This window comes from Vipera ursinii (assembly GCF_947247035.1).
Source record: "Vipera ursinii genome assembly, chromosome: 7".
NCBI classification, from domain to species: domain Eukaryota; kingdom Metazoa; phylum Chordata; class Lepidosauria; order Squamata; family Viperidae; genus Vipera; species Vipera ursinii.
This window is the reverse complement of record NC_139521.1, coordinates 68,558,429-68,630,517: the sequence shown is the minus strand read 5'-3', so window position 1 is coordinate 68,630,517 and position 72,089 is coordinate 68,558,429. Positions and strand designations below refer to the sequence as shown.

General features: G+C 41.2%; 2 protein-coding genes across 2 annotated transcripts in view; both read left to right on the top strand.

Moving 5' to 3' along the window:
• The window catches only part of CFAP299 (cilia and flagella associated protein 299), a gene marked incomplete at its 5' end in the record, with an annotated part of 293,999 nt that extends 282,068 nt beyond the window's left edge, over positions 1–11,931 (top strand). The window contains 2 exons of the mRNA XM_083367208.1: positions 2,785–2,914; positions 11,705–11,931. Coding sequence (XP_083223334.1) covers positions 2,785–2,914; positions 11,705–11,800 — 226 coding nt within the window. The 3' untranslated portion in view covers positions 11,801–11,931. The remainder of the gene's footprint in view (positions 1–2,784; positions 2,915–11,704) is intronic.
• A 17,644-nt stretch (positions 11,932–29,575) lies between these two features.
• On the top strand, positions 29,576–62,833 carry BMP3 (bone morphogenetic protein 3; the record flags this gene model as incomplete). The annotated part of the gene is made up of 3 exons (XM_083367171.1): positions 29,576–29,912; positions 47,933–48,843; positions 62,625–62,833. 3 exons carry the CDS (start codon positions 29,576–29,578, stop codon positions 62,814–62,816), a joined length of 1,440 nt encoding a protein of 479 aa, XP_083223297.1. The 3' UTR covers positions 62,817–62,833.
• Between the last annotated feature and the right edge of the window lie 9,256 nt (positions 62,834–72,089).

Sequence of the window (72,089 nt, the reverse complement as noted above, 5' to 3'; positions counted from 1 at the left end):
TCAGTTAGTAACGCGGCTGTTAAGTGAATCTGGCTTCTCCCATTGGCTTTGCTTGTCAGGAGGTGGCAAAAGGGGATCACGTGACCCCCCCCCCCCAAAACACTGCAAGTGTCATAAATAGGAGTCAATTGCCCACGTCTGAATTTTTGATCGCGTGTCCATAGGGAGACTGCGATGGTTGTGTGAAAAACGGCCATAACTCACTTTTTTCAGTGTCTCTGTAACTTTGGATGATCACTAAATAAGCTGTTGTAGGTCGAGGACTATCTATATTTTACAGAGACATTTCAGGGGAAAAAGATGTAAGGAGGAACGTGCTTAGGGCCCCGGTAGAAGCTCTCTCTCTCTCTTGACTTACCATGTCGTGAAGTAGAAACAGTGATTTTCTACGTTCTCCCAGGATTTGACATTTTCCCTGGATGGTGCCTTTCAGCTGACTTTCTCCTGGAAGGTGGTAGAGGCCCTGTTGTTGCTACGGAGCAGTGATGGTTTTAATTATGATTCATTTTTTCTCTCACTTTGAAGCCATTCTCAGTGTCCCCATTTCCTGACCTGAGCAAGCCTCATGGAAAGAGTTGTGTCATAAAGCCTTTCCTTGGGACATAATTGGAGAGATGATTATTCTCTGAAAAATGGGACAGGGGTGTGCACTCCTGGACTTCTTGCAACAAAGCAAGAACAAGAATGCATGCTCCACCTATGGGAGATCTCAGAAGCAAATTCCCTTTCATTCAATGGTGAAAAAAGTAAGGTTCTACATTTAGGCAAGAAAAACTAAATGTACAGGTATAGTAAAGGGCCGTGGTGGCGAACCTATGGCACGCGTGCCACAGGTGGCACACAGAGCTCTCTCTGGGGGGCATGCGTGCCATCGCCCCAGTCCTAGGCTTTCAGATGGGTTTTATACAACCTTTTCGCTTTAAGCCTCCGCCGCCACGTGCAAAAAAAAAGTTCAATCAATTTCAACTTCTCGCAAAGTTCGAATTGATTGATTGAACTTTTTAGTCCCACCCAGTCTGCCGGTACCACCGCAGCCACGCCCACCCAATGGGCCACACCCACCCAGCACCCAACGATACATAAGTGGGTTTTGGGTTGCAGTTTGGGCACTTGATCTCTAAAAGGTTTGCCATCACTGGTATAGGGGGGGTACCTTGCTCAATAGTAGCAACTGTGAGAGGGACCTAGGAGTCTTAGTGGACAATCACTTAAATATGAGCCAGCAGTGTGCAGCAGCTGCCAAAAAAGCGCTAGGCTGCCTTATAAGAGGGATAGAATTAAGATCACGTGAAGTGTTAATACTACCTTACAATGCCTTGGTAAGGCCACACTTGGAATACTGCATCCAGTTTTGGTCACCACAATGTAAAAAAGATGTTGAGACTCTAGAAAGAGTACAGAGAAGAGCAACAAAGATGATCAGGGGACTGGAGGCTAAAACATATGAAGAACGGTTGCTGGAATTGGGTATGTCTAGTTTAATGAAGAGAAGGACGAGGGGGGACAGGATAGCAGTGCCCCAATATCTCAGGGGCTGCCCCAAAGGAGCCAAGCTGTTCTCCAAAGCACCTGAAGGCAGGACAAGAAGCAACGGATGGAAACTAATCAAGGAGAGAAGCAACCTAGAACTAAGGAGAAATTTCCTGACAGTTAGAACAATTAACCAGTGGAACAACCTGCCTCCAGAAGTTGTGAATGCTCCAACACTGGAAGTTTTTAAGAGACTGGACAGCCATTTGTCTGAAATGATTATAGGGTTTCCTGCCTGAGCAGGGGGTTGGACTAGAATGATCTTCAGCGGCTGCAGCCCCAGACCCAGTTATCTGAGAGTTAGTTCCTGGTTCAGTTTCTACCTATAACACTTCTCTGATTGAACAGACAAAATATATGGATCATTAACTAGAGATCTTCAACTAGTTGAAAGTCACTCTTTATCTTGGGCAGGATGTTGCCACTGATGCCCTTCAGACTAAAGGAGTCTGAGGAAAGGAAAGTAAAAGCTCTTCTGATTCATTTTTACTTCTCTTGACTGCCTTGATGTTAATCTTTGTCAAACAGTAGCAAACCAGAATCAGAATAGAGCTTGAAGGGATCTCGGACGTCCTCTAGTCCAACCCCCTGCTCAACCAGGAGACCTTATACCATTTCAGACAAGTGGCTGTCCAGTCTCTTCTTAAAAACCTCCAGTGATGAAGCACCCAGAACTTCTGAAGGCAAAGCTGTTCCACTGGTTAATTGTCCTCACTGTTAGGAAGTATCTCCTTAATTCCAGGTTGCTTCTCTCCTGGATTAGTTTCCATCCATTGTTTCTTGTCTTGCCTTCTGGTGCTTTGGAAAATAAGTTGAAACCCACCCACCCATTTGAGGCAGCCCCTCAAATCCTGGAATACAGCTACCATGTCGCCCCCTAGTCCTTCGTTTCTCTAGACCAAGATATCATTATCGCTTTACTTCCTTTCTAATCCATGATTCTCCAAACTTGGCAAACTTAAGACTTGTGGACTTCGACTTCCAGAATTTCCCAACCAGCATGGCTGGCTAGGAATTCTGGGAGCTGAAACCCGCAACACTGAACATTGCCATGTTTGGAGATGCCAGTCGAAAGAGGAGCAGGAGTCACCAGCTATTGAGAAGTTCAGCTTCTACTCTGAAAACTTACTGGGGAAGAATCGCCCTCGACAACACAATTCCAGTTAATGAGGTCAAATTGCTTTGAGCTTTTCTTACATTAAAGGGTTAGTTTGCATAGTTTCTGTTTTTGTTTGTTTTTTTTTGTTCCCACAGTTTCTACAACTGGGACCGAAACCTCTGCTGCATGAATTCAAGTCCAAACTACCAGGTGATTGCAGAAAATGCATGCGGCTTACTCTTTAAGAACAAGTCTGACAGGAAGATCATTAATGTGGATCCCAAGGTAATAATGTTGCCTTAGATATTTTTTTTAGATCCTTCAACATATTGTTTATCTCCCTGTATTTATGCCTCAGAGACACATATGGTCTTTATCTCTCTAATATGTTTGTCATTGACCAATGCCAAGATATGCTGTAATGAAGTTCACATATCTTCATATATATGCTTCATATATCTTTACGATAAAATATTCTTCAATTTAATGAAGACAAGAGAGACATCCAAATTAAAATCATCCCTGGACCGTCTTCCTTCCACCTTCTGCTCAAGCACCCAAAATTAATCAGCAGCCATCACTTCTTCAAATGTTTCTTTGGCTGTTTTTCCAGAAGAGGTTTGTTCAGCACAAAATGGCATCTATTATGTTTATATATCTTGAATAGCTTTTGATGAAGCGAGAGGTTATTGAATCACCCCCTTGAAACATTTGGCTCATTAGTTCAGAGAGAGCAATGTAAAATAACAACAAAGTGTAACTTCACGACATGGTAAATCTCGTTCTACTTTGAACCCAAGGGATGATGTCTCTCCTGGTCTCCCCAAAAACCAAGCTCCTGTGAATTATGGGAACAGGGTGATGGGTGATGTGACACTTAACTAATAAAAACAGGACAGGCTGTTCCAAGACAATGCAATAGGCAAAGTTACATATGAATGCAAACTTGGTTACTGAAAAACATGGATACCTTTGAAGATTGATTGATTGATTGGTCTGTAGCTGCCCAACTCTTATTGATGAATTAAAGGTTTTAATGAATATCTTAAAAACAAGCTATGTTTCAGAATACTTAAAGAGTCTCCCACACCCAATTTCATTGCCTTCTAAATGGTCACTTGTCCATAAATGACAATTACTTCCACTTGAAAGTAATAGTCATTGTTTAGGATTCTTTTGGGGACTCAGACCCTGACAAGAAGGATAGTATAAAAGAATAGAAAATAACAGGGTTGGAAGGGATTTGGGAGGTTTTCTAGTCCAACCCCACCTCCTCAAGCAGGACCATTTCAGTTAAATGGTTGCCCAGTCTTTTCTTAAAAGCCTCCAGTGATAGAGCATCCACAACTTCTGAAGGCAAGCCGTTCCACTGATTAATTGTTCTCACTGTCAGGAAATTTCTCCTAAGTTCTAGATGGATTCTCTTCTTGATCAGTTTCCATCCATTGCTTCTTGTGCCTTCAGCTGCTTTGGAGAATAGCTTGACCCCCTCTTCTTTGTGGCTGCCCCTTGAATATTGGAACACTGCTATCATGTCACCCCTAGCCCTTCTCTAGAACTAGACATACTAGACATACCCAATTCCTGCAACCATGCTTTATGTGTTTTAGCCTCCAGTCCCCTAATCATCTTTGTTGCTCTTTTCTGCACTCTTCCTAGAGTCTCAACATCTTTTTTATATCATAGCAACTAAAAGTGGATGCAGAATTCCAAGTGTGGTCTTACCGAGACATTATAAAGTGGTATTAACACTTCACGTGATCTTGATTCTATCCCTCTGTTAATGTAGCCTAGGATTGCGTTGGCTTTTTTGACAGCTACAGCACACTGCTGGCTCCTACTTAAGTGACTGTCTACTAGGACTCCCTAGATCCCTCTCACAGTTACTGCTGTTGAGCCAGGTACCACCTATTCTATACCTGTACATTTGGTTTTTCTTGTCTAAATATAGAACCTTACCTTTCTCATCACTGAATTTGATTTTGTGAGATAGGATCTTCAGGAGCTGATAGGACAACTCAAATCATTTTTCACTGTTAGGCTTGTGATTTGGATTCTAAGCCCATATACCTGGGTTCATCCTTCCGAGGTAGGTAAAATGAGGACCCAGATTGTTGGGGGCAATAAGCTGACTTTGTAATAATGCCGCTTGGGGTGTGTGTGAAAGCCCTAATAAGCAGGCATATACATAGAATGAAGGCTATTGCTAAGCTTGTAAGCCACCCTGAGTCTTCGGAGAAGGGCAGGATATAAATGGAATTAAAATAAATAAAATAAATAAATAAACTAGGTCCTGTTTCAAAAGAAAGCCCTTACTCACTTCCATTAACACAAACTTGTTGGGATTGTATGTAGCCTTGGCTTTGATATAATTCAGGGGCAGTGTCCAGCTTAGGTTTGATAGGACGTCTTGGGCCAAGGATTCTTATCAGTCTTGCAGACCTTGTTTGCAGGAAGCATTTCGATCAGGGCTCTCCAAACCTGGCCATTTTAAGACTTATGGGCTTCTATTCCTAGAATTCCTCAGCCAGCATGCTGAGTAATAACATACTGGCTGAGGAATTCTGGGAGTTGAAGTCCACACAACTTAAAGTTGCCAAGTTTAAAGGAGCCCTGGTTTGGGTCTCAAGAAGGGAACAACAGGTGTTTGTTCCTCCTGCGGCTTCTTAGCTGGTCCAAGCTTTCTTGTAAGTGGGGCAAGGAGAAGGCTTTGCCTCTCCCTCCATCCCTCTGCCTTCGTTAGCCAATAGACAGCTACAGGAAACGGCAGAGAAATAAACAGAGGTTTGGCGAGCAAGTCAAGCAGATACTTGGAACCTTTGCCTAGAGCAACTGAAGCTTAGCAGGATCAGTTGCCAGATGCAAACCTTGAGGCTCTGCCTGAAGCTTGAGGATGGAATGCAAAATAAAATAAAATAATCACAGGCTTGCAGGCCACAGGCAGGAAATTGGCAGATCCAACATTTCCAAGTGGTTTCCTAAGGGTCACTTTGTGCTGCGTGGCCGTATAAACCAACTGTAAAATAGAGGAAAGTGGCTTGTTTTCTCCAGGTGGAAGCACTGGAGGTCATGTGTAGTCAAACCAGCAGCTGCACCATCGTAGAACCCCATTTGCCTCGGCAGGTATATCTTTTCCTTTTTTTAAGTGGAATCAGTAGCAGATCTGAGCAGTGGGTCTGGTTTTCCAGCCAACTTTAGGAGATGTACTTTGATTTTCTAAGAACGTCTGGAGAACCGTTTCTTGCTATAAGTTAACCTTGGCAAGATGTGACTGTCAATGCCCAACATTCTCAGCAATGACCTACTGGCCGGTGTCCTAGACTATGCATTCTAGACCAAAGGTCTTCAAACTTGGCCCTTTTATGACTTGTGGACTTCAACTCCCAGAATTCCTCAGCCAGGCTGAGGAATTCTGGGAGTTGAAGTCCACAAGTCATAAAAGGGCCAAGTGTGAAGACCCCTGGTCTAGACTATGTCATCCCAGTTGAAAATTGACCTACCAGGCCTGAGCAGCCTAATGGCAGATGACCACTGAGGCCCTAGAGTTCTCAACATGCTTTTGCTGCCACCTAATGAATATCTGGAGTTTTGCAGCTCTGATCTTATGGCCCTAATTCAGAACACTTCACTAAAATGTTTCTTAAAGAGAAGAGAGATAACCTTCAACTTATGCCCACAATGGAGTCTGCAGTTTCAGTCACAAGACACTGTGGTCCTACATCGAGGCACAACGTCTGACTGGATTTGGTATTATAATCATTTTTATGATGATCGTAAAAGCGAATCACCATGGTTGTAAAACAAATCCATTCTTCTGAATGGATGTCCAAACAAAGGTCACCAATCACACTCATGTGACTGTAGATGCTAGAATCAGTCATAAATACAAGCTGGTTGTCAAATACTTGAAATGCAATCACATGACAGGGGGGAGGAGCAGTTGCAACTTTGAGAATACATTGTAAGTACTTTTTGGAAGTCTGTCATAACTGCAAACAGTCGTTGAGCAACCGGTTATAAGTTGAGGACTACTTGTATAAGTAGCTCAGGGTTGAATAGTGGAGTTCTTGGTGCTCTTGGTGAATTTGATTGTGCTTGCAGATAACTAGTTACCTGACTAAGTAACATCTTCAGTGGTAGAAGGAAGTGGGATTTTTAAATAGTAGTTGGCCCTGTTGGGGATGTTGTGTTCTCTTTCGTAGTTTTTTGATTGGGTTGTTGTTTATAGCTTGATTGTCTTGAGTTGATCATTCTTTGAAGAAGTTACTGTTTACTGTTTAATTTATTGTCTGGTGTTAATCCTTCAGTTAAATCCTGTTGAATCCCTGCTAATCCTGAAATTTGAATAGAGATCGGCAGGGCTTTTTTTCTCATAGAACGCTCAGAACGGAGTTCCGGCACCTTTTTTGGATGGAACATTGTAGGGCAGGGGTGTCAAACTCAATTTCATTGAGGGCCGCATCAGCATTGCGGTTGCCCTTAGTGGGCCGGGTGGGTATGGGCCGGGTGGGTGTGGCCTACTGGGTGGGCGTGGCTAGAGTGCGTATGGCCTACTGGGTGGGCGTGGCCAGATCGTTCGCATCAAGGGTGCCTATGGGGGCCTGGGCAGGAGTGGGACAGGCCTGAGGGTCTCTGGCAGAAGGAGGGTCTCTGGGCCAGGGCCAAGGCAGTGGGGGCCGTTCCCTCACTGTTTCCAGGGTGGCTTCATGGGCCACATGAAAGCACTTCGCGGGCCGGATCCGGCCCCCAGGCCTTGTGTTTGACATGTCTGTTGTAGGGTAAGCAAGGCGGGTTGTATGACATGTATGACATTACAAAACAAGCACTGAAGATCAGGAATCTTAGACCCAGGGCTTTTTTTCTCATAGAACCCTCAGAATGGAGTTCCGGCACCTTTTTTGGATGGAACCTTGTAGGGTAGGCAAGGCGGGTTGTATGACACGTGTGAGTTCCGGCACCTTTTTCTTTTACCAAAAAAGCACTGCTTAGACCCATAGCAGATGTTCTAGTAGTAAAAGGTCTGGGAGAACAGAGGCTTTATCTCCAGGTGCAACTCTTGCCTGCATAACCCTGCAAAACTACAACTGCAGTGAGGTTTTATATAAAAAGCAATTCTCCAGAAGCTGTTTTCCCCTTTCCAAGAGACTTTGAATATATAATTTTATTAAAAGTTTTAAAAACAAAAGTAAATAAGATGAATAGAAACTAATGAGTAAGGAAGAAAAAAAAGGAAAGAGAGTTAAAAGTGCAAGAAAGGAAAAAAGTAAAAAGAGAAAAGAGAAACAAAAAACTCGCTTCTTATCATCTTTATAGCAGATATAAGTACAGTTATAAATTCACCTCTTTTTCTAAATTTGCAGCACGACTGTCTTCTTTGTATGATATATATCCTATCTAATCATCAAAACCGTGAATCATAAATTCATTTTTACCTGTTTTATGCAAAAAGTCCATAAAGGGTTTCCGATCAGCCATAAATGTGCCTATTGATTGTCTCAGCAAGTTCTATCATCTTCACCAATCATTCCTCCCTTGTAGGAATTGCCAAATCTTTCCATCTTGCTGCAGTTATCGTCTACAAAAACAAAGTTCCATGGTTTTTTCCAACTATTTGTCTATCCATTCCAAAAGGAAGACTTTTGGTCCCAATTGTATATTAATTTTTAAAATCCTCTGAATCCGTATAAGAGGTAGTCCTTGACTTACGACACTTCATTTAGTGACTCAAAGTTACAATGGCACTGAAAAAAGTGAATTATGACTGTTTTTTACACCTACAACCATTGCAGCATCTCCATGATCACATGATCAAAATTCAGACGCTTGGCAACTGACTCATATTTATGACCGTTGCTGTGTCCCAGGGTCATGCAATCATCTTATGTGCCTTCTGACAAGGAAAGTCAATGGGGAAGCCAGATTCACTTAACTGTGTTACTAAATTTAACAACCGCAGTGATTCACTTAACAACTGTGGCAGTTAACTTTCTCACTTAGCAACAGAAATGTTGGGCTCAATTGTGGTCATAAGTTGAGGACTACCTGTATGTATTTGAATCTTATATTTGGAACCAATTTGGTTTAGTGGTTAAGCACCAGGCTAGAACTGACTTTGGGCTGGTCACTGTTTCTCAGCCCAGCTCACCTTACAGGATTGTTGTTGTGAGGAAAATAGAAGGAGGAAAGTATGTTTTCTATGTTATTTGTGAAAAATAATAAAGGCAGAATATATATCAAATCAAATCTGCCTGCCCAAATGTGTATTTGGGGAAGACACACTCAAAAGTCCCCTCCCCAAATCCCTGAAATACAATGAGAAAGAGCTCAGAGTGAAAATTTGTTGTTGAAGGCCCCTTTGGTGGACTAGTTTAGTGCCTGAAAGAAAAGCAGTACCCTCCATCTTGGTAAAATTAGTACTTAGAAAAATTAGGGAAATTAGTAAACCCTTGTTTATTCTGCACAGCCTTTGGAGAGTAAGATGCTGAAAGCTATCAGTGTGTGTGTGTGTGTGTGTGTGTGTGTGTGTTGTGGAATGGAGGATGAGTGCTGTGGATTGGGATTTTATCTGCATTACTATTATTGTTTAATCATTGTGGTGATGGTTTTGCTGTTCTATGGGACTGCTAAGCCCCCTTTGATTTGCTTGATAGAGGCAGCTGTTGAGATGGGTTAGCGAAGCCGGGATGCAGCTATCAGAAGCCAACCTTAATCTGAGGGGTGTCTTTATTGTTTTAGTTCGTTTATATGTCTGCATGCCTATATGCACTCGAAAATTAAAAGCATCTTGTATGCAAATGAAACAAATGCTACATGCGATAAGGCATGCCCTTGTCTCTGATTTAGAGCCATAGTTCAAGGATGTTTAGATTGGCCAGGATCCATCCCAAACACTTGGGTTCCAATGAAAACTTTTCCCACACACTGCATTTCTAATTAAAAACACATCTGCTTTCACATGACACTGGAAACGAGTCATTTACTGTCCGGTGTAATTAGCCTCTATAATTTAGCCTAGTCCAGGGGTAGGCAACCTTGGCTCTTTTATGATTCGTGGACTTCAACTCCCAGAATTCCTGAGCCAGCATAAGCTGGCTCAGGAATTCTGGGAGTTGAAGTCCACGAGTCAAAAAAGAGCCAAGGCTACCTACCCCTGGCCTAGTCTTAAGCACTGAAAGTGAGATTATGTTAGATACTAGCCTTTCTTTTGCCACAGCTTTAACCTCAGTGGTATGTTAGGAGATGCGAAGCTACAGATTTGCCTCCAAGAGGGTTAGGCTGACTTGAGGGAACATAATAGCCCCTCCATCCAATTTAGGAAGAGTGGACTAGTGCAGAGAGCTTGAAACAAGCTCCAGACCATCTCTGCTCTGCTCCCCAACTCAAGGAGAATCATGCTAGAACCCAGAAGCTTTCTCTCACCGGCTCCTGTAATTGGCTAATTTGTCTGCTTCTGCCTATTGACAGCACCAGCTCTGGAAAACTAACTTTCTTCCAGGTCAAACTATGGGTTGACTTAAGGTCCATATTGTTTAGCTTGCGTGGCAGTGACTTCCCATCTTGCTTTCATATTATTTTCCAGATTAACAACAGTAAGAGGTCCTTACGCACCAATATTGGTCTTGTCCTATTACCTGAAAGTGGTGGGGAATCAAACCTGGGCCTTCTTTGTGAAAAACATAGGACCTTCTGCTGAGCAATAATTTTTTCTCCTAAAGGAGATAACACTGCAAGAGGTTGTGGCCAATATTAGATTACTCATTTATGTACATAAATGGCACTCGGACCATTTTCTCCTCCTCAACAAAGCAATAAAGCAACCGTGGTCATAATTCAATCAGGGATGACATAGTCTACATACTAATGGTTTACAGTGGGTCTACTAGTCTAAGCAAAAGCCTACTTTTCCAATAAAATGGGACACGCTAGGCTGATTTGAGGTCTATCCATTTGTGAGTTGTTTCTTTGCTCACTCTCAGGGAATGGAGGCTTTCCCTTAACGAACAATGGCCCTATCTTGTGATTGGAGCATATCCAGTTGTTCTTCACCACCCTCTTTTACAAAAGTACTTAAGCAGAGTTTGAATATGACAAACACACCCATGCTTTGGTTCCTCTCAAACCAAACCAACCCAGAGTAAGCCAGCCAGTAATTTGTTTGGGTTTGTGCAGAAACAACTCTCGGATGATAGTTTCTTTGAAGTGCTTCCCACGAAAGATGGTTGCATATGAATAGCATCAGTACAAAATATCAAATTATACACATTCAAAATGAGTGCATTGGTTTGTGAGACATTTAAAAATGCATACCTAAAAAGTGGATTTGGTTGCACTCAAAGTGGGTCACTGGTCTATGTTCCAGCAGCTATGGAACATCTGTAATCAATAAGCAGATCTTCTCTTGCTGTGTGAAATATATACTTTAAGCATTAAAGCCCCAAAGAATCTGGACCCTTGAAAGACACAGGCATTAACATTGTTGATCTCTTCTGTGTGGTGTGCATGGAAATGATTGAACACAAATGTATCTCCTGAGGTATATCAGTTATGGGAAATTGTACATTTCTCAGATGGTTGTGAGGGACCAAGGATATCATCAATCAAGGATCAATCAAGGACTGCATGGACTGTCTTTGTCAGCTGCACTTCTGACAAGCAGAATATTCCTAGAAAGATACATCATGCATGCAAGAGATATCATAAACAAAAACTTGGCTTCTTGAAAAATCTGCAAAGATTTTTATGATGGACTGTCCCACAAGATCTGCCAAAATGACTACTTTGAGTAGGAAAGATTATCTAAGATCATAATGAATTCTAGGCTCATCTAATTTAAGAAGGGCTGTGCTTGCATGACACACTAACCCACGTTCTCAGTTTTCTAAGTTTGTACAGTGCACCGAGTGATCTAGTTACAAGGTTATGTGAACCAGATTTGCATGATACCTTAATGTGGTTTGCTAGTTTTTAGTTCACTTTGTATGAGAACATAGTTATATCTTCCATACAGGTTGCAGTGATTGATATAATTTGTTTACCTCCATCTCTTTCTGATGATGGCTAATGTTTGGTTCTTAGGCATTTCCTGGAGACAACACAACACGGGTTCCAATCAAAACAGACCTCTACGTGCAAGTGGTTATCTATGACCACGTCCTCAGAAGAAAAATCTAACTATCAATTCTCATGAGGAGAGAGGCATTGGCAGAAGTCTTTAACCTACTGGAGACCCTTGGACAGCCTTCCAAGATCCAAATGAACAATGGTTAAGATTCCTGACTAAAATAGCAAGATCTTTGTAGAAGGCTTCCTTGTGAGTATTCATTACAGGTTATTGTGATTCTTTGCCGGCTTTAAATCCTTGCAATTGCACAGTAACATTAAAAATGTGTGCATACACAAGGTGAGATACCCGCTCGTTCCTGCGTTTTATGTGATGGGTTTCTTTCGCTTTAGAATACAGTAAATGTCATTGTTATCGCTAAAAAAATGTGTAGGAACTGAAGGAGTAACCATAGAGACTAAGGAAGATGAACTTCTCAAAAATATGCAAGGACTATTACCTAGAGAAAAGGGGTTGAAACACTCGATAAGTCCAGAAGAATAAGATAGTATACAAAATGGCTCCCTGACTCAATGGAATATAAGATGGGTAAAGTGATATAGCACAGTCAGTTCTGTAAGGTTCTGTTATTATTTCAGTATATATAAAAAAATAGTTTTAGCCTTCCTTTGCACTTTATTTCTGGGTATGGTCTTGTTCTGTACCAGCCTGCTACCCGCCCTGCAGAAAAGGCAGGGACAACCCCTTTTACAAGAAAGCAAGAGGCTGGAATTAAGCCTGCCAAATTTATTGATACACAAACAAACAAGACACGAACCAAGAAACAGGAGCTTTTCAAGCGGTTGCCTTCAGCAAACCAGCCCTCCCATGCATTCCCCTTTTATACAGTTTAGGGCGTGGCTTCTCTCTGCCTCCTTCCGAGGTGCCCCATTGCCTTCCTCTGTTTACTCCTGATTGACTGCCTCCTGCGTCGGGCGTCCTTGAACAGGGCCAGCTGTGGGTCATCTTCATCCACGCTGTCGGGCTCACACAGCTGGGTCTCCATCGTGACCAGGTGGGAGGGGCCTGGCGGAGGGCTCTCATCAGCAAGCTCTTCAACACCCTCCTCCTCCTCCTCTGAGTCGTCCGACCCAACTGCCGAACCCACAGGCTGACCCTGAATCACAACAGGTCTATTTGTGGGGCTGACACCAGCCCTGATGGATCATTAGGCCATGAATCCATTCTAGCCCATTACTGTACAGTCAATCAGATACGTTCGTAAAATTCGAAGCCCACCAGATGTGTTGAGTAAGCTTACAAACACAAGAAGGAAATGATGGACCTGTTTCACTGTAGCTTCCCAGCAGTGGATTTAAGCTCTGCTTCCTGAGATCTATGAAGTCGTCAATAACTATTGGCTTAGCAGTCATTGATGGTGTGATTTCCACAAATGTGTCTTTGCTGTTTGTTCAGTAATTTCCAGCTTCCAAGAATCGTGTGTTCTTCCTGCATGTCAAGGTATTCCCAACATTTTTTCAAGCATTGCAGTTCAAAGGCATCCTTTTTTTTTATTTAGCCTTTCTGATAGTCTAGCCATCACATTTGCATATCACAACTGGGAAATCTATGGTCTTGACAACGTATTTGTTTACTGTCAGTGTGACGCACTTTAACATTTTGTCTAGAATCTGTTATAGCCTTTCTTCCAACTAGCAAAGTCTATTTATTTCATAGCAACAAACAACAGCCCTGTAAATTTTTCAATCTAGAAAGGCAGTCTTTCGCTGTTTCAACTTCTCCACTTATTTGCATTAGATTGGTCTTATCCAACTTTTTTTAAAATATTGAGCACTAATCTAGCTTCTACCATCTTCAACAAGAATATTCAAAACTTCTTTGCTTCCAGGTAGTTTGATCAGTATATTATATCTGAGATGGTTGATGTTTATTACAGCAATTTTACTTCCATCTTTATTCTAGTAATACAACATTTTTATAAAGGTAGTCCTCAACTTACAACAGTTTGTTTAGTGACCATTCAAAAGTTACAACGACACTGAAAAAAGTGACTTATGACCATTTTTCACACAACCGTTCAGCATCCCCATCATCAGGTGATCAAAATTAAGATGCTTGGCAACTGACTCATACTTATGACGGTTGCCAGGTCCCAGGTTCATGCAATTCCCTTTTGCAACCTACTGATAAGCAAAGTCAATGGGGAAGCCAGATTCACTTAACAACCGTGTTGCTAATTTAACAACTGCAGTGATTCACTTAAAAAATGTGGCAAAAAAAGGTTGTCTAACAAATGGGATTCTGGGTGGCTAATAATACATAAAAGTACCAAGATCAGTATCAGCAAAACATTTAAAAAACTATTCTTTCTTGACAAAATTGAATTAATCCCTTGCTTTACTTCATTAACACGGGACAAATTTTCCCATTAATCTATATACCTTTCTTCCCACTTTAGCTTTCCATTCTTGTATAATTAATTTAATTTAATTTAATTTAATAATATTTATATACTGCCCTTCTCCCTGAGGACTCAGGGCGGTTCACAGGGCAGAATAAAATACTAAATACAAACATTAAAAAGAGATTAAATGATTGCCCAAGTTAAAACAATTGGAATACAATTCTAAAAACCCCAAGATAAAATTAAGACACCAAAAATAAAACAACCCCACCAATCCCCATCAGGCTAGGCCGGCTTGTACAAACAGAAACGTCTTGAGATCGCGACGAAAGGAGCGAAGATCGGGCGTATCTGTTAGTGTATCTGTTTTAGTATTTTCTTAACAAGGGTGCTGCAAAGTACTATGCAACTGTTAATTTTTTTTGTGTCTTTTGTATCAGCAGCGGGATCATTGACTTGACATGGCTTGCCTTGGATTCAATCCCCTTTCATAAATACTTTTGTCAAGAGAATTTGGGGTCCCGATTCAAGCTGGGGTTTCACTGACTAGACGAATACCAAGCACATCGTATGGAAAGGAGGTAGTTTATTTTCAAGAGTAAGCCTACTCTTGAAAGGTAACTACCCATCCTTAAGTAACACCAGCTGCCTGCAATTAGTGCAGGTTTGAGTCCCACCAGGCTCAAGGTTGACTCAGCCTTCCATCCTTCCGAGGTAGGTAAAATGAGGACCCAGATTGTTGGGGGCAATTAAGCTGACTTTGTAATAATGCCGCTTGGGGTGTGTGTGAAAGCCCTAATAAGCAGGCATATACATAGAATGAAGGCTACTGTTAAGCTTGTAAGCCGCCCTGAGTCTTCGGAGAAGGGCGGGATATAAATGGAATTAAAATATATATATACATATAGGGAAGGTAGTCTTTGTGGGGGTGTAAGATATGGGTGTGTATGTGCTGTCTAATTCAATGAACTTTCAGTGTGGGGAAAGATATTTTAATTAACTTTACTGTATTTGCAGACTCTCCTTTGATGTGTGGGTTAAGTCTGGGTAAGTCATTTGTGAGTTCAAGGATGTTTGAGCAAAGGATTTCCCTGTTTGCTATTTTCACTTGATTTAATCCGTTTCAGTTTGGCTGTTGGTTATTTAGTGGAGACACCATTTAGTGATCTTCTGCAAAAAATGTATTTATCTTTGCTTCAGCCGTTGTTTTTATTCTTGATCAATTGTGGATTGTGTTAATGGTTAAGGGAAAGTCTGAGATAGTGCAGAAATGGAATTAATTTGATATAAAAGAAATACTTTCGACACTTCAAAAAAATCAGTTCTAAGATTCTGCTCTGTGATTCCATTCTAAGGGGCAACTCAACCAAATCATTCCTTTAAAAAGATTCATATAGTCTTAACAAATGTCCATTAATCAGGATCAGTGAAACTGAATTAAGTGTCAGTTATTTCCTGGTTTCTGGAAGTCTGCCTTGTCTCCTGGTTTTGCTTCCAGGTTCCTGCAAAATACTAAGAATTTAGAAAACAAATTCCTAAGAATTTAGGAAACTTGCTGTTTTGCCCTACAATTCAGTTGACTATTATATGAACTTAAAAAAAAACCAGATAAGTGATAGGGATAGGAAAATGACAATAAATGTGCAACATTAATTGTATCAAACAAGTTTAGGAGCAATGGTTTAGGCCCGTGGCACGCAGAGCCCTCTCTGTGGGCACACGTGCCGTCACCCCAGTCCTAGGCCTTCAGCTGGCTTTTATAAAACCTTTTCGCTTTAGGCTTGCAAAAAAAAAAAGGTTCAATCCATCAATCAATTTCAACTTCTCGTGGGGAAAAAAAGATCTTGTAAAGTTGGAATTGATTGATTGAACTTTTTAGTCCCACCCAGTCTGCCATTACCACTACAGCCACGCCCACCCAATGGGCCACACCCAGCCAATGGGCCACACCCACCTGGCATCTGATGATACGTAAGTGGGTTTTGGGTTGCAGTTTGGGCACTCGGTCTCTAAAAGGTTCGCCATCATTGGTTTAGGCCAAAGGTAAGTAGGTTGAGTATTCTGAGCATATCCGGAAGATACCACCTTGTAGGTAATGGGATAGAAAATAAAAATAAAACAGAAGGTTTTACCACTAGATTCATTCAGGACATTTGAATTCCCCAACCTGATGGTTCTTCCAGATGTTTTTGAACTACACCTCCCATCATTTACACAATGTACATTTTGTTCCCAACACACCTGGAGGGCCAATCCCAATGTGCACAATTCCAATCCACTGTACGACGATTCCTTCCTTTCTTCTTCTTAAGGGTCTCAGGCAGAAAGAAGCCAGGGAAGCTAATTTTGCCTCTAAACACGCAGCAATTCCCTCATTAGTTTGCAAATCTCTAATTAAAAGGACCCACCTACTAAAGTGGAGAACAGATGATGCCATGGGCCAAGTGCTTACAGGAAGGGCTGGCTGGGAGAAAGCAGGCTGGGAATTAGCAAAGAATTGAGGAAGACATACAGAAGAGCAGCAGCTCCAGGGGAAGGACTATGCTGTGAAGAAGAAGAAGAAGCAGAAGAAGAAGGAGGAGGAGGAGGAGGAGGAGGAGAAGGAGAAGAAGGAGGAGGAGGAGAAGGAGGAGGAGGAGGAGGAGGAGGAGGAGGAGAAGGAGAAGAAGGAGGAGGAGGAGGAGAAGGAGGAGGAGGAGGAAGAGGAGGAGGAGGAGAAGGAGAAGAAGAAAGAAGGAGGAGGAGGAGGAGGAGGAGGAGGAGGAGGAGAAGAAGAAGAAGAAGAAGAAGAAGAAGAAGAAGAAGAAGAAGAAGAAGAAGAAGAAGAAGAAGAAGAAGAAGAGGAGGAAGAAGAGGAAGAAGAAGAATGAAAGGACACCCAGGGCTGGGATGCTCATACACTAAGCAGGTTCTTCAAAGGGCAGCAATCTTTTGGAGGCCCCAAACAGAGGTAAATTCATTAAGAGATGGGATCAGTTCCAGGAAGCTAACAAGATGAAGGCAGCGCAAGGACAGTCCAAAGCATGACTGTCAGGAGTCTCTCCATTTAAAGACGTTCTGATGTAGGCAGAGGTGCTCAGGTAGGAATCAACAGCACCCCAAAGCATAAAGCAGACTTTCCTTCCATGGGGCTCTCCAGATGTTCTCCCAAAATCCCCAGCTTTGCACCCATTGCAATAGCCATGGAAGGCTGATTAGATGGTTGCTCCACGGATTGTGTTCCAGGCAGCAGCTGACTAGCTCTCACAATGTGGCCGTGTTCTTGCCACCACCGCAAAAGATTTGGGGGGAACCTTTTCCATGCAATGTGAAAAGAAGAACACGAATGATGGGAACTAGTACATAGAAGTATTAAAAATGTCGGGGATAAGTGAGAATCTCTGGGTGCTTGATGTCTATGGAGATTTGTCTGAAATGGTATAGGGTTTCCTGCCTGAGCAGTGGGTTGGACTAGAAGACCTCCAAGGTCTCCTCCAACTCTTATCATCATCATCTTCATCATCATCATCATCATCATCATCATCATCATCAGTCATCCGGATCAAAGATCCTTTTTCAGGAGGCAACTGGACTTTCTTGCTTTTTCTTTGAAGACATTTCGCTTCTCATCCAAGAAGCTTCTTCCGCTCTGACTGGATGGTGGGGAATGGAAGGATTTATAAATTACTTGCAGACAGCTGGTCATTTGCAGTCTTTTTTTCCACCTGGGAGCTTGTTTTTTTTCTATCAGCTTTGAAAAAGAAAAAAAAATCTCTCTGAGTATTTGAATTTGCACACGAAAAGAAGTCCATGGGTTTAACACAAATACATAAATCTTTAGCAGTTGATAAAGAAGACCAGCTACAGAATTGTTTTTCAACCTTGGCAGCTTTAAGATGTCTGGACTCCAACTCCCAGAATTCCACATCCAGCCATGTTTCTCACCAGGAAAGACTATTCATAGAATCATAGAGCTGGAAGGGACTTTGGAGGTCTTCTAGTCCAGGGGTAGGCAACCTTGGCTCTTTTACGACTCGTAGACTTCAACTCCCAGAATTCCTGAGGAATTCTGGGAGTTGAAGTCCACGAGTCGTAAAAGAGCCAAGGTTGCCTACCCCAACTCCATATTGTCTCTGACTGTTGCTTGTCTATGATTTTTCTTGCAAAGAATATCTTTGAAAACGGACAGTATGTCTTCCTTTTCATCTTTTAATGAAAAAGGATATAATAGAAACACTTCCACTCCTGCAGAGGAGTGGTATACCTCATTTAAAGTTTATTTTAAAATAACTTGTTATCCATTTCATCAACTCTAGTCGTCTGCCAGGAAATTGTGTGTTTCATTTTTCGCTTCAAACCACTAACAAGCATAACTGCACCACTTTCAGAAGCAAACAGTTCGTACTGAACCATACAAAATTATTTCTAACTAATAGGTTTACTCATTAAAGGTAATTTTAAAAGGTAATAATGGATTGTTGGTTTGCTAGTTTTTATTATAGAAAATTCCAAGTAGTTTAGAGCAATCGTAAAATCATTTCGGAATAAAGCAAAATGAAAATAGGAAATCTGTCAGCATTGGAGACAGACACACTTAATGAGGCAGGTGCTAAATAAGACAGTGATTCAAATATTTAGTTTACTAGAATAAAGTAATCCTAAAGAAAATTAGCTTTAACAAATTAACAAGCATCTGCTATGTTATGAAAATAGCCTATATGCATGGGAAAGATTGTGGGGTACATCTCTAGCTATTTCTGGACTACAAGCAGTCCTTGATTTATAGCCATTGCTAGAGCAACCATTTGAAGTTAAAGCAGCACTACAAAAATAGACTTATAACCGGTCCTCGCACTTATGACTGCTGCAGTATCCCCAAGTCACAGGATCAAAATTGGAGTGCTTAGCAACTTGAATGTATTTATTCTGGTTGCAGCATCCCAGGGTCATTTGACCACCATTTGCAAACTTCCCAGCTAGCTTCCCAACAAGAAAGGTCAATGGGGGACACCAGATTTGTTTAACAATTACATGGTTCACTTAATAACTTCACTGACTCCCTTAACAACCATAGCAAAAAGGGTTATAAAATTGGGCACAAGTCATTTAACAACTGTCTTGCTTAGCAGAGGAAATTCTGATCCCAGTTGTGGTTGTGAGTTGAGGACTACCTGTATACTAAGAGTCCTTAGCGTCACAAATATGGAAAGAACAGAAGATTGTCAAATTCTAATCTATGATGGGAATATTTCACACCATGATGGGGCAGTGGTTAGGATGCAGTACTGCAGGCTAACTCACTGCCTATAATCAGGAGTTCAATCTTTTTTTTTTTATTGAAAAGTTTTAACATACAATTTTCCTTTAAAAACCCCCTCCCCCTCCCTTCACCCCCCCTCCCTCTCCCCCCTCCCCCCCTCCCCCCCCCGACTTCCCAGAGCTAAATACAAGGTATATATATAAAAAGCAATCATAAACAATCATATACTAACAACTATAAACTCTAAAATCCATCACTCTCTAGCTTATATAGGATAAAACAAGCCTTAATAATATTAAATATATATAGAAAAACTAAAAGAAAAAAAGAAAAAAAGAAAGAAGACTTATTCAAATGCTACATGAAACTTCTTAACCCTATACTTATTCTGGATAAACTCAATCCATTTTCTCCATTCCATAATATAGCGTTCTTGCGAGTGATCTTTCAAATAGGCCGAAATCTTCGCCATCTCTGCCAGGTCGGAAACCTTTAAAGTCCACTCTTCTATGGTCGGCAGTTCCTCTTTCTTCCAATACTGACCTATCAAAAGTCTTGCTGCCATAATTAGATGCAACATCAGCTTGGTGTCCACAACTGTAGCATCTGTAATTATTCCCAACAAAAAAAGTTGCGGACAAAACTTTATCCTCTGTTTAAAGATCTTCTGCATGTTCCACCAGACTTTTATCCAAAAAGCCTTAACCTTTTTACATGTCCACCATATGTGAAAATATGTTGCATCTTCATCACCGCACCTCCAACATTTAGGCTGATAATTCGGATACATACTTGCAAGCTTTTTAGGATCTAAATGCCATCTGTAAAACATTTTGTAAAAATTCTCTCTTAGATTTTGAGCTTGTGTAAATTTTACGTTCCTCACCCAAATCTTTTCCCACGTGTCCATTGTGATAACTTCCTGGATGTTTTGGGCCCATTTTATCATACAATCCTTAACAAGCTCTGTTTCTGAGTCAATCTCTATCAATGCAAGATATATCCGTTTGATATGTGCTGGACCCTGATTTCTAATTTGCTTTATCAGATTTTCATCAGTCATTGTAAAACCATTTTTCTGGTCTTCTTTCCACCTGGCCCGTAACTGAGTATATTGAAACCAATTTTGAACAACCTTCTCTTCTCGCAAGAGGCTATATGATTTCAAACACCAAACATTTCTTTCCAAACTTAGGATCTCCTTGTACGTAGTCACATCATGTTTGAAACCAGCATGTATATTTTCTATTGCATGTTTTGGAATTGCCCACAGTGGTATCTTGCAATCTAACTTATGTCTATACTTCTTCCAAACTCTCAGCAATGCCTGTCTTAAAATATGCACTCTAAACACATTGTCTACCTTCTTGTCATACAACAAATATGCATGCCAGCCAAACAACAAATCATGGCCCTCAAGATTTAATAATATCTCGTGTCAAATTAATCCAATCACTTATTCCTACTAATGCAGCAGCTTCATAATATAGTTTAAAATTGGGCATTTTAAGGCCACCTCTCTCACGAGTATCCTGCATAATCTTAAGTTTAACTCGTGGCTTTTTCCCTGCCCACACAAATTTATTGATACCTCGCTGCCATTCCTCCAAATTAGAGTCTTTCTTAAGAATAGGTATCATTTGAAATAAAAATAAAAATTTAGGCAGGACATTCATTTTCACTGCTGCAATCCGTCCCAACAAAGACAATTGCAATTTTTCCCAACTCTCCAAGTCTTTTTGAATTTTCCCCCATAGTTTTTCATAATTATTTTTATATAACTTCGTATTAGAGGGCGACAAAAGCACCCCCAAATATTTAACTCTTTTAACAATCTCAAATCCAGTTAATCCTTCTAAGAGAGCCTTTTGCGAAACTGTCATATTTCTGGCCAAAATTTTGGTTTTCTGTATATTAACTTTGAATCCAGAAACCTTCCCATATTGTGTTATTATCTCCATCAGGTCCACAACAGAGTTCTCTGGCTGGGTGACTGTAACAACCAGATCATCTGCGAATGCTCTCAATCTATAATCCTGATCTCTAATTTGTATCCCCTTAATTTTTTCCGAATTCCGTATTTTAACCAATAATATCTCTAATGTTAACACAAATAACAAGGGCGATAATGGACACCCTTGCCTTGTGCCCTTCTCAATATTACATGCCTCTGTCAGGCTATTATTAACTATAATTCGGGCAGTTTGTTTTTGATATAATGCCCTAATCGGTTGCAAAAATTTTTCCCCAAAATCCATTTTGTTTTAAATCAGGAGTTCAATCTTGACTGGCTCAAGGTTGACTCAGCCTTTCATCTTTCTGAGGTCGGTAAAATGAGGACCCAGATTGTTGGGGGGCAATAGGCTCAGTGGTGGGATTCAAATATGTGAACAACTGGTTCTCTGTGTAGATGCCGCTTCCGGAAGTCCATTCTGGGCCTGGGCCACAAAAAATTAGCTACCGGTTATGCCGAAGTGGAGTGAACTGGCTGAATCCCACCACTGACTAGGCTGACTGTGTAAACCGCTTAGAGCAGGGGTAGGCAACCTTGGCTCTTTTATGACTCATGGACTTCAACTCCCAGAATTCCTGAGCCAACATGGCTCAGCTTGGAAACCTCTCCCTTTCCCCTCAGCATGGCTGGCTCAGGAATTCTGGGAGTTGAAGTCCACGAGTCATAAAAGAGCCAAGTTTGCCTACCCCTGGCTTAGAGAGTGCACTGAGAGGTGGTATATAAGTCTAATTGCTGTAACTATTGCTATTTTAAGATTGTTCACATCACATTTAAAAATTCAGTACTAAGAAATAGATTACAAAGCACAAGGAGCCATAATGTCGCCAGTGAGTATTGAGGTTACCCCTTGCTGCTGAAGATGAATTTAAAGAAGCCTTGATGGATGATGTAAACCAAACATATCCAACCAAGAGCTCACAACCTAAGTCACTGGACTTTTTCTCCAAAGGAGAAAGTTCTGGTAAAAAGTCAGAAATTTGCCTTTCTACAGAAGATAGGTCATTAAAATGAAGTTGATGGCATGGTTTGGTAATGAAACATCTGTAGGAAAACAACCAAGCTCAGAAAGCACCAAGGACCCCACAGTTCAACCATGAGCTACAAATATTCTCTTCTCTCAACAATGTCATTGTTGGCAATAATTTCTATGATTAAGATCATTGTTTTGTTTAGAATGTTATTTTTATATCACGCAATACCAACTGGTGACTGATGTACCACTTATGCAATGGCAAAAGGATATGTCCAAATTTGTCTGTCAAGGCACGAAACTAAGAATTAAATGTAGATTACTGCAGGATGGCAAAGAAACAGGGGTTAGGATGATAAGACTTGAAATTATATTTTGTAGCTTTTTGTTTGGATTGGGTGACTTTGAGAAATAGGAAGTTAATGGAACTGGAGGGACATGATTTAAGATTTGGCTGCCACAGCTTTTTATGGCATAATAAAGTTAAGGTCAATTTAGGTTTTAAAAATCATTTTATTAGATGCGCCGTATTGAGAATCTGAAATAGGTATAACGCAAGATTGTTTCCTGAAAGCCCCTTATTGTCACCTCAAGAAAATTTTTATAGAAGAGAAATTACAGTTAAACAAAGTAATTAATTTATGTTCTTAAACTGATTTTTTTTTCTCTCAAGGAGAATTTAAGTTAAAAGACGACCTGGAACTGGCAGGTTACACATGTGTGTCATTGATTTCCCTGTGTTCAGCTAATGGAAAGATTTAAATTTGATAAGAGTTATGAGTCTGAAAGTGGTAAGAGTGATGTAGAATCGTGTACAAATAATGATCATATTATTGTTAAGATATACAAACTTTTACTGAAAATGGAAACAGGACGAACAAATTAAAGACGGTATGATAAAATTGGCAAAAAAAAGGTTGAATGTAATATATAGCTGGATCAATAGGCAAATATGTAGAAAAGGTTAAAATGTACACTGAATTACAACCTTAAAGAGAACTTCAGTAATATGATGCATAACTCTTATTTTTCTCTTAAAGAATTCTCTGTTGCAGAATTTAGTAGGTAAACCTTTCTGCTAGTTAATCAACTGCAATCATATATGGGATTTATTTATTTACCTTCCTCTTTGCTCAGATGTATTCATTCATCTGGTAAGCGAAGACAGTGGGAGGTTTCAGAGAAAAACTTTATGATGTCCAAAGCTCAGCTGTTATCTTCAGTGCAATTCTAAACACACTAACAACAGTTCGATAATGCTTTCATTAGGTGATGAACAGAAATTACATTCTGCAATTCTTTCAAATAACTTCTATTGCCCCCACTTTCTGACAACTCTGATCTTAACATAATAAAAACCTACAATGTGACAAAATACATGGAATATGGCAAATATCACCCAGAAGTGGAAAGAGACACACATAGGCAGAGGAGAACGTTAAGTAAATCTGAGAAATCACAAGTAAACAAAATTAAAACTTCCAAGGATATGGAAATTATTTCTTCAAGGTGTGTTCTTAACTCATGCTCTATAAATCAATGCTTTTGAAGTTAGTTAAATTGCAGCAAAAACCGTGTCTTTGCCTCTAAGGGAGAAAGAAAGTAGAATTGATACAGGGGTTTAAATTATAGCACATACATATTAAAACACGTGATTATAAAAACATGATGATTGAAAAGAAATTTGTGTGTATTTCAAGTATGCAAAAGGAAGAAAGACTGTAAGAAAAGACAGCCCAGTTAAGAAAGGCTGGTGTTGTAATGTGGTAACATACAAATTGAATAAACACATGAGGATTGGTGATCGATTCTATTTGGAGAACGCTTCTATAGTCATCTTCTCCAAGTGTACTGATCCAACTTACAACTTACAACCGTTCATTTAGTGATTACACCAGCACTGAAAAAGTGACATAACCGTTTTTCACACTTTACAACAATTGCAGCATCTCTGTGGTCACGTGATCAACATTCAGAAAATTGACAATTGTTTCATATTTATAATGGTTTCAGTCTCCCGGGGTCACGTGTTCATCTTTTGTAACCTTCTGACGAGCAAAGTCAATAGGGACTTGGGGTCATTTAAGAGCTATTTTGCTAACTTAACAACTGTGGTGATTCACTTAACAAGTGTAGCAAGAAAGGCAATGAAATGGAACAAAACTCACTTAACAAGCATCTTGCTTAGCAACAGAAATTTGGGGCTCAATTGTGGTCGTAAGTCAAGGACTACCTGTGCCTTCTAGATTCTAGAAGTTCTAGCCATTGATGGACAAACCATATTGGAAGAGTTCCAGATTCAGGTTTTGATTTTTTTTTTAAGCCCCAACGTTCAACTTCATTGGTGTTTTATTCTTGAGCAGATCTCTAAAGTAGACCTTGAGTTTCTCAGCGAAGCATAAAGCTACCTACACAGCTCTTCTTTCTGTTCAAATAACCATCACCTGTGGACAATTATAGGAGCCTCACAATTCCATCCAGGGTTTGTGCTCCTGTGGATTAGGTGTACAACAGACATGTCAAACACAAGGCCCGGGGACCGGATCCGGCCCGCAAAGTGGTTTCATGCGGCCCGCAAAGCCATCCTGGAAACAGTGAGGGAACGGCCCCCACTGCCTTGGCCCTGGCCCAGAGACCCTCCTCCTGCCAGAGACCCTCAGATCTGTCCCACTCCTGCCCAGGCCCCCATAGGCACCCTTGATGCAAACGATGTAGAGCTGGCCATGCCCACCAAGTAGGCCATACACACTTTAGCCACGCCCACCCAGTAGGCCATGCCCACCCTGGCCATACCCACCTGGCCCCCTGAGGGCAACCGCAATGCTGATGCGGCCCTCAATGAAATTGAGTTTGACACCCCTGGTGTACAAGATTGGTTAAATCAGATGAAAGATCTGTCTCCCATTTCGGGAGTGTGGAGAAGAGCAAAAAGAATGATTATGGGGCTGGAGGCAAAACACCCAAGGAAAAGTTTCAGTTCAAAAGCATGTAAATGTGAGTAGATAAATAGGTACCACTTTGGTGGGAAGGCAACAGCGTTCTGTGATGCCATGCTAGCCACATGACAACAGAAATGTCTTTGGACAGTGCTAGCTCAATGTACCTTGAGCCGTTGAATTGAGTATGTTTAATCTAATCTAAAGAAGAACTAGGAGAGATACGATAGCAGTGTTTCCAATATTTGAGGGGCTCCTACAAAGACGAGGGGGTCAAATTATTTTCCAAAGCACCAAAAGGCAAGACAAGAAACAATGGTTGGAAACTAACCAAAGACAGGAGCAACCTAGAATTAAGGAGAAAATTCCTAATGGTAAGAGCAATTAACCAATGGAATAGCTTGCCTTCAGAAGTTGTTGGTGCTCCATCACTGGAGGTTTTTAAGAAAAGATTGAATAGACATTTATCTGAAATGGTATAAGGAGCAGGGGGTTGGACTAGAAGACCTCCAAGATCCCTTCCAACTCTAGTATTCTATGTTAAACTGTCTTCTATGGCTATGTTAGTAACTAGTAATTCAGTTAAAAGTTCATTAGCAGGCCAAGCAGAGTAGAAATAAAATATGAAAATTAGGTAATTGCTATGCTACTGTCTTGCACTTGGAACAACAACAAAAAATAACTGTCTTGGTTTTGCATCCTTTTCAAGATCCAAAGCATTGTTTGTGAAAAAATCTACCCTGATCCTTTATACTAAATGATTTTTAGGATGCAATTTTTGTTCATCCTCCAATCTTAAAACTCCTGTTATCTTGTATGCACAATAGACAATTATGAGTAAAAATGGATTGCGCTATACATAAATGATTTGTGCACATTTCTCATTTTTAGTAACCATGTTCATCAAACATAACTTTTATAAATGTATTATTTATTAACCAAATTTCTACATCACCCATCTCATTTAAGTGACTTTCCTATCTTGGAAATTCTACTTTTTTAGAATTCCCCTTCAACAAATATTTTTAAGACATGTTTATCATACAACAACACCCTTCAGATGGCCTTGGCATTTCTCTGTTGCTGATAAAAGCACCTGTTTTAGATACCAAATCAGATTAACTGCAATAAATTTGATAAAGAATGCAGATTAACAGTTCTTCCTTCTTCTTCGACATTATTTCTGGTGTCCTTGGATTTGAAGGTTGTATGTTTCATTCCTGAATGAAGGAATAGAGACAAGTAAATCAGGGTAGAAACTTCAGTGAAAGGCAGAGGTATTTGTATCATCAGCTTCACTTCATTTCCCTTTTTAAAAAAAATGGGGTGCAATCAGTTCGTGAAAATTTGACTGGGAAATTCTTGGCTGCTTTGAAAGCATTTTTAATTAGGTCTAGGACAACTTGCCACAGTGGCAACCAACAGGAGCCAACGTGCCAAGGGATAACTCACCATAGCCAACTTAATAAAGTTGGAAGGGACCTTGGAGGTCATCTAGTCCAACCCCCTAACCTATACCATTTCAGACAAATGGCTGTCCAGTCTCTTCTTAAAAACTTCCAGTGTTGGAGCATTCACAACAGGACAACTCACTGTGGGACAAGAGTTACACTAATATCAAGAAATGGTGGAATAGAATAATTAAAGAAAGGATGCCAAAAGAAGAACAAAATGAAATGTGAATTACAAAAATAATTCTTAATTAAATAGAATAATTAAATAGAATTGTTGAATTGCCCCATGGCAAACTGCCCTGTAGTGAGCTGACTATGGCAAATTGGCCCATGAAGAATTGGCCGTGGCTATTTGGCTGTGGTGAGTTGCCCACGGCAAGTTGTCCCATCTTTATATTTGTGTAGACACACAACTGCTTTTCTTTTCTTTGCTGGCAGTCCCAGCACATGTGATTGTCTCTGTGTGTGTGCACACTCACTCATCAACAAGCAAGACATGGCTTGGAAACAGTTGGGCCAAGATCTCCAAATGACATATCTACTTTCCTGCTTCAAGAAGTATTTTACTCCACTCAAGGCATTTTGTAAAACATCCCTTTCAAGTATTTTGCCCAGCACTGTTCGCCATCGTCATCCAATCTTCATTTCCAAACCACAACCAAGGCAGGACCAGAATGCTAGCGGAACCCACAAAATGTCGCATCTGGAGGTTGCATACGGAAGCCGTTTGCTGCCTTGTGCTCTATTTGAGCTTGTAACATTAGCTGAAGAGCAGGGTACAAATGCAAGGAATTACTTTTTGCCCACTGTGTATCAAATCCATCTGGGGAAAATGAATCAATGGGTGCTCAGTGATTACTCCACAGTAACTTTCCCTTGAAGTCTACTAAATTTAGACTGGGCATTCTCCAAAGGGTTTTAAGGCCATCTTGTTGGTGCTGATTTGAAATGACTAGACAAGGACATATATATAGATTTTATTTCTATTTAGAGGAATAATATTTCGTGCAAGGGAAACAAAAGCATCATTGCCTTCTCCATCAAATTTGCAGGCAAAACATGCCTAAATAAATCAGAGGTAGTCTTATGATTTTAGCTTCCCCCATGACATGTCTGGTTTTATACCCATTTCCAATAGTAACTACTCTAGTAATTCAGCTAACAGCTCATTAGCAGGCCAAGCAAAGTAGAAATGAAGTATGAAAATGAAGTAATATTTGATAATTCTTAATGAAGTGAATGCAAAACACAATTTTAGTTTAAAAACTTTTAGTCATTTTGATTTACTACTTTCGTTTTGAAGTCAGCGGTTGTATTCTCTCCCAATGTCTTTCTGAAATGATCCTTAATCTAAATGACATTTAGAATGGGGATCGAATTCCCCATCAGATTGGGTAGATGAGTTCTCTACATTTCTCATTGGAAAGCAGATGTTCTCTGTCAATTTCTCAATTTCTTTTCTTGTAGTAGTGAAAGCGGCAGCTACCTGGATTCCTAGCCTTATCCACATTTTTTAAAGGTAGAATGAGGAGCTGCAATCTAGGCAGGTCCTACGTTTCTTCTCTCTGGATCTTTCTACGTTATCTCAGCCTCACCATGCCTCCTGAAGCTACTGGCCTGCCTTACAGGGCTGTTGTGTCAAACGGCACGATCATTTGAACTAAGAGCCTTGGTGAAGCAGTGGGTTAATACCTCCTTAAGTAACACCAGCTGCCTGCAATTAGTGCAGGTTCGCATCCCACCAGGCTCAAGGTTGACTCAGCCTTCCATCCTTCCGAGGTAGGTAAAATGAGGAGCCAGATTGTTGGGGGCAATAAGCTGACTTTGTAATAATGCCGCTTGGGGTGTGTGTGAAAGCCCTAATAAGCAGGCAGATACATAGAATGAAGGCTACTGCTAAGCTTGTAAGCCGCCCTGAGTCTTCGGAGAAGGGCGGGATATAAATGGAATAAAAATAAAAAAAAATCAGGAAAGAGTTTGGGTTCCTAGCAAGCAGCGCCGCCTTCCGTTTGCCTCGCCGCGCCAAGATCCTCGCCCCGAGCAGCTCACTCCAGGGTCCAACCCCCCCCCCAAAACTCCTTCCCCTTGGGATAAAATCCGGGCAGGGGGACGGACGAACAGATGTTGCCCACACCCACACCCCCAGATCTTTCCCCAGCGCAACTGCACCGCTTGGGCCGCCCAGCGGCGCGGAGCCCGCAGCAACTCCGGGTGGCTGGGAGAGCAAAGCCAGCCCGCCTGCCCGCTCTTCTCCCGCCGCTCTCGATCCAGCAATCCGGGGCTGCGGATCGCCTTGGCATCGCGGGCGGGATTTGATGGGTGGCGCAACCCCCCCACCCCTCACCCCCCTCCGTGCTGTGAGACTTTCCCTCTCGCAGCCGGCTTGGCTACCCAGAGGAGGCGGCGCGATTGGCTGCCGCTTCGCCGGCGCTGCGAGCCCTGCACACACGCACACGCGCACACGCCGTACAAAACTCAGCCCAGGGCTGCGCCTGCCCCACTAGAGGCAGGGGCGAAAGAACCTGCCGGAGCTTCTGCTGCTGCTGCCGGTGCTGCGCACGCGCGCGCGCGCCTCCGTCCGAGGCGCTCGCGCCAGCTTCTGCCCTTGTCGCGCCGGCAAATCGCGCCGGCAGGTTGAGAGCCGCCGCCCTCGCTCACCCCGACCCGACTCCCCCCGCCAGCCCAGCTCCGGCCCTCCCTTCACCCACCCACCCCAGGTTTCCCCACCACCCCACGCGCGGCCGTGGCAGCGGCGGGACTCGGCTGCCTTCGCTCGGCTCCCGCTCCCTCGGCGCGCTCCGGAGCTGGACGGGAGGCTGAGTAAGCGAGTCCTCCTCCTCCTCCTCCGGCACCCCGAGGCGGGACGGCATGGCAGGCTCTCTGCGCGCGCTGCTCTGCTGGTGCCTCTGGCTTAGCTGCTGCAACCTGGTGGCCGAGGGGTCCGGGGAGAGCCCGGGCTGGCTCGGCCAAAGGAGCGTCGGAGGAGGGCGGCGAGGCGTCGGCGGGCGCAGGAGCCGGGCGGCAGAAGCGGAGCAGCCCGTCCCGCCGACGGTGGTCTCCGCCGGAGACAAGGTGTCGGAACACATGCTTCGTCTCTACGTCCGCTACAGCGGCCGGGCTCAGGACTCCGAGGCGGCCGGAACGTCCCGGCTGCTTCATCTCCAAGAAGGCAACACGGTGCGAAGCTTCCGAGCGCTGCCGCCGGGTGAGTCCGAGGGCTCCGCGCGAGGAGAGCGCAGAAAGCGGCGCGGGGGACGGGCGGACGCTTCCCTCAGGACGCGAGTCCCGTTTTGCGTCCAGTGAGCGCGGGCGGGTGGAGAGAGAGAGAGAGAGAGAGAGACGGAGGGCGGGTGGGTGGGTGCGCGCGAGGCGCGTGCGGCTGCCCCCTTCGTGACAGGTGCGGCTCTCGCGGGGATTCGTTCCCCGGGCGAGTCGCGCGACCGGACGAGAGGTTTTTTTTGGGGGGGGGCAAGGGGGCCGCGACTGTCCTCGCCAGAGCGCGCGAGCTGCGGGCCGATTGCGCGGCTTGCAGTTTATTTATTTATTTATTTTATTTTATTTTATTTTATTGGATTTGTATACCGCCCTATTCCCCGGTGTAGGACTCAGGGCGGTTTTACAGGGCAGTTAAAACCGTGAATACAAAAAAATAATAAAAAGAATTAAAACAATTCAATTCAATTCAAGCCCCAAGAGTAAATCTAAAACCCGGTTAAATGAACAACCCCACAGTCTGGACCAAACAGATCGAAGAGCCAAGTTAGTTTTCAGGTCCCGGCGAAATGAGCTGCAGGTGTGTACAGGTAGTCCTTGACTTACAACCACATTTCAGCCCCAAAAGTGCCTGTGTGGCTAAGTGAGCAAATTTACAACCTTTCTTGCCACTGTTGTTAAATGAAGTCACTGCGGTGGTGAAATCGGTAAAACGCGGTTGTTAAGTGAATCTGGTTTTCCCCGCTGACTTTGCTTGTCAGAAGGTCTCGGAAGGGGATCACGTCACACACACACACACACACAGGGACACTGCAACGGTCGTAAATACAAGCCAGTTGCCCAGCATCTGAATTTTAATCACCTGACCATGGGGAATGCTACGATGGTCGTAAGTGTGAAAAACGGTCGTAAGTCACTTTTTTTCAGTGCTGTTGTAACTTTGAACTGTCACTAAGTGAACTGTTTGTAAGTCGAGGACTAACTGCGATTAGCAGGGAGGGCTCTTGCTCGCGCCGGTTGCACGTGCTGGATGGTGGCTTAAAATTGGTTGTAAAACGGGGCAAAACCCACTTAGCAAATGTCTCGGTTAACTACAGATACGTTGGGCTCAATTGTGGCTGTAAGTATGTGGTGAACTGTGGACACATTTCCAACTCAAAGAAGGCAACTGGGGGGGGCACGTGGGGGTTCTTTTTCTCCTGGTGGAATCTTCCGTACAAAAAGGGCGAGACGCTGGCTATATAGTCCATATCAAAACAGAAGTCGAAACAAACTCGTCCTGGGTCAGCTTTAGGGATTAAAACCCTGTTCTGGCTGGTGGATCGGGAGAAAACGATAGAGGTGGTTGTTGTGTAAACAGGGTTTGTTTGCACAAATACTTGGGAGTTTCCATGCCTTTAAAAAAAGACTTCCCAGAGTTGTCAGTCTTGGGACCCAGGAAAGACCTGCTAAAGAGGTTAAAAATAAGAAATGGAGGTAGGAAAGACAGTGAATGTCCAACTAATTTAAATTAAAAATATAACCATGGATTTTAATTTTTTTTTTTTTAAAATGGAACTTCACCCATTGTTAAGGGCTTCTTCTAGGCATTCAGTCTATTTTTCACAGGTATAAATTAGATCCTGAGAAGTTATTACGTGCTGGAAACTTTGCAGCTGTTAATAAAATTGCCTTGCTGAAGACACTTAAAGAGGCTTTGAATGAAAGTTCAGTGAGATATCAGGGGGTCTGCGGATCTCTTTTGCTTCTTGCTCCAGTGAACTCTAGAGGGATTTGGTGAATAATTTGGCAGCTGGACCAAGTCCAGAGTCTGCACTTGTCTCAAAATCTCTGTTCAGAGATTTTCCCTGCCTTATAATAGCTCCCCCCACCAAAAATTTCCTACCTGCTGAATATTGAGAAAGCTATTCTTGAACATGTATTTGAAATCTACAAGATAGTAGCCAAGTCTCAATCAATCAGAATAGAGCGGGAAGGGACTGCTCAAGCAGGAGACCCTATAACAGGGGTCCTCAGCCCCCTGTCCGTGGACCAGTACCGGGCCGCAGCATGCCAGCAAGCAGTCCGCACAAACAAGCAGAGCCCCATCCGTGGGATGCAGGCAGCACACAAAACCACGCACCCTCCGGCCCGTGGAAAAAAACTCTTTTCTGCGGAACCGGTCCCTGGTGCCCAAAAGGTTGGGGGCCTCTGCCCTATGCCATTTCAGACAAGTGGCTGTCCAGTCTCTTCTTAAAAATCTCCAGGGATGGAGCACCCACAACGTCTGAAGGCAAGCTGTTCCACTGGTTAATTGTTCTCTTCTCTTTAATTCTTCTCTTAATTCGTAGTTAATTCATCTCTAAAATTGTCCCTTAACCGCATTATGTAATGTTTTGATTGATTTATATATTCCTATATAAAGTATTGGGTGCCTTATAATTAGAAGCTGTTGGAGTAATATAAAAATGTAAAGTATTTTTATGGGGTTGAAACTCTACTCCAATAACAAGTATAAATAAAGGGGGGGGGATCAGTAAAAGTTCCACTTTGCACCCATTAAGCCCTTTTGATCTAAGGGTTCAGCTTTCTAACCCACTCCTGCACATGTTTACTTGGAAGTAAAATCAAGGATGCAAGCTACGTAGTTGAGTCTGCTTGGCTCAGCATTTTAGTCAGAAGTAATCAGTTGGCTTATTAATATGATTAAACACCCCATAATACAACACGGAGCAGATACAGTTATCACCAGTGGCTTTACTTCATGTGAAGCAAGAATTATATTGCTTCTGAGCAGGATAATCAGCCTGATAATTTATGTTCCTTCTGAACAAGTCTTTGTCTGTTTCATTAATCAGTCCAGTATGCAGAGGGTGAAAGTAATTTGTTCCTCTCTATACTCTCTATGCATAAATTCTATGCAGCTCAGAATTGTATAGGCCCGTGTCAATTCCATAAACCCAAATTTAGTGTAGTGGTTATGATGCCTGGGAACCAAGAGACTGTTGAGTTCTACCTTAGGCATGAAAGCCAGCTGGGCGACTATGGACCAGCTACTCTTCTCTCAGCTCAACTGACCTCACAGCATTGTTGTCATGGAGGAAAAAAAGTGGAAGAATGGATATTATATATATCCATCGCCTTGACTTATTTATAAAAAAAACAATAAAGGCAGAATAAAAATCTAAAAAAAACCCCTGCAGCCTTTTTTATCCTAGACTTCTGAGGAACTCAAAAATCTTGCTTGTGTGAAAATCAGTGTCATTAGTTATTCAATCCCTGATGACTATTGAGTAAGGTGTTTTTTTTTCTGCAATCTAATTACAGAATTGCGATGAGACTCCGTAATATTTCGTACTCTTATATTAGCATATTTACTGAGCCTACGTCAGTTTTATCCATCTGTTGCTTATGTAAAGAAATAAATGCAGTAGGCTACTGTATATGTAGTTAAACCATAAGTTATTTTCAGCACGCTTCCAAAAACATATAGCTCTGTTTGGAATAATTGTAAGTTTGATGTGGTCTGGAAAAATTCTACTGCAAACGTTACAGGGGATTTGGCTGTCCCGTAGATAAGCTACTGGAAATACTACTTTTTTTACACAATGTATTTCGAGACCAAGGCATTCTTGTACAGCTATTTCTTAACAGAAAGTACTGTATCTAGCCATGAATTTGCATGGAATACTGAAAATGTAGACATCTCAGAATTATTAGCTCTCCAATTAACGCTGAAGTTTTTAGTGTTCTGCTGTATATTAATTAGTAATCTTCTAGCGTGGAGCTGCAAACAAAATATTTCTGATGTCTTTTAGACCATTTTTTTAAAAAAAAATCAGTTCTGTTTTGTTTCATCAGGAGGAAATGAATCCTCATCCATTTTAGATCTGATTTGAGGAGAGGGAAATTGTAGACTAGGATGCATTTCTGTCTAGGCCAGAGATGGGCAATTAATTTTCCCAAAGGGGGAAAATGTAACAAACTGGAACTTTTGGAGGACACAACCAATAAGGCCCTGAAGATGCAGAGGCAGAGGGGAAAAATAGCAGTCAGCTTCAAAATAAAAGCAATGCAGTTGTGTTGTGTGCCTGGCATACACATATTTACATTTGATTTCAAATTTCCGATTGACCTCAAAGGGCCAGATATGGGCAGGGTATTCTCCCACCATCAATACTGAATCTGGCATGATGGTTTAGCTGGCAATTGAATAGATAATCCAGCGACATACTGTCTCTCTCCTGTGTGGAAATCTGAAATAGCCAATAACTCCTGAAAGCTTCCAATATTCATAATTTTGGGGGTCTGTGGAACAGTCCACTGGTCAACACGATTGGCACGAAAGAATAAATCTCTTCCCACAGGGCAATCCACGTCTGCTTCTTTCCCTCTTTCAATGTCTTTCTAATTTTTAACTTAAGAGGGATTTTTTCCCCCCCCTTACCGATATTTTCTGCGAAATCTGATGCTGCTTTTGCTTGCTGACTACGTAGGTTCATTCAGCGAGAATTCCCACTGTGCTCCGTTACGCTTATCCGCAATAAGTACATACAACTGCAGCCTTAAAGTTATTTTCTTAGCCATTAAAATCAAGAAGAGGGGAGGGCGTTTGTCATATTGGGTTGTTGACCACTGTAGCTATTACCCAGTTAAGAGTAACCTGCTGAAGCACCGTGAAATGAATTGCTATGTGCCTTGCTGATTCTGACCTTTACTCTGTTGCAGTCAAAAACGATAACTAAGTTAGGGTTTAGGGTTGATCGTGGGGACACTGCAACAGTCACAAATGCAGGGCTGATTGTAAGTCGGTTTTTCCAGTGCCATGGTAATTTTGAATGGTCACTAAATGAATGACTGCAAGTCCAGGATTACCTTGTTTGCCAGGGTGAGATGTATATTTGATTATTTTGAGGTGAGACAAGGGAGGCTGTTGTTTCACACACGTGCATGCAATCAGAGGCCAACTGTTTCCATGCTAGCATTTCAATTGTCTGATTGCTTTTCATGAATTTTCAACCAAAGTGCTCCCAGATATATATATATATATTCTTGCTTTCTTAAGCCACTCGAGCTTCCCCAATGAAGCCTTAATCCTACAGTTGTTTTTAATGTAATATATCTAGACCTTTCGCATGATGAGCCCACCTGGTCCCAAAATAAAGACGAGGGATTATGTGTCAGTGGGACAGTTAAATTATTTGCAGTTTGAAAAAAATCCCTTTGCACTGAATTGTAGTGAAGTCTCAAATCATTGTTTTCTATAGTATGGATACATTTTTCCCACTCACGAGTATGGGCGCCGCAATTTGAGCTAGGCGTCTTATTAATTCCATGTTTTGCCATGATAGCCATCTGGGTCCAAGCATTCCGGTGCACGTAAAGGTGTGGATAGTGGTCAGAGTCATTCCAGACAAAATATTGTGTGCTTCATTTTAATGGGTAGTTTGTAGGAATCTTTGAAGATAGCAATTTGCTTCTTCACCACTGGTGAGTCAGATTTGCCTCCAGGCAAAGTTATTTTTAAAAGCTAAAAAACAGTTGTTGCTTACCCCCCACACACACACACAAACGTTGCTGAAATTGATAATTCCATGCATAATTAATGTAGGGAGAGATGGACATGGATTCTAAGTCATGCTGGTTGGGAATTCTTACAGCCTATTACATCAAGAGGCCAAAAGCTTAGAAAGTTTTGTGATTGTTGCAAGGATAATTCTGGTCTGCTTGCTTTGAGAAGGACTTTTTGGGGGGGTCTCTCAGGTGAATGTTCATTTGTTTTTTTAATTCATTGAGCATAGTAATAATCAGTATTCTAGAAGGAGAAAAGGATGAAGTTTAGTTTCTGATCAGATGTACAATCTCCTTGAAGCTACCATTTTTATTTCAGAAAGTGGGATTCTGAGTCCTTTGGGAGAAGGGCGGTATACAAATTTAAATAAATAAATAAATAAATAAATAAATAAATAAATAAATAAATAAATAAATAAATAAATAAATAAAGCAAGCAAGCAAGCAAGCAAGCAAGCAAGCAAGCAAGCTATGTTTTCTTACCAGAAGGTTTAATTTAGGTTAATCCAATTTAGGTTTAATGCAAGGCAGTGTAGCAGGATAGCCCTCACCTTACAACAGTTCATTTAATGACCGTTCGAAATTACAACAGCACTGAAAAAAGTGACATATGACTGTTTTTCAGTCTTAACGACCATTGCAGCATCTCCATGGTCACGTGATCAGAATTCAAACACTCGGCAACTGGCATGTATTTACGACCGTTGCAGTGTCCCCCGTGATTCCCCTTTTGCGACTTTCTGACAAGCAAAGTCAACGGGGAACGCCAGATTCACTTAAGCAACCATAATACTAACTTAACAACTGCAGTGATTCACTTAACCATCGTGGCAAGAGAGGTTGTAAAATGGAGCAAAATTCACTTAACAACATCTTGCTTAGCAACAGAAAATTTGGGCTCAATTGTTAGTTGACACTACCTGTCATGTATATAGTCAGGATGATATCAAGGCTTGAATGTTACCTAACCACAACAAAGTGGTTTCCCTTTACATTTTACTTCCATATGGAAGGTGACCTCTGCAGACAGCCTGAAGATTTGACCCAGGTTCAAGACCCTCAACCAGCGTATCTTTCTGTCCCTCTCTCTTTACCTCTCTTTCACCAACCTACAGCATTGTTGTTCTAGAGAAAATTATCAGAGACTCCTATATACACTCCCCTGAGCTCCTAATGAAAGGTGGGAGATAAATCAAGAAAATTAAATATAATTAATTACGGGAGAGGGGAGCATTCTTTTGCCTGCAGATAAGTCCTGTGTATGTTTATTTAAAAGCGAAATCTCAGAAACTTTATTCTACAATTACTGCCCTGAAGTTACTTCTTTGTACCAAGGAAACCCTTTCAGGCAAATCCAAGCAATTAAAAGTTCAGCTGAATGAGTACAAAGGTGGAATATAAACAAAAAAAAACCCTAAATAAAGGAAACAATCATAACTCTCACTTGAAAGTGATGGGATCTAAGCCCATACTTACGGTGTAGTAAAAGTGGAACATATTTGTGTTTTTCCTTTCCCCTAGGTTGTTCCTAATTGTCTCACTAAATCCACCCATTTTAAAGTTCCCCAGATTGGGAAATACTAATTTATACTGTGTAGCGTATCCAGGGCTTTTTTTCTCATAGAACGCTCAGAACGGAGTTCCGGCACCTTTTTTGGATGGAACCTTGTAGGGTAGGCAAGGCCGGCTGTATGACATGTGTGAGTTCCGGCACCTTTTTCTTTTACAAAAAAAAGCACTGAGTGTATCATAAATTTACACTGTATAATGATGTGGTATAATATGCACTGTGTATTACGTTATAGTCCTTAATGTGGCCACACTGCAGCAAAGTCCATATCAATCAAATGTAGTAAGACTATTTATTTATTAAAGTTATATGCCATCCATCTCCCATCAAAGTGATTCACTTACAACAGAATAAAAGAAGAATATAAAAACATTAAAAATATTACAAGTTTATATTACAGAGATATCTTTGTTCATCTTTGGACTCAATGAGAAAGACCCGTTTGTGAATATTATATTAACTGTAGTTTTTAAAAGTCATAATCTGAATTTAAAATAATCATATTGACCTAATAACCAAATTCATGCTTTGTGAAAGGACATAACTATGCCAGTAAAGGGGCAAAATTTCTCTGAGCACCGCACATATTGCAGTTCTGTTAAAAAAAACAAAAAACCCAAGCCTTAACTTGAATAGTATTTCTAAGGACAGCATGCTCCTTACAGGAGTGAATAATAACAATTTATTTCTTCTGGAAAAATTCAAAGAATTTCTGGTTAGAACAGTGAAAACATTTGCTTTCTTTTTCACCTGATAAATGGAGTGTCAGGCCTACAGATAATCCTCAACTTACAACCATTAGTTTAATGTTACAACAGCATTGGAAAAAGTGACTTATGACTGCTTTTCACACTTAAAGCATCCCCATGGTCACGTGATGAAAATTCGGATGGTTGGCAAATGGCCAGTATTTATGAATTGTGGCAGCGTGGGATGCCATTTTGTGACCTTCTGACAAGCGAAGTCAATGGGGAAGTCAAATTCACTCAACAGCCGTGTTACTAACTTAACAACTGCAGTGATTCACTTAACAACTGTGACAAGGAAGTTCCTAAAATGGGAGAAAACTCTTTTAATATCTGCCTTGCTTAGCAACAGAAATTTTGGGCTGAATTGTGGCCGTAAGCCGAGGATTACCTGTACAACTCTTCTGCACAACTGAGATTGCTGTGAGCTCTCCAAAGTCGGTTTAGACTCGGTCCGTAGCATGTTCTGTTTTCTGATTTTGATCACTTCAAAGTATAGCAAAAATATTGGGAACGTGCATTTATATCGGCTGACAGTTTTGTTAATTACACATTGAGGGGGGGGGGAAATCCAAAGTACATATTCAGATTATTTTTTTTCCCCTCACAACTTCTCTCTCTGGATAGAAACCCATCACTGAATTCTTCAGCTTGTATTTATTCCATTTCCTTTATTCCATTTATTTCCTTGCCTGTGGATGGCAGATTTATGTATTTATTTTATTTAATAATATTTCTATACCGCCCTTCTCCCGAAGGACTCAGGGCGGTGAACAGGGCAAGAATAAAAATACAGAATTACAAAAATTAAAAAAGGATTAAATACATGCCCATAGAATAGAAGTGACTGTAAAAGTTTTTCACATTTTGGGGAGTGTTTATGTAAGAGATTTAACCAATAAAATGATGTCTTTCCTGCCCCTTAAGATGTGACAGCATATTTTTCAAATCGTTACAGGCTGAAAGTATATTTGCTGTAAATCCTATAGTGGTAGCTTGCAGTTCTTAGTTTTCTCTACTAGCAAGAGGGTCAGAAAAGTCAAACCCATAAATCATAAGTTCATTTTTGTGTTACACAGAAAGACTACAAAGGGTTTCCAATCAGCAGTAAAATTAGATATTTTTTTTCTCCAATCAAAGAAATCAATTTGGCCATCTCCCCAAGTTCTGTCATTTTTACCATCAACCATTTCTCCATTACCAAATCTTTCCATTTTTGTGCATACAATAATCTCACTGCAGTTATCATATAAAAAACCAACATTCAGTCCCAAGAGGAAGATTCTGATCTCAATTGTATATTTTTAAAATCCACCAAATCAGTGTATATATTTGAATCTAAAAATGTCCAGCTTTTTTACACATCCACCAAGCCTGATAAAATGTTTCTTCTTGTTCACTTTTTTGGCATAAATTTGAAAAGCCTTTTTACATTCTAGATAATTTCACTCGTGTCATATACCAGTAGTATATCATTTTGTAAAAATTCTCTTTAATGTTATAATATAATGTAAATTTCAATCCTCTCAACTATATATTTTCCCATTGTTCAATCTGTAATACTCTAACCAAGGTTTTAGCATACGTTCTTTTACTTGTTTTTCTGTTTCATGTTTTTAAAAAAAAGTTTATACATTTAAGCAATAACATGTTCATCATTTGTGCACAATTCTGTTTTAAAATCAGACCTACAATGTTCAGACTATAAATTCCTTTGTCTACTTAAATCTTTTGGCTAACTAAAAAAAGCAAACCATTAGCAAACTGAACACAATTGGGACTGGAATTCCTATCTTACGTTGTTGCGGTCATAAATCAAGTCAGACCCAATTTTATAACAATTTTTATGGCAGTCCTTAAGCAAATCCAGCTGCCCGAATGGATGTTTTTTGTCAGAAACTGGCAAAAAAAGGTCGAAAATCACAAGCAGGTGACCATAGAACACTGCAACTGGTTGTAAATGTAAGCTAGTTGCCAAGCACCCGAATTGTGATCCTATGATAGTAGAGTAGGTGTGATGCTTGTTAAGTGCACAAAAGGTCATAACTATGAGGCCATTGTAACTTTGAAGCATCATTAAATGAATGGTTGTAAGTTGAGGAGTAAGGTAGCCCTCAACTTATGACCACAATTGAGCCCAAAATTAATGTTGCTAAGTGAAACATTTGTTAAGTGAGTTTTGCCCCATTTTACAACTTTTCTTGCCACAGTTGTTAAGTGAATCACTGCAGTTGGTAAGTTAGTAATACAATTGTTAAACCAATCTGGCTTCCCCATTGACTTTGCTTGTCAGAAGGTCACAAAAGGTGATCACATGACCCTGGGGCGCTGCAACCATCATAAATGTGAGTCAGTTGCTAAGCATCTGAATTTTGATCATGAGACCACGGGAATGCTGCAATGGTGTTGTAAGTGTGAAAAATGGTCATAATTCACTTTTTCAGTGCTGTTGTAACTTCAAATGGTTACTAAATGAACTGTCGTAAGTCGAAGACAGCTGTACCTTTATATCCTTTTGCCACTATTTAAGTGGTGTATCAATTGTCAAAATAAGTATTGTCTGAAACAAAAACAGCATTATAGGAAAGTTGTTCATTTTTATCGCAGAAATTCTCCCCAACAATGACAATTGGGTTTTTTTTTCATCTTAGAATCTAGCTCATGTCATTTTGTGTTTATAGGAATGAGAGATACATAGTTCTTCTTTTCATTTTTCTAAGGTCATGTTTCTTTTTTTTTTAATGAAACATATAGGATATGAATGACTCAAAAAATAGCTATTTCTTAAGTTGTAACCATGAATTCCAAGCTTTGCAGACTCTTTTGACAAGTTATCAGTAACCCAAACCTGCTTACTCCGGCTAAAAAAAGGTGGGTCCATCTGAATCAAGGAGGAATCAATCACCTAGAGAGAAGATGTCCTGAAATTATAAGACTCTGAGTGTGGTTGCAGTCAGCTTAACAATAAATTAAATCAGTGTTTGTCCTAGCTAGGAATTTCTGAGAGTTGAAGTTGATGCATCTTGAAGCTTCCAAGGTTGAGGAATCCTGAATCCAGACAATCACCTGTCTGAGATGGTGTAGGTTCTCCTACTTGAGCAAGGGGCTGGACTGGAAGACCTCCAGGGTCCCTTCCAACTTCTATTCTATTCTATTCTATTCTATTCTATTCTATTCTATTCTATTCTATTCTATTCTATTCTATTCTATTTTAAACACAGTATCACAGTTAGGTATGAATATGATGTCGAGAAGCCAGCACAAACCACTAGGCATAGTTCTTTAATTGGTTTTAATTGACTTTTTAATTGGCTTTAATTTAATGGATCATTCAAGCTGATTGCTTAGTTTTTAATTGGACTGTTGTGCCATCCAGAATCAAACACAAGTGAGATGGGCGGTGACATTCCCTGAGATAGATTTTTCATGGCCTTATCATATAATCCAGGGGTCCCCAAGCTTGGCAACTGTAACATTTGTGGACTTCAACTCCCAGAATTCCCCCAGCCACCTGAATTCTGGGAGTTGAAGTCCACACGTCTTAAAGTTGCCAAGCTTGGGGACCCCTGATATAATCAGTCCATACCTACAAATGTAAATGCAAATACAGGAGCACAGTGGGTGTGTGACAGAAGATGATATGTTACACGTATTGCCAAAGAGCAAGAAGCCTAGGCTATAGGAATACATGAGAATGTCCGTAGCAAAGCAGTGCTCGTTGGCTTGTTTTTTAACAGAGTCTAGAAGTTGTATTGTTCAAGGTTAGGGCAATTTTTGGTTTGTTTGTTCTGGCAACTTGACACTAAACAATATTTGTCTCAACATCTTTCCCACCAAACGTATTGGCTTGAAATTCACCTAGCAGCTGGGAAATTTGATTTCTATTGCAACGTTTATATTAGGTTAATTCTACTGCTGTATAGGATTTCAGTCCACTTTGGGGGCAGAATGGATATTTTTTTAACCTTGAATGCAAGTTTCCTGCGTACCAAAGTTAAAAAGTGTGAAATGACTCTTAGAAAGTATAGAGAGGCAATTCTCTAAAATGTGCAAAAACAGTAATATTGTTCTCCATTGTTTTCATTGGTATAAATTACAGGTAGTTCTCAACTTACGACTGCAATTGAGTCCAAAATTCTGGTTGTTAAGTGAGACAGATGTTATGTGAGTCTTGCTCCATTTTTCAACCTTTCTTGCCACAGTTGTTAAGCGAATCGCTGCATTTGTTAAGTTGGTAACACGGTTGTTTAATGAATCTGGCTTCCCCATTAACTTTGCTTGTCAGAAGGTCGCAAAAGGGGGGATCACATGACATTGGGACACTGCAACCGTCATAAATGCGAGTCACTTGTCAAGCATACGAATAATTGTAGGGATGCTGCAATGGTTGTAAGTGTGATAAGCAGTTGTAAGTCATTTTTTTCAGTGCCATTGTAACTTTTAGAGAATGCAGGATGGAAAAAGCAGAGGATGGAGATGAGAGATAGAGAAAAGAAAATATTGAATATGTTAAAAGAAAAAAAAGATGAACACTTCCTTCTTACAGTTTGGACTTAAAACACAGGATCCAGATATTTAATCTGATCTGTCCAGATCTTTAAGACACCATGCACATTAATTATCTGGTTATTCTTGCTAATATCCAGTAATTGGATAAAGGCAATTCAATTTTGTTTTAACCACTAATTTACAAACTAAGAAACGATTAAAAAAAATCTATAAGGAAGATTTCTCCCACTGCTTCATTTAAAAGAACATCTGGCATTTTTTTTCTCAATGTTAGCAACTTTAAGATGTGTAGACCTCAACTCCCAGAATTCCCTTGCCCAGTGGCTGGGAAATTCTGAGAGTTGAAGTCCACACATCTTAAAGTTGCAAAAGTTGAGAAATGCCGAGATATAGAATGCAGAGGACATTGAATTCCATGATTTATGAACTCATTAATAGATTTTCTAAACTTCCCCATAAACATGCTCTGTAGCCTTAGAAACTGAGTCGTTTTAAAAAATACCACTGCAATACCAGCATCAATCTTCTAACAATTTGGTTTGATAAAATGATTCAGGAAGAATTTGGTCAGTATAATCATGCTAAAAAGGTAGTTTGCTAGCTTAGAATAGGAAGAATCTTTTTCATTATTTGCTTTACTGGGTCCTCATGTGGACTTTTATTTTCCAAGAGTGTACACATATGAGCCAGGTGTCTGACATGTGAGAGACTATTCAGATGTATAGTGTGCAAAGAATGTTAGCAATTCTATGAAAGTCTGCCCATATCCATCCATCATTCGGTCATCATCTTGACACATCTGTGTCTCAAATTAAGGGGGGGGAAATCCGTATAAGTAAGAAATGTTTACTATGTGGGGGGAAAAAAAATCTCCAAAAGGCAGGGGAAGTGATGGATGTACTAAAGAAGTGATATGCTTGTAGTAAGTTACACAATTTTAATGCTGCTGCATATAAAGAAATGAAAATCTTTATTAAAAAGCCTAGCTACAGCTCACAAACGCTGATGCCTTCTAATAAAATTTGTTAATCAAAACAGCACTATCAGACTCCTGGTTTTTTGGCTACCATAGATTAAGTCCTGAAGTATAAATAAAGGGGAAATGTTCTGTATTTACGAGAGCAATTGTCAGAACATCTAAATCACCAGGTTGACACAATTTCCAAAAGATTCCTAGCTGAAAACACAGGAAAACAGTGACATCTATTGTTAAAGATCAGCAAATTTTAAAATTTTCGGAGCTTTGGAACAGCTGCACCCTTATATGTCATGGTCTGTTTCTGTTTGCAATTTGTGGTAAACAGAATTGGAAATGTTAACTATCCATGGGCTTAAATTCAAGATAGTGTTGGGCATTTTCCAGGAAATCAAGAGGTCAAGACTTTCTGGGTGGAAAAAAAGAGTGTTTGGTGCCCACTGCACTGAAATATAATAGGAAGTGTTAGTGCCACTTTATACTGCTTTGGTAAGTGCATCCAGTTTTGGTCACTATGATACAAAAAGATGTTGAGACTCTAGAAAGAGTGCAGAGAAGAACCAAGATGATCAGGGGACTGGAGGCTAAAACATACAGGGAAGGGTTGCTGGAACTCTTCTGTCTAACAAAGAGAAGGACTGGGAGTCCTTCCAATATTTGAGGGGCTGTCACAGAGAAGGGGGGGCAATCTATTTTCCAAAGCACCTGAAGGCAGGACAAAGCAGATGGAAGCTTATTAAAGAAAGAGCCAGTCTAGAATTATAGAGAAATTTCTTGTCACTGAGAACAATTAATCTGTGGAATGGCTTATCTCCAGAAGTTGTGGGTGCTCCATCACTGGAGGTTTTTAAAGAAGAGACTGGACAGCCATTTGTCTGAAATGGGGATAGGGTCTCCTGCTTGAGCAAAGGGTTGGACTAGAAGACCTCCCAAGGTCCCTTCCAACTCTGTTAATTCTGTCCTATATAAAAATCAATTATGTCTATTAAGGGGGGAGCAACCTCTTAGGGAGTAAGAGAATTGATCAGAGTTAGTTTCTTACATGGACTCCCCCATTTTAATGAGAAGAATGATCAGGATATTATAAAAAATCGGCTAAGAGTATCATGCTTAGAGACTGCATAGCATTAAGGCTTCTTCAAAATTCATTTTATCGCTGTTCTGTTCTAAATCAGGGTTGTAGTTGTGACAGATCATAAATGTTCATCACAACTACAGGTAGATCTCGGCTTTCAACCTTTCGTTTAGTGACCGTTCAAAGTTACAATAGCACTGAATAAAGTGACTTAGAAGAAGACTTATGAGCCTTCGCATTTACGGTTGTCATAGCATCCCATGATCACGTGCTCAGAATGTGGGTGCTTAGCAACCAGCATATATTTACAATGGTTGTAGTGTCCCAGGTGAACTGGACACCATTTGAGGACACACACACACACACCCCTCCAACCAGCTTCCAACAAGCAACGTCAATGAGGGAAGCTGGATTGTAGCAAAAAACGGCATAAAATTGGGCATGATTCATTTAACCACCACCTTACTTAGCTTTGGAAATTCTGGTCCTGGTCAAAAGTTGAGGAATACCTATATCAGACATGTCAAACACAAGGCCCGGGGGCCAGATGCGGCCCGCGAAGTGGTTTCATGTGGCCCGCGAAGCCACCTTGGAAACAGTGAGGGAACGGCCCCCACTGCCTTGGCCCTGGCCCAGAGACCCTCAGAACTGTCCCACTCCTGCCCGGGCCCCCATAGGCACCCTTGATGCGAATGATGTAGAGCTGGCCATGCCCACCCAGTAGGCCATACGCACTCTAGCCACGCCCACCCAGTAGGCCACACCCACCTTGGCCATACCCACCCGGCCCCCTGAGGGCAACTGCACTGCTGATGTGGCCCTCAATGAAATTGAGTTTGACACCCTTGACCTATATGATCACCATCACTTGGGTAGTTCTCCTTGCCAGCGTGAGTCTTAAGAATTATGGGAACTGAAAACTATCTGGGGACATCTGGTTAGGAAAGGCTGAATAACAGCTGAATTAAAGGACTTAACTGTTTAATATTTTAGCAGCTCTTTTTTCATATACGGGACTGAGGTATGTTTGAGTTCTCACTCCACTCTCTGACCATTGATGTGATAGACCTACATTATTTATAGTTTCAAGTTGGCCAGTTTTTATTGCGGCTTTGCTGTTTACTTTGTTGACATTGTAGTATGTTTTGACAGTTTGATTCATTTTACGAAGAATTGTAAAAGTTCGATGGAAGTGTTTTATAAAATGCCTTTAGCCAATTAATCTCTGTGCACAGCAGTGTTCAAGAGGTTTTGATCCATGATTTTATATTGTCATTTGACTGTTTAGGAGAACGATGTTTAGGAGAACGTATCAAGTGCTTTTTTTTTTTGGTGCAAAGGAAACTCATGTCCCTGTTTAAGGCCTAGACTTGTCTGTAGTTGCTCACATGCAACTAATGTTGGCTTAATTAATTTTGGTTTCATTTGTGTAACTTTACTGGAGAGATCTCCAGGCTATTCCTGTACTGATCCATTGTGTGAGGATTCTATCCATTCGTATGCTTTTTTATATTTGGTCAGAAACGTAAGAATACACTCCTTGTGGAAGAGTCTGTTGACAATTTACTATTGATCCTTTTTTAAATTGTCTGATAGCCCCCTTTTTGAGGATTCCCTCCCCCTTTTTGAATCCCCTTCTCCCATGCTTCTTGGAAGACTTACCAAAGATCTGAAATGAGTCACTTTCAAAAAAGCTCCAGATATTAGTCTAAAGATTAGTCTTAGGGATCTTACCAGTTTTGAAGAAAATATGGATCTTCTATACGAAGATATTCATGTCTCCATGAATTTGATCTGCTGAATGTTGAGCTCTACATTTTCAAGTGCAAAGACCAAACTAATTGTGTTAGATATTTACAGTTCTAAGCAGATATGATAATTTGGGCATCTGGTGTTCTGAATGTGCAGGCATACACACAGGCAGAGCTAGTGCAGAATAAAATGAACCGAGAATTAAAGGTTTGTCTCCATCCTTGTCATTCCATTGCCTGGCTGTAGGTGTCCTCACTTTCCCTATTTCTAAAGCAAGGAACTGCCACTCAAGTTTCAGAAGGGTCTTAAAAAGGAGAGGAATACAGAACTTATTTGTAGCACTGGATGTTTTCGTAAATAAAATTTTCTCGTTCACATAAATCGACAAATATAACAATCCCAGGTTTCCTTTCCCTTTCTTGCATTTGCATTTCCTATCAAGTTTAATCCCTAAATTTCATTTTTTTAAAAAAAAAAATATTCCAATTATTTCCCAGCAGCAATGTAAAAATTGAGCTTCGGATGGCCCCAGATCTCCAGTCCTTTCGCCGCGGCCTCAAAACACTCCTTTTCCACCTGGCTGACCTGGACTGACAGGGATTTTAATTATGTTTTTAATTTTTTAACTCTAATTTTTAATTTATTTTAATTTTAATTTATTGTACAGAGGCCTTTAATTTTAATTTTATCTTAACTTCTGTATTTATTGTATGTTATTGTTGTTAGCCGCCCTGAGTCCTTCAGGAGATAGGGCGGCATATAAGTCCCAATAATAAATAAATTAAATAAATAAAAAACAAAACAAAACACCCTCTTTTAAATTAGGCAGTTGGATAGATACAAAAAAAGGGGGGTGGAAATAGGAGCAGTTTGAGGAAAGAGCTGAAAATCCTCAACCTTTCATCAGTGGCCCCAAAGGTTAGCTTGATCAATATTTAATGGTATTAAATGATACTGAGAATATTGAATGCTGCTGAAAAACGTGACGAGACCAGAAGTGTGCTATTCTTATCCAGGTCCCTATTCAAGATCTAAATAAGAACAGCCAATGAGATTTTCATTACATGCCAAAGACTGAAGCTGAACTAAAAGGAATCTAGATAATCCATCCTGGACTTAACAATTGTAGCAACATTTCTTAAAAAGAGAAGATTTGGGGTTTGTTAAGATGGCTATAGGACAGGGGTGTCAAACTCAATTTCATTGAGGGCCGCATCACCATTGCGGTTGCCCTCAAGGGGCCGGGTGGGTGTAGCCTACTCGGTGGGCGTGGCTAGAGTGCGTATGGCCTACTGGGTGGGCGTGGCCAGCTCTACATCGTTGGCATCAAGGGTGCGTATGGGGGCCTGGGCAGGAGTGGGACAGATCTGAGGGTCTCTGGCAGGAGGGTCTCTGGGCCAGGGCCAGGGCAGTGGGGGCAGTTCCCTCACTGTTTCCAGGATGGCTTCGCGGACCGCATGAAACCACTTTGCGGGCCGGATCCGGCCCCCGGGCCTTGTGTTTGACATGTCTGCTATAGGAGAATATTATATTTATATTTAAAATGAAACCCTCATAAGGCCCCCAATTCTAACAAAGAAGCAATCATGTCTCAGCTGCTGGATGTTTTGTGTTGTCTTCTTCTCATTTCAGTCAACTAGAAGCCCAAATCATTTTTGAACATTCTCTTTTCGAAAACCAATTTAGCTTACCACCCTCTCAGTCCGTGCATAGCGTGGGATTATGACAGGAGCTGGCTCAAAATTCTCTGGGCTGATAATAAAAATAAAAGAGAAACAGGGAAGGGTTTCCTGGGACTCTCCTGATGTCAGTATTTTTGTTTTTGTTTTTCTAGGGATCCTTGGCAGCAAAGAGGTGTATGTTTTCAATCTAACCTCCCTCACAAAGTCCGAAAACATCTTGTCGGCTCTGTTGCATTACTACGTCGGAGATCTTCAGAACGGCAGCACCAACTGCCCTCAACCCAACACCTGTTCTCATCTGGGCCCCCGAAAATCTGACCTACAGATCAGGCTTCTGCTGTTCAGTTCCCCATCTTCAGCAAACCAATCTCGAACCCTGGGACGTTACTTGGTCAACGTCTCAACCGCTTTGCAAGACGACCATTTGTGGCAGTGCAAAAACATCACTCAGGACTTGAGCCGAGCAAAGGAGAGCAACCATCTCATGATCGGGGTCCAGATGGCCTCTGTTGGCCAGCCTCCCTGGAAGAGCCTCCATCTCCGCTATGAACCCTACATCCTTGTCTACGCCAACGACTCCGCCATTTCAGAACCGGAGAGCGTGGTTTCTAGCCTGCAAGGCCATTGGAATCCACCGCCTGGGACTTTCCCCAAATTGGATAGCCGGTCAGTCAGTGACCTCAGTGGTCAGCGGCCCAAGCGTTCCACCAGCTTTCTTCTCCCCTTGCAGAACAACGAGCTTCCGGGGGCCGAGTATCAGTATAGTGAGGACGAAGGATGGGAGGAGAGGAAGCACTACAAAACCCTGCAGCCACGGCTGGCCGAAAGGGCAAAGGTTAAGAAAAAGCCCAGGAAACACAGTCATCCGAAGAGCCAGACGCTCCAGTTTGATGAGCAGACCTTGAAAAAGGCACGGCGGAAGCAATGGAATGAACCGAGATCTTGTTCGAGGCGCTATCTCAAAGTAGATTTTGCCGATATAGGTTGGAGCGAGTGGATCATTTCTCCTAAATCTTTTGATGCTTATTATTGCTCAGGTGAATGCCAGTTCCCCATTCCGAAGGTACCGTATCTCTTTTTTTAAAAAGAATTCATTTCTTTCTTTCTTTAAATAAAAAAGTGTTTTGTTTCTTTACCACTGGGTGCAATATGAAGGAAATCCTCTCTTTTAGCAGTCCGAATGTGGCTTTGTTTTTTTTAAAAAAACCTCAATAAAAAACCCAGCTTGCTTGTTATTAAACTACAGTACAGCATGTAGGAAATGGGCCATTGACTAGATAGATGGGCTAAATAAAGATCTGCTTTTAAGGGCCACTGCTGTCAAAACTAAGTACAAAGCCAAAACTGGTTGATGCAGGGTTATAAAAAAAACAAAATTACAGAGGAGAAATGCATCAAATTTTACAGTAAAGCCCAAGACACTGTGTCAATTTCTTGCTGCATAATAATGATGCAGAACTCTTAAATGCCTATTTAGTTAATCGCTGCTAATCCCACTCCCTGTTGCCAGTTTCTTAAAATATAATAATGTTTAATTCTGGGTGAAAGTTGCAGCCTCTTTCTAAAATGTGCTTTTCTGAAAAACAAGTGCTCTGTATGGATTTAGGATGCCACAGGCCAGGAGAAATCCAGAGGGTAAAGAGATTGCAACCAGGTTTCAGAGGTTTAGATTGTGCACAATAGTTCAGTCAAATCCTTTGAGTGGATGTCATTCATTCATTCTCTCATATCTGAAAGACTTGCTGTCCTTCCACGTCCTCCAGTGTCAACAAGCTTCTGCTGGTGTAAAGGCTAGAGAAATTTCTTGAAACTGATTAATAATTCCCCCAATTAGAAAGCAAACAAAGGAAATATTCCTTAAATCATAAAGTTAGTCTCATCTGATAATGTGCAGGGTTGGCATGAATAGGATAGGATAATAATAATAATAATAATAATAATAATAATAATAATAATAATAATAATAATAATAATAAGAAGAAGAAGAAGAAGAAGAAGAAGAAGAAGAAGAAGAAGAAGGAAGAAGAAGAAGAAGAAGAAGAAGAAGAAGAAGAAGAAGAAGAAGAAGAAGAAGAAGAAGAAGAAGAAGAAGAAGTAGTTGTTGTTGTTGTTGGAAGGGACCTTGGAGGTCATCTAGTCCAACCCCCTGCTCTGGCAGGAAACCCTATACCATTTCAGACAAATGGCTGTCCAGTCTCTTCTTAAAAACTTCCAGTGTTGGAGCATTCACCACTTCTGGAGGCAGTTTGTTCCACTGGTTAATTATTCTAACTGTCAGGAAGTTTCTCCTTAGTTCTAGGTTGCTTCTCTCCTTGAATAGTTTCCATCCGTTGCTTCTTGTCCTGCTTTCAGGTGCTTTGGAGAATAGCTTGACTCCCTCTTCTTTGTGGCAGCCCCTGAGATACTGGAACGCTGCTATCATGTCCCCCCTCGTTCTTCTCTTCATTAAACTACACATACCCAATTCCAGCAACCGTTCCCTATATGTTTTAGCCTCCAGTCCCCCAATCATCTTTGTTGGTCTTCTCTGTACCCTTTCTAGAGTCTCAACATCTTTTTTACATCGTGGTGACCAAAACTGGATGCCGTATTCTAGGTGTGGCCTTACCAAGCCATTGTAAAGTGGTATTAGTACTTCACGTGATCTTGATTCTATCCCTCTCTTAATGCAGCCTAGCACTGTGTTGGCTTTTTTTAGCAGGGATAGAATAGAATAGAATAGAATAGAATAGAATAGAATAGAATAGAATAGAATAGAATAGAATAGAATAGAATAGAATAGAATAGAATAGAATAGAATAGAATAGAATAGAATAGAATGCAATAGAATAGAATAGAACAGAACAGAACAGAACAGAACAGAACAGAACAGAACAGAACAGAATAGAATAGAATAGAATAGAATAGAATAGAATAGAATAGAGCTGGAAGGGACCTTGGAGGTCTTCTAGTCCAGCCCCCTGCTCAAGCAGAAGAACCTATACCATCTCAGACAAGTGACTGTCTAGTCTCTTCTTAAAAATCTCCAGTGATGGAGCGCCCACGATTTCTGGACGCAAAGCTGTTCCACTGGTTAATTGTCCTCACTGTTAAGAAGTTTCTTCTTAATTCCAGGTTGCTTCTCTCTTTGATCAGTTTCCAACCATTGTTTCCTGTCCTGCCTTCTGGTGCTTTGGAGAATAATTTGATCCCTTCTTCTTTGTGGCAGCCCCTCAAATACTGGGATACTGCTATCATGTCTCCCCTATTTCTTCTTTTCTTAAGACTAGCCAGACCCAAGTCCTGCAGGTGTTCTTCGTATGTTTTAGTCTCCAGGCCTTGGATCATCTTACTTGCTCTTCTCTGCATTTTTTCCATGGTTCATGGTACAAGGAACTTGTTGAAAGAAAATGCAGTTAGTCCTTGATTTACAACCATTTCTTTAGTGACCGTTTGAAGTTGCAGTGGCATGAGAAAGGTGATTTATGACCGTGTTACTTACACTTACGACCATGGCAGCATCCCCATCATGTGATCAAAATTTGAACACTTGGCCACTGACTCATATTTATGACGGTTCCAGTATCCCGGTTCAAGTGATCCCCTTTTATAACCTTCTGACAAGGAAAGACAATGGGAAAGCCAGATTGACTTAACAACCATGTTACTAACTAAACAACTGCAGTGATTCACTTAACAGCTGTGGGAAGAAAGGTTGTAAAATGGGGCAACACTCATTTAGCAACTGTTTTGCTTAGCAACAGATATTTTAGGTTCAGTGGTAGTTGTAAGCTGAGGACTACCTGAATTAAGACGATCTCAAATGCACCCAGTAACCAGCATCAGTTTGATACTGAGATGGTATTAATAAAGTCAGAAGCATTGCACACTCCTCAAATGTCATTCAAATCACAACGGCATTCATTTAAATCTGATGACATTCTCAAATGTATTATAACTATGGTCTGCCTAAAAGGGCATTTAGGTGATCTGCATAACGTGAGCATTGTGCCAACCAGTTAAAATACATAATCAAGCAACTGCATTGCGTAGACAGTTGTACACCAGGAATAGTTTTGGAGCATGCCTAATGTTTGAGTAGGGACGCAGTGGCTCAGTGGGTTAGAACGCTGAGCTTGTCGATCCGAAGGTCGGCAGTTTGGCGGGTCGAATCCCGAGTGCTGTGTAGCAGAGTGAGTGCCTGTTACTCGTCCCAGCTTCTGCCCACCTAGCAGTTCCAAAGCACGTAAAAATGCAAGTAGAAAAAATAGGGGCCACAACGGTGGGAAGGTAACAGCGTTCCGTGCGCCTTTGGTGTCTAGTCATGCCGGCCACATGACCACGGAGATGTCCTCGGACAAGCGCTGGCTCTTCGGCTTTGAAACGGAGATGAGCACCGGCCCCTAGAGTCTGAAATGACTAGCATGCATGTGCTGGGGAACCTTTACCTTTACCTAATGTTTGAGTGGTGTCCCTAAGTAAATGCAATCAAAAGTTGATGTAATTTTACATGTATTAACTGCAGCAAGAATTGTATTGGCCCAACATTGGAAAAACAAAAAAAATACCAACTGAAGAAGAACGAATTAAGAAACTTTTAGAGTGTGCAGAAATGGATAGATCAGACATGTCAAACACAAGGCCCGGGGGCCAGATCCGGCCCGTGAAGTGGTTTCATGCGGCCCGCGAAGCCATCTTGGAAACAGTGAGGGAATGGCCCCCACTGCCTTGGCCCTGGCCCAGAGACCCTCCTTCTGCCAGAGACCCTCAGATCTGTCCCACTCCTGCCCAGGCCCCCATAGGCACCCTTGATGCGAATGATGTAGAGCTGGCCACGCCCACCCAGTAGGCCATATGCACTTTAGCCACGCCCACCCAGTAGGCCACGCCCACCCTGGCCATACCCACCCGGCCCCCTGAGGGCAACCGCAATGCTGATGCGGCCCTCAATGAAATTGAGTTTGACACCCCTGGGATAGATTGACTTTAAAGATAAAAAAGAGAGAAGACTCAGTGTATTTTAGAACATGGGATAAATTTTTATCAATGGCTAGAAAAACGAGTTAGAGAGAAAGGAATGTGATATGTAACAATGAATATATACTAGTAAGAAGAAGACTGTCGAGTGATTAATTAATGTATTCTTTATGATAATTAGTTAATACTCATTGGGTTTTTTCTTTTTAAATACATGTACCCAGACAATATGCTCTTTGCTAAATATTAAGAATGTTATTTTCCTAATCCTATAAAAAACTAATAAAACATTTTTTAAAAAAAGAGTTGATGTAATCTAGAGAAAAGTACACTGGACAAGCCACTCATCTGAAATGGTATAGGGCAGGGGTAGGCAACCTCGGCTCTTTTATGACTCATGGACTTCAATTCCCAGAATTCCTGAGCCAGCTGGCTCAGGAATTCTGGGAATTGAAGTCCATGAGTCATAAAAGAGCCGAGGTTGCCTACCCCTGGTATAGGGTCTCCTGCTTGAGCAGGAGGTTGGACTAGAAGATCTCCAAGGTCCCTTCCAGCTTTATTCTGATTGATTGGTGCAATTCAGATTGCATTAAAGCAATGAACGGCATTGATGGCCTGCCCTAATTCATCATATTCTTCCTCTGCCACGTTCAAAAATTACAATTTGGAGGGACCATTTGCAGGTTGTCTGTAGCCTCACTTTAGGCAGTTTTGCTGCATTTCTACATATTGGCGGTTAATGTTTAGATTATGTCAGTGCTCTGTATATTTCCTTTCCTTCTCCAGATGCACATATCCAGCCAGACACTTCCATGCAAAGGTGCACTGAGAACGTGTCTAGTCACCAATATACAGTATATATATTCACTTTCACTTCAGGCTTGCTAAGGTTTCAGCGTAGCAAGTGAATGTCAGTGAATAATAGACTACGTGCATAGACCCACCGTGCATTGCTTCAGATTCTGTTTGAAAGCGTGCCTCTGCAGTGCGGGCGGGTTTCTTAATGAGTTGTCAACAAGCTGTGTTTGCACTCCTGCGTGTTCTGAAGAACGGCTTCTGAATTGCAGCGGATGGGAGAGGCAAGTGTTTGGAAGCCGGTGATATGAAGCGCAGAGTTTCCTTGCCTTAAGTTCCAGGTGTGACTTGGTCTGAAACAAGTAAAGCTGGTATCTGTCTGGACTGTTTCTTTTTATTAGTGCCGCGTAACAGAGTGAGCGCCTGTTACTCGTCCCAGCTTCTGGCAACCTAGCAGTTCGAAAGCACGTAAAAAATGCAAGTAGAAAAATAGGGACCACTACGGTGGGAAGGTAACAGCATTCCGTGCGCCTCTGGCGTCTAGTCATGCCGGCCACATGACCACGGAGATGTCCTCGGACAAGCGCTGGCTCTTCGGCTTTGAAACGGAGATGAGCACCGGCCCCTAGAGTCAGAAACAACTGGCACGCACGTGCGGGGGAACCTTTACCTTTATAATATAAAATACAAAAGCAAACAATAGGAAAAATAGGGGACAGAAGAAGGAAGAGAAAAGTGTAAAGAAGTAGGGAAAAAGAAAAAAAAGGTTGGCTTCCGAGACCTCCTTTCAACAACAACTTTATTGATTAGCCCTTGGGCCATATCAAAGTACAAAGTTCCAGCAACAAACTGTCACCAAAACTAGATAAAAGCAATCCGAAATGGAATTTGATAAAATACAATTTAAAATGGAATTAAAATACAATTTAAGTTAAAATAGTAATAAAATGCAAATTTAAGATATAGATAAAATATGGAAACATTATATTTCGGAGTCGCCCGAGACCTCCTTTGATGCAGTAGAATAAAGTAGTAACATCAAACCTCAACTTTTTACTTTCTTTAACCACAGATCTACCTAATCAGCAAAACCCAAAATCAAAATTTCACTTTTTTTTTCCATCTCGAGCACAAACTCCGGAAGCGGTTTCCAAGTAGAAACCAAAGTAAATGTATTTTTTTTTCTTTTACCAAAGTAGTCAAATTAGCCATCTCTGCTAACTCCACCAGCTTTTGCAACCATTCATCCATTGTGGGGATTGAAGAGTCTTTTTATACATAATGTAATCTTGCTGCCGCCAATATAGATCTGTCTGGACTGTTTCAAAGGAATTCTGCAGCGATGGCACAGCCCTTAGGCTTTAATGCTTAGATGCTTGCAGAGTTAACTCTGAATGCTTTGGGGACCATGGGCAATATTGTGTAGTGGGTCCGACGCAAGGAAGAGACGCCAGCCGGTGTGTGAGTTCAGCTCTTTATTGGAGGGGGGTAGTGAACTGGGGAATGAGGGTTACCTGGCCTCCTTAAATACCTAGCCAGGTAAGCGGACAGCCAATGGGGTTGGCCCTAGGTTTCCCGCCGAAACTGGGTTTCCCGCCAAAACCGTTCAGGCCAACGCCCCCTGGTGGCTGTTGCTATGCAGGTGCCTGCATACATAACAGGCAATATCTGTATCAAATGCTTTTTTAGGTTTCAAGATATCAGTAGAAATCAAGGCCTTAACGGAGGCAACTAAGGAGAAATTTCTTGACCATTAGAAGAATTAACCATTTAACAACTTGCCTCCCGAAGCTTTTTTTAAGAAGAGACTGGACAGCCATTTGTCTGAATTGGTATAGGGTTTCCTACTTGAGCAGGGAGGGGGTTGGACTAGAAGACCTCTAAGGTCCCTTCCGACTCAAAAAAGCTTGGAAAGCAATAGAAGGAAAGGAAAAGGAATAAGAAAAGGGAATTGAAAAGGAAAGAATTATTTCACAAAATAACATTTTCTTCTTTCCCTTTTTCTTTTTCCTATTTGGTTCCTTTTTCTTATTCCTTCTCCTTCCCTTCTATTGCTTTCCAAGCTTTTTTGTTTGTCGGTTTATAAAAAACCTCCAGTTTTCTAGGAGAAAATTCAGACGGAAAAAGCAAGGAAGAGGGAGCAAAAGTTTCACGTTTCCCTAACACCCTTAAGGTCTAAATAGCTACAAAACACGCTGCATGTCAGTTATGAAGCACTAACTGCTTCCTGTTTGTCAAATAAAGATTTGAAGCCCTATTGAAGAAGTATTGTCTGCAAGATAAACACAGCCAGAAAAATAACCCTCGGGGATTAAAAATGCACAGGTACTGGTGGAATTCAATCTGCAACCATGACCTAAGACCAGGGCTTTTTTTGTCATAGAACACCCAGAACGGAGTTCCGGCACCTTTTTTGGATGGAACCTTGTAGGGTAGGCAAGGCGGGTTGTATGACGTTGTGATTCAGGGTCAGCCCGTGGGTTCGGCAGTTGGTTCGGACGACTCAGAGGAGGAGGAGGAGGGGGGTGTTGAAGAGCTTGCTGATGGGGTTGGATAGCTTGATGAGAGCCCTCAGCCAGGCCCCTCTCACCTGGTCACGACGCAGACCCAGCTGTGTGAGCCTGACAGCGTGGATGAAGATGACCCACAGCTGGCCCTGTTCAAGGACGCCCGACGCAGGAGGTAGTCAATCAGGAGTAAACAGAGGAAGGCAATGGGGCTCCTCGGAAGGAGGCAGAGAGAAACCACGCCCTGAACTGTATATAAGGGGGAATGCGTGGGAGGGCTGGTTTGCTGAAGGCAACCGCTTGAAAAGCTCCTGTTTCTTGGTTTGTGTCTTGTTCTATTTGTTTTTGTAACAATAAATTTGGCAGGTGTAATTCCAACCTCTTGCCTTCTTGTAAAAGGGGTTGTCCCTGCTTTTTCTGCAGGGCTGGTAGCAGGCTGGTACAGAACAGACATGTGTGAGTTCCGGCACCTTTTTCTTTTACAAAAAAAGCACTGCCTAAGACCATTTTTCATACTTAAGACCATGGCAGCATCCCCGTGGTCACATTGTCAAAATCCGGATGCTTAGCAACTGACGTATATTTTATAACAGTTGTCGTGTCCCGGTGTCATGTGTTCACCTTTTGCAATATCAGCAGGGAAGCCAGATTAACAACCACATTATGAACTTAAACAACTGCAGTGATTCACTTAACAACTGTGGCAAGAAAGGTCGCAGAATGGGACAAGACTCCCTTAGCAGCTGTCTCGCTTAGCAACAGAAATTTTGGGGTCAGTTGTGGTCGTAAGCCGAGGACTACCTGTACACACAGGTCTAGTTTGATTCCTACTGTAGATGCTCAGAAAAGGATTGTTCCATAGGCTTATTTTTTTGCACAGCAAGGGTTTTAATTTCAGGGCTCTTGTTATGTAGCTGGAAACACAAGACATTTAGCAGGAAAAGCTTTTCTCATGATCTGAAGCTCCCTCCTTACAAAAGCTTCATTTCATCAAGTACCTGGATGATAGTAAGAGACAACTGAGCTTAAACGAGAAGGACGGGGAAGGCTAGATTTTCATTCTGAACGTTTGGCTTTACTTTAGGACCATTTTTTTTTCCTCAGGGCTAGCTGGATAATTGCCTTAGAAAGAATTTTCCCCAGCTGGCATGGCCTTGTGACAACAGGATATCTGTCTGAATATTTACTGACATTTGTTTTATTTCCCTTTGCCATTTTATGACCTTTCACAAAGCCTTCAAGGCAGCTAGCAATTATTTTTAACAACTTGGTCATTGAGAAAAATTGCATAATATCAAAACTAAGTCAGACAAACCAAAACATAATCAGCACCATCGTGACAGTTCACTCATGCAGCTGATGTCACATTTCCCAAACCATTTTTCTGCTGCTATTTCTCCCTTTATTTGCACTTCCCCCCCCCCCAAATTATGTTGATGGTGGTTTCCCTCTCCTAAAAGACGGATGTGATTTTAAAGCTGCAGAGCCTGTTTTGCATCATTTTGCTGCACTATTTCCTTATACTTCAGCAAGGGGGAAAAGATAGCTTTTTCAGCATGAAAATGAACTTATGTCTTTTTTCCTGAGATTGTTCATCATTTTATAATATTTTTAAAATGACATGGTATATGCGTGCAGCTGAGAGAATCTTTAAAAAGAAAAAAGTAACTTTAAATAGCAACGTATGTTTTGCAGTATTCCCCAAGATGAAGTTCTATAGGTGAGTAGTGGCACCTATTCATACCTTAAAAACATTTTTAAGAGCTTAGAAATTGCCCTTTTTTAAAAAAAGTCCTTTAGAAAGATGGGGTTACCACAGAAAAGGCCCTGTTGCCAGAAGCATAATAGAACTTAAATGCAGACTTGGAAGCTGAGCTACTGAGGTTATTGTTAAGTTATGGAACTTTAAGCCTTTTAAAGTTCAATATAGTTCCAGGCCTGAGGCCTGAAAATAAACATGTATTGCATTTTTGACTGTCTAGTTCCCACAAACTCTCTAGCAAGATCTGTAGGAGAAGGACAGGTAGAGCCTGTTTGGGGTGGGGTGGGCAGAGTCAAGTGAGGAATCAGCCTGGAATCATTCTGTTCCCACAAGCAGTTTAATTACAAACCCTCTTGAATTCTATTAATTCTTAACTAGCATCAATTTAATGCTGGCCATTAGTTGACTGGATAATTGTGTATAGGCCTGAGCAATAATTTCACCTTAACTGGAAATTAATGTGTACAGGTAGCCCTCATGACCACAACTGAGCCCAAAATTTATGTTGTTAAGTGAGACATTTGTTAAGGGAGCTTTGCCCCATTTTACGACCTTTCTTGCTCCAGTGAATCAATGGAGTTGTTAAGTTAATAACATGGTTGTTAAGTGAATCTGGCTTCCCCACTGAGGTTGCTTGTCAGAAGGTCACAGAAGGGGAACACATGACCCCGGGATACTGCAGCGGTCATAAATATGAGTCAGTTGTCAAGCATCTGAATTTTGATCACGGGGATACTATAAAGATTGCAAGTTTGAACTTGGTCTTAAGTTACTTTTTTCAGTGCTGTTGTAACATGAAACGGTCACTAAACAAACTCTTGTTAAGTCTAAGACAGAGGTAGGCAACCTTGGCTCTTTTATAACTCGTGAACTTCAACTCCCAGAATTCCTGAGCCAGCCATGCTGAGGGGAAAGGCAGAGTTTCCAAGCTGAGCCATGGTGGCTCAGGAATTCTGGGAGTTGAAGTCCACGAGTCATAAAAGAGCCAAGGTTGCCTACCCTTGGTTTAGGACTACCTGTAATTGTGATTCTTCACACCCGACACAATTTCAAATTGTTGAAATTCTTTAGGAATTTCAAATTCTTCCTTAATAATTTGCTATGTATCATTTTATTATATTTCAGTTTTGTTATTCATTTTATTACAAAAACTCTCCTCTCAGTAAGATGTTTGTATTAAATATTTTGTTAAGCATGTTAGTTCAGGCTTGCAAATGCATTTTAGAAATAACAGTAATCCACAGACAGGGGTGGTTTTTTTTTTATCCCATCTGTTCTGACTGTTTTAGTCATCTGCAGTTATATTGACTATTTATGCAAAATCTTGGTCAGTGAGATGTGATTCATGGGAAGCACAAGCAACCAAGCAAATTACTACCTTACAAATCTATACGAATTTTGTTTTTTTAGGAGGCCAACTGGCATGTCACATTAGTGTGACTTTTTGAACAACAGCAAAAATAGTACCAGCATTTCTCATCCTTTTTCCACCATAATAGGCTTCTTTCAATATAATAAAAGACGATTTGCTTTCAAAAAAATGCCTTTTTAAAGAAGAGGATTTACTGAGAAATTTACTGTATAAAAAAGGCATAGAATCAACATCACATGAAGTATTAGTACCACTTTATAAAACCCTAGTAAGACCACAGCTGGAATACCGCAGCCAATTTTAGTGACCATATCACGAAAAAGATGTTGAGAGTTTGGAGAAAATTCAGAGAAGAGCAAGTAAGATGATCAAAGGCCTGGAGACTAAAACATACGAAGAACGGCTGCGAGACTTGGGTTTGGCTAGTCAAGAAAAGAAGAAATAGGGGAGACATGATAGCAGTGTTTCAGTATTTGAGGGGCTGCCACAAAGAAGAGGGGGTCACATTATTCTCCAAAGCACCAGAGGGAAGGACGAGAAACAGTGGTTGGAAACGGATCAAAGAGAGAAGCAACCTGGAATTAAGGAGAAACTTCATGACAGTGAGGACAATTAACCAGTGGAACAGCTTGCCTCCAGAAATCGTGGGAGCTCCATCACTGGAGATTTTTAAGCAGAGACTAGACAGTCACTTGTCTGAGATGGTATAGGTTCTTCTGCTTGAGCAGGGGGTTGGACTAGAAGACCTCCAAGGTCCCTTTCAGCTCCTATTCTATTCTATTCTATTCTATTCTATTCTATTCTATTCTATTCTATTCTATTCTATTCTATTCTATTCTATTCTATTCTATTCCATTCCATTCCATTCCATTCGACGTAATGTGGCGCTCCCGGGATAAAGAGAAGGTAGTTAAGTCATTGTACAATTGTCTCATCGGTAATCTGCAAACTTTGGCTTCTCAACTCTTTAATTAAAAATTCTTTAGAAAAAGAAATACTCTCAAGAGAATGTTTGAAAGACAAAAAGATGTTTCAGTTTAAAACCTGAAAACCTCAGCCAAATGATATTTTGAGAGAGGCTGGGCTTCTCTTCTAGTTGTCAAAGTCCTTCTAACTTTCTGAAAGATCACAAGAGGCCACCCATCAGTACGTGACACAACATAGATTGGGACATAGATTGATTTTTGGGATAGGGGGCTAAGGGAACTGGAAGTGGGAATAGAAGGAGGCAGGTATATATGGGGATTCTCAGTCACCCAGTTCATGGTTGTCCCCAGGTGCTTTTTCAGGTGGCAATTGGACTTGTTTTTTGTTTGTTTTTTTGAAGATGTTTCGCTTCTCATCCAAGAAGCTTCTTCCGCTCTGATTGAATGGTGGGGAATGGAAGGATTTATACTCCTTACAGACTGCTGGTCATTTGCATTCTTTTAGAGAGTCGTTGAGGCCACTTGGAGGTTTACCTCTGTCCTCAAATGGGTGTGGGGCCTTCTTGGCTGCCCTGTGTCCCTTCACTGACTCATCCCCAACAGCCCACACCTGTCTTCAACAGTGAAGGGACATTCTTTTTAGTTGTCTTCTGCCAATATTTATTCAGTTTTACAGAAGACAAATTGTTTACAAATTATTGCAAAGGAGAAGAGAACTCTGGGAATTTCTTTCCGGGGTGCGATGTGGTGGAGAGCTGGCCATGAGCTGTGTGGAATGACTTTGTCTTTCATGATACAATCATCCTTGTGGCCTTCAGCCTCCCAGTTTCTCATTAAATCCTAAGGGAAGCCCTCAAGAAGAACTTCCTCAAAAACTTCTTCAGAAGGACTTGCAGCTGCCCCTACCAGACAGGTTGTTCTTCCTGACGAAATTATTGGAACTTGGAAGAACTTTGGAAAAATCAACTACTGAACTTCTCAACCTCAAATATATACTATAAAGATTTTTTTTAAAAAAAAGGCCTTGTTGTGCTTACCTCTCAGTAATAATTTGTGGGATTTGATGTCTATTCTTCATGGATTCAGGGACAGTGATTCCTAACCAATCGCTTTCAGATCTACCTGTAGGACAGTGTTTCTCAACCTCAACAGCTTTAAGATATGTGGACTTCAACCTCCTATAATTCTCCACCCAGCGCCGACTGTGACAATTCTGGAAACTGAAGTCCATATATCTTCAAGTTGCTGAGGTTGAGAAACACTGCTCCAGGAAAATGCCACTTCCCAGCTGAATTGATAACCATTTGATAACATATTTGCAACACAGGTAGTCCTCAACTTACAGTCACAGTTGAGCCTTAGATTTCTGTTGTTAAATGAGACATTTGTTAAGTGACTTTTGCCCCATTTTACGACCTTTCTTGCCACAGTTGTTAAGTGAATCACTGCAGCTATTAGCTTAGTGGCACAGTTCTTAAGTGAATCTGGCTTCCCCATTGACTTTGCTTGTCAGAAGGTCGCAAAAGGGGATCATATGACCCCGGGACACTGCCACTGTCATAAATATGAACCAATTGACAAGTGTCCGAATTTTGATCACATAACCTCAGGGACACTACATGTAAGTGTGAAAAATGGTCATACGTCCCTGACATAAGATCACTGAACAAACGGTTGTAAGTCAAGGACTTCCTGTAGACCAGGGCTTTTCAACCTTTTCACCCATTGTACCACTTTTAGGATATGGTGACATCCAAGTACCACCAGTCGCCTAGCAAGGTGTCAAAAACTTGATGACAAAAAAAGAGGAAAAAAGTGATGAAGTACAGGTAGTCCTCGACTTACAACAGTTCGCTTAGTGACTGTTCAAAGTTACAATGGCACTGAAAAAAGTGCCCCTCCAAGCCACAGCCGAGCAAGACACCTGCCCGCCCGCCCGGCAGCGCTCTTCCTCCTGTCCAAGGTTTTCATTGTTGTGAGCATTTCTGTTGAGAATTGGCAGTGTGTGTGTGGGGGTGTTTGGTTTTTATTACCCCCGTCTGCTGGGTGGTTGCAGCAGGTTTTGGTCACTTCACAATGACCCTGGGACACTGAGACCATCATAAATATGAATCAGTTGCCAAGCATCTGAATCTAAATCACAGGGAGATGCTGCAACATTCCAGCTGATTGGCGCTTCTTCTGGGCTCAGCAGAAGTGCCAGAATCAGCACCGAGCTCCAGCTGGAGCCTGGCGCTGATCCTGGCGCTTCCGCTGAGCCCTGACATCCCTGCAGCTCCAGCCGTCTCTCTCTCAGGCTTGTGCGTTGCTGCCACCAGTTCAGGTCATTCCCCTCCCCTGCTACCACTTTTCTAGGATGGTCACGTACCACCTGCCAGGTGCCAATGTACCACAGGTGATACCCGTACCACTGGTTGAAAAGCCTTGCTATAGACATCTGTCCATTATTCATTGCTGTGAAGAACCTGGTGTTTTGTGCCCCGTTGGCCATGTACTGAGTTTTTTTATCTATCTTCTTCTCTACAGGCCCTGAAGCCGTCAAACCACGCAACCATTCAGAGCATCGTGAGAGCCGTAGGGGTGGTTTCTGGCATCCCGGAGCCCTGCTGTGTTCCAGACAAGATGTCACCTCTCAGCATTTTATTCTTTGATGAAAACAAAAACGTGGTACTCAAAGTTTATCCAAATATGACAGTGGAATCCTGTGCCTGCAGATAACATATTCCTGCTTTTCTACGGTGACTTTGTTGCTTCGTAAAGCCTCTCCTCTTTCCATTTTCCAAAGCATATTGTCGTCCGGTTTTATGAATGGATAAGTAAGCAAGAGCTGAGAAGGAACGTGGAATAGGTTTCCTCAACTATAATTTTCCTACTGTGCGCATAGGGAAGGACATTTGGAAAGCTCACCATAGGGGCAAACAATGTGGGGAGGTCTCGGTGGTGGTGGGAAAATAGGAAAATGAAAACTGGAAAGAATTCATCGGGAACTGAAGATTAGCAGGAAAACACGATATATATTTTTATGCTATGTTTGAAGAGCGTTCACCCAAGCTGCGGGTTTTCCAATGTACTCTTCCAGAATGTAATGGTGAAGGAGATTTAATATCCACCTTGTGCTTTTGAAGCTAAGCTTTCTAATTTAGGTTATCTGAAGACTCAAAATATACCATAAGCTAGTAAGATCCTACTTCTCATATTTCAAAGATTCAAATAGTCTAACCCCCCCCACCACACACACAAACACCAAAAATTAACGTGTTGGTTTTCCTGGCATACCATGTCAGTAGTGTTCTGTTCTACCCCTCACATAAGTCCAGGCTGTCATTCTTAAAATTATAGGCACTTTTTATCTGAGAGCAGAAATGCGTATTTAGTAAAGATCGAGATACCTTACATCTCTGTTTGCTATAAAATCTTGAACCTTGATCTCTTATCTCAGTAGTAAATACCAGAAAGAAGTGATAAGAAGAAGAAGGCAGATTTTAATTTGTCAGTCAATTATGGTAGCCAATAATTGTAATGACCATTTCACAATGGGAATTGTGAAACTTATACATTTTCAGGATATTATGGGCAGGGAGTCAAGATGGCAGCCATGCCTGTAGGATTGAAGCTGCCATTTTGACTTTTTATTAGCCTGCTATAGAGAACCTGACATAATAGTCACTCTGTGAGAGAGACTGCTGGTTTGTAAATTTGATATATGTATAAATAAAACAATTGTCTACTCAAGGCCCAGTAGGAGTAACTTCCAGGGTAATGAGTATAAAATTTCAGCCTATCCGGGTGATGATCTCTACAAAGTGAAGTCACGGATTAAAGAAAATATAGCAAATATGTTTAATGCATGACCCATTTGGGAAGGGAGCAGGTAAGTTCTTAACTAGGACCCAGATCATCAAAGTTGAGATACCATTCCTTGATGTATTGGGTTGATTTCAACACGCTGTATGAACTTAGCCATTGGAGTTTGTGAAGATGATCTGTGGCTATATAAGCTAGCTGAATTGTGATGTATTTAATGAACTATGATTAAATCGTGGCTTAGCAAGATGTATGAACTCAGCTTTGCTCTCAGAATCTATTTCAGTGGTGAAGTTAGTTAGAGGCAGTTGTCCCAATATACGGTATCCATATGTGTTGCAGAAAGGGGTGCCCATGGAGGAACAGTCAAGATGGCAGCCACAATAGAAGCATAGCTATTAGAAGCAGGCTGCCATCACTTGTCATGAAAAGCCAAAGCCAGTAGCTTTATGGTTTGCCACACATATTATAAGAATCTCCCCTTCCCAGGAATGACCAGATAAAGTTTCATGGATTTGGGGGGAGGTCAGGTTTATACTGCTTGTGGCTGTGCAAGGATTCCAAGCTAAGCCCTCATTTGACCCCTCCTTCCAGGTTAACTGGCAATTTTTCAACACTTGTCTTCTTTACACGCATCATGCATGTAAAACTCATTTAAAACAGGTGGGGCTTCAAAGTTGTCCTAACTGCCATCTTGACATTTTTCACACCCCCGTCTCAGTGACCACAAGCATAACTTTGTAGAACATAGATCTTGGGTCTCCAAACTTGGCAACTTTAAGATTTGTTGACTTCATGGCTGGATGAGGAATTCTGGGAGTTGAAGTCCAAAAGTCTTGAAGTTGCCAAGTTTGGAGAGGTTAGGATCTGGGTTCAAATCTACCACTGCGTCTTCTGCATCTTACAGAAGATGGAAAGTGCCTTCCACACTCTGCCGAAAGCCTGGGACAATTTTCTTGCATTCAGGCAAAACCGTAGCAGTGTAAATGGGGTTTTTCAGCTTTAATTTCTAGAGAGGTGAGTTGCAGATTCAAGAGGATGAATACTGCCTAAATGAACAACCAATTCATTTGTGATTAATCTTGCCACCTCCTCGTCTATGTAAAATGTATATAAAGACTTTTGTATATTTTTTTTTGTTTAGGAATAAATGCTTGTACAGTTGGCATCAGTAAAGTTTTTAAAAAGCCAAAAGATATTTGTATATGGAAAGAAGCTTTTATCAATGCATTTAATTTATTTCTAATGCATATGTTAATTAATTTCTGCATTTTAGTAGCCTTAAAACACAGCAGTTTTTATATTAATTTTGAAAAGTTATATATCTATATATCTGCCTTCAAACATAAATGTGTATATCACAAAAAAGAATATTTTCTCTGCTAATATATAAGCTTGTTTGATTTGTTTGTTTCTCTCCTTTAGTTAACAATGCTTTTTCCCCCACTGCATATTATTGTCTACAAGATTGTGTTTTTGAAAAACAGCTTAGTATGAAATTTAGGATTCTTGTTTATTTTCTAGTAACTACAAAAATACTCATGACAAAATCACAGTTTACAGTTGTTAAAGAGAGGGATGTGGAAGAATATTTTTTTCTGCATTAATTCTAAGCTACCTAATTCACATTTCCTTGACTTATGACCACATGAGCCCAAAACTCCTGTTGCTAAGCAAGACAATCATTGAGTTTTGCACCATTTTATGACTTTTCTTGCCCCAGTTAAGTGAATCACTGCAATTGTTAAGTTAGTAGCTACCCATCTTACCAAGAGACAACTCTGAACAGCTTGTTGTTGTTAGCTGCGAAGTCGTGTCCGACTCATCGCGACCCTATGGACAACGTTCCTCCAGGCCTTCCTGTCCTCTACCATCTTCTGGAGTCCATTTAAGCTCACGCCTACTGCTTCAGTGACTCTATCCAGCCACCTCCTTCTCTGTCATCCCCTTCTTCTCTTGCCCTCAACCTTTCCCAGCATGAGGCTCTTCTCCAGTGAGTCCTTCCTTCTCATTAGGTGGCCAAAGTATTTGAGTTTTAGCTTCAGGATCTGGCCTTCTAAAGAGCAGTCAGGGTTGATCTCCTCTAGGACTGACCGGTTTGATCGCCTTGCAGTCCAAGGGACTCACAGGAGTCTTCTCCAGCACCATAGTTCAAAGGCCTGAACGGCTTACATCCAATTAAAAACAAGATAAAACATTAAAATAATAACTGTCAACATTAAAACTGAGTTAAAATGAGCAAAGTTAGCCTCCTTGAGGCAGAGAAGAAAGACAGAATATCATTCAACTGTGCAAATAAATAAAATTTTAAAAACTTAATGTTACACCCAGTTTGCTCTAGTGGTTAAGGCTCCAGACTAGAAAGCAGAAGACGATGAGTTCCAAGTTTTACCTTTTATTTTATTGTCTAGGAGCCATGGTTTCCCTTTCACGTTTGAGCACAAGAGATGGCCCTGTCAAGCTGGGCTTCTTAATACAGTAATTCCATTTTTATATGATAGAAACCAATGGGTCAGGTGTGAAAAACCAGGCTTATATGTAACTTTGTAACTTATGTAAAATTGTAGCTTCAGAAGATTTATCGCTCAAGACTATACACAGGAATCTAATCAACTTGAGTCATACAAAATTGGTGCTAGATAAGAGTTAAAGGGATACAAGAGAGGCTAGTCTTGGATCACTTTTGGCAACGTAAGGACTCCAGACTGATTACTCTCTTAACTCCACCTCTTCTGCATAATGTTGCTCCTAAGCCCTCGTTCCTCCGGGTGGATTGAATTGCGGTCTATAGAACAGACATGAGATGGCAATTGGTAGCTAATGATCCTGTCTTTCAGCCTCATTTTTCATTGGCGCTAGAATGCCCATCACATTCCTTGATTGCAAGACATTGCAAGCTCACAATTTACCATAATGGTGATCACGGACCACAAAAGAATCTGGTTTCCCTATATAAAGAGGCCTTGGATGTCAACTTTAGTGTAGTGTTTTGAGTGACTAAAGTTACATCTAGCTTTGCATCTAGAAAAGTTGCCCAGGTTGGATACCCCTGCTTTAAAGCCTTTTTTTACCCACCTATACTTATTCATGTAAGGGATGTGGTAGCTCAGTGGGTTAAGACACTGAGCTTGTCGATCAGAAGGTCGGCAGTTTGGCTGGTCGAATCCCGAGTGCCGCATAACAGAGTGAGCGCCCATTACTCGTCCCAGCTTCTGCCAACCTAGCAGTTCGAAAGCACGTAAAAATGCAAGTAGAAAAATAGGGGCCACTACGGTGGGAAGGTAATAGTGTTCTGTGTGCCTCTGGCGTCTAGTCATGCCGGCCACGTGACCACGGAGACGTCCTCGGACAAGCGCTGGCTCTTCGGCTTTGAAATGGAGATGAGCACCGGCCCTTAGAGTTGGAAACGACTAGCACGGATGTGCGGGGAAAACTTTACCTTTTTATACTTATTCATCAGGTGACGAAAGCAATCTCCTTAAAAGGACAGACATCTGCCAGGAATTCTTTCCAAACCTGGCAATGTTGGCTCATGGCTTCAGAGACCAAGCTGTTTTATAGCAAAATGATGGCAACCCAGAATGGAAAGCTATGCTTTGGGTTTTACACAAAGTATGCCAATCCATGGCTTCCTTACTCGTGTCTTCTTTATTATTTAATGAGTAGTTTTAAGTGGAGGACTACCTGTAATTAGTTTGAAACAAGCAAAGTCCCATTATGTTAGCACAGTTACACATTACACTTTACAGAACTAAGCTGGCTATTTGTTCGATTCTAACAGCCAATTGTCATCCTCGAAATATCCCCTCCCCAGCAATGAGTATAATACATTTCCACAGCCAACCATGACAGGGCCAATAATTGAGGTAACCATTTCTATATGGTGAGGGCTGAGTCACTCGGAGGGAACCTGATGAGAAAGCCTGAAAGCAAAGGCTATAAACTGGATTTTAAAACTGATAACAGTCCTGTGAAGCAAGTTATTGGAGAGAATCCAATGAAAATTATGGCTAGTTTATGACTCATCAGAAAGAATGGGTTTGTGAGAAGGAAAGACTTCATGCTCCATTACTCCATCAAAGGGCGGAATGAAATGGGAAAGAAGGCCTGAATCTTTTTTCATAAAATAGCCTTTGGGGGAAAAAAAATTCTCCCCATGTTGACGGGGCCAGGTGGAACGTTATATAGATAATCTTTTCAAGAGATGAAAAGAGCTCTCTTTTTTATATTTTCAAGGTACATTAAAGGTTTTCATCCAAACGTGGGATAATAGCTATTTAAAACTTCAAAGGGAGAAAAAAAATAGAAGGGAGGGAAAAAGCATGGCATCAAAAATAGGTATAATTTTAAGATAATACTTATTTATACATATTTATTCAGCAGTAAGATGTGTTATTTGCCCTCTAGGCTATTCAAACAGCATTCAGATTCTTAGGAGGGCAAAGTGACTTAAATTCTGCACATGTACATTAAATCTGTCTGTTTGGCATACACAAAGGACCATCCAGACCAGGGGTAGGCAACCTTGGCTCTTTTATGACTCGTGGACTTCAACTCCCAGAATTCCTGAGCCAGCCACGCTGAGGGGAAAGGGAGAGGTTTCCAAGCTGTGCCATGCTGGCTCAGGAATTCTGGGAGTTGAAGTCCACGAGTCATAAAAGAGCCAAGGTTGCCTACCCCTGATCCAGACCAATACTGGATGCTTAAGAAATGGATGCTATGGGGAGCTGGGCCAGCAACGGGCTCTGCTATGTCCCAAATGTGTTTTTTTTCCAAAAGGCAATTGGACTGTCTTTGTTTTTCCTTGATGTTTTGCTTCTCGTCCAAGAAGCTTCTTCAGTTCTGACGGAAGTTGCAGTCAGAACTGAAGAAGCTACTTGGATGAGAAGCAAAATGTCTTCGTGGAAAAACCAAGAAAGTCCCTGAAGAGGTTTGCAATATGTTAGAAAATAATTGATGCTACACAGGCACGCTAAAAATGCAGGCCAGAGGAAGTTAGGCCCAGTGCTTTCCATCAAGAGGGGGAAAAAAGATGGCAGCCCCAAAGGGACCCATGGAGAGAAGGAATCTCTGCATTATCCTGAAGTGACCAACTGACACAAGGCACCCTCCCCCAATGAATTACCTCTGTTCAGCCAGGTGATCCAGATCTTATGGAAAGATGAGTGGCGAGAATAGAGAAGGCAAGGTATATGAATACATGCACTTATAAATAACTGGCTTAGTTCTGTAAAATGTTATGTGTAACTGATTGTGCTGGCATAATGGGACATTGCTTGTTTCAAACTAGTTATAGGAAGTCCTCAACTTACGTTTAGGGGCAATTCAAAGTTACAACGGCATTGAAGAAAAGTGACTTAAGTTTTTCACACTTACGACCTTTGCAGCACCGCCCCCCCCCATGGGCATGTGAACAAAATTCATGCACTTGGAAACTGGCATGTACTTGTGACAGTTGTGGTGTCCTGGGGTTATTTCATCATCTTTTGCAAACTTCTGATGAGCAAAGAAAGGTTGTAAAATGGGGCAAAACTCAACAAATGTCCTGCTTAGTGATGGAAATTTTATTTATTTATTTTTTATTTTAATCCCATTTATATCCCGCCCTTCTCCGAAGACTCAGGGCGGCTTACAATCTAAGCACAAATTAATGTGCTTAGCAGTAGCCTTCATTCTATGTATATGCCTGCTTATTAGGGCTTTCAGCCCCCCCCCAAGCGGCATTATTACAAAGTCAGCTTATTGCCCCCAACAATCTGGGTCCTCATTTTACCTACCTCGGAAGGATGGAAGACTGAGTCAACCTTGAGCCTGGTGGGATGCGAACCTGCACTAATTTTGGACACAATTGTAAATCCAGGCCTCCCTGTAAGCCTTACAATTATCAGATATTCGGAAGTCAACCAGTTTTTTTTAATAATAAGCAGACTGAGTCAACCTATGCATTAAATAATAAAGAAGACACAAGTAAGGAAGCCATGGATTGGCATACTTTGTGTAAAACCCAAAGCATACTGTAGCTTTCCATTCTGGCATCATTTTGTTATAAAACAAACTTTCAGCTTGGTCTCTGAAGCCATGAGCCAACATTGCCAGGTTTGGAAAGAAGCACCCTGGCAGATGTCTGTCCTTTTAAGGAGATTGCTTTCGTCACCTGATGAATAAGTATAGGCAGATAAAAAGGCTTTAAAGCATGGGTATGCAACCTGGGCAACTTTAAGACCTGTGGACTTCAGTTCCCAGAATTCTCCATCCAGCCATGTTGGCTGGGGAATTCTGGGAGTTGAAGTCCACAAGTCTTAACATTGCCAAAGTTGGACACTCTTGCTTTAGAGTTTCTTACTGGATTTTGAGTAGACATCTCATTTCTATGACTGAGACTGTGCTGGTTTACCATGAAATGGTGCTTACTACTTGAATTCTCTTGGCAAATAACCTTCACAACTGAACGGGTGTCTTGTGTTACTAGCAAACCTCTTGAACACTAGGATTCATTAGCACTGTGTTTTTATGTGGGAGCACAGTAATATTTCATTCAGAGTCATCTTTGGTTTACAATCCATTTCTAGATGCAAAGCTAGATGTAACATTGGGTTTACAAAAGCGTTGTTATAAAAGCCAAGCTATCATTTTTTGTACTACTCAGCTAAGAGGAAAACCCGCGTGGACAAATTAGTCCAGACAGGATTTAGGCTGGCTGCCACAGAACTAAAATAATGGTTCCTCTAAATAACTGCTTCTCATTCACAGTTCTAAGTAGTCTTTGTGGAAGTAAAATCCTACTGATTTTCGTGGAACCACCACTTTACTCTAGGAATATTTTAGTGAAAAAAGAGGAAAACTAAAAGGCAGCTATTCTTCAGAGTTCATTTACAATTCCTGTATTATTTCAACCACAGGTAAAGTGTTTCACACATATTATCTTGTGTTTCTAACAACCTTCTTATTCTGGAACTGTGAACTGAGATGTGTTATAGTCCTGATCCAGATAGCATAAACTCAGCGAAATGGTTTTAAAGAAATATTTATTGTCCGGGAATTCGAAGCAGATTTACGTTTGCAGTAGAAACATCTGGTCATGTTCACATGTTCATATTTGTCCATTCTCGTAGGTAAAAAGGAATAGTTCCCCATATCAGCTAGGCATGGTTACAGATGCTAATTGATGCGTGCATGATGCTTGATAGGCAAAGGATTTTAATATAAATAAATAAATAAATTTTACAACCCTGGCATGTAGCCAGGACATCCTGTAATAAACTTTGAATTCCCTCCCACTGACTAGATAAGATATAGGATTAACCAACAACTAGACTACAAGAAGCAAAGGATGGAAACTAATCAAGGAGAGAAGCAACCTAGAACTAAGGAGAAATTTCCTGACAGAATAATCAGTAGAACGATTTGCCTCCAGAAGCTGTGAATGCTCCAACACTGGAAGTTTTTAAGAAGAGACTGGACAACCATTTGTCTGAAATGGTATAGGGTTTCCTGCCTGAGCAGGGGGTTAGACTAGAAGACCTCCAAGATCCCTTCCAACTAGGTCTTATTCATTCATTCATTCATTCATTCATTCATTCATTCATTCATTCATTCATTATGTTCTATGTGAAGAGGTTTAGAAGAGGACTTTAGCTTTGTGGAGCAACCATAATTCCTAATCCTCCATTAACCATTCCAAAAAGTCTTTAATTCTCATGTTAATTATTCTATGTTCTATGTTCTAAAACCCTGTTATTTTGATATCCAGGTGTCAGAATGCTTCATAAAGTACTAGGCCGATTAATAGGAGCTTGCCGGGAAGATGGATGGAAAATTATTTTTCATTAACAAAATAAACACAATCTCAAAAGGTGTTTACTGTCTCTCAAGTACCATTCAGGAATTTAGAGGGAGAAATTGGCTTCAGGTTAGTGCGATGACAATATTATACGAGCATCTGCTAGTGGCCTCCTGGGTTTTGCGCCTAAACTCTTACATGGTGGGAAAAAGAGGTGGTTGTTTCATTAAGTAGCTTTTTTTAAAAAAAATCAAATGAAATAAAATGCAGCTTTAATTTCCAAATATCCAGTTTTGTTGTTATTGGACATTTTAAAGAAAATATACAAAGACGAAGCTGAAAAAGGACTGAAAGGGGATAATATAAAGGAACATATCAGGGATTTAAACGGCCATAGATGTTAGCTT